We start from the raw sequence: 72089 nt of genomic DNA on the forward strand, positions 1-72089 counted from the left end.
TTCCGCGTTGTGTATTCTGATAATTAGAGCCTAAGTATTAGGGTTCTTTGTATTCTTTTAGTCGGTCCATGATAATGTACTGACGTTAGATTCTTTCTGAATTTAATAGAAGGATGTCTCGGCGTGGGACAAGGAATGCGAACCGTCATCGCAGTATTTCCCCAACTCAAAATGAGAATCAGGAATTTTCTCCTCAAGTTGCTGATATCATTGCACGAGCGGTGGCAGCAGGAGTAGCATCTGCTCTACGAAACCAACAACCTCCTCCGATAGTACCTGTTCCTGAACCAGTGGCACAGCCAATGTCATGGGACAAAGTTCGTCACTCGTTCATCCGGGGAAATCCACCAACGTTTGCGGGGTCCACAGATGTCCTGTTAGCATATCAGTGGAAACAGGAGAGCGAGCGTCATCTTCGGATGGTAATCTGTACCGAAGTGCAGAAACAGATGCTGGCTACGTTTATGCTGATAGGCAATGCATTGCAGTGGTGGGAGTCTATTACTACTGTCGATGAGAGGACCAGATTGACGTATGCTGAATTTCAGACTCGCTTTGACGGCAAGTATTTTCCTATGTCAGTAAGATCAGCGATGAAGACCGAATTTCTGGATCTGCAACAGGAAGATATGACTGTGGCTGAGTATGAACAGAAGTTCATAAATTTGTCATTATTTGCACCAGAGGAGGTCAATACGGAAGAAAAGAAGAGAGACCGCTTTGTGAAGGGATTAATATGGCCGATTAAAGTGGTGATCTTAGGTAGTCCTGCATATACTACTTATATCCAGGTGGTTAATGCCGCCTTACAGCACTGCCAGATGAGGAGTGATTACCGGAAGTCCAAGGGAGATAAGCGGACTAACCGAGACTACCAGACAGGGGAGAAAGGAAGCAGCAGTGGTGCCAAGTCCAATGATCGGGGCAGATTTCAAGGACATCAACCTTGGAAGAAAAACAAAGGAAACCTAGATGTGCAGAGGGATGGAGTCCCTAATCAGGGTAAACAAGGTGGGATACCTCAGACCGGACAGGAACAGTGGTCGGGAAATCAACAGAGAAGGCAGGCAGGTCCTTTTACGGGACGTTGTTATCACTGTAGAGAGATTGGGCATCCGGCCAAGATGTGTCCCAAAGCTAAGCAGGGACAGTATGGGCAGCCGAGACCTAATCAGCCGTTACCTCTACCGGCCCCACCGATGCCACGTGGGCAAGTTCAGAATTTTCCGGCACTTCCAGCACCACCATTTCCTCCGGGACAACCTCCACAGCAGTTGCATCATGGCAGAGTTTATAACTTCATGCCACATAATGCGCAGGATCCTCAGGCTATTGAGGGTATGTTTTCTATACATGGTAGAACTGCTCGTATACTGTTCGACACTGGTGCATCACATTCTTTTGTGTCTAGATCTTTTGTTATCTTATCTGGTATGACGACTCAGTTATGTGACAACCTCTTAATATTTATACACCATTGGGAGTTGGCGCAATTTTACGAGAGTATAGCGGTGATATCCTTATAGATATGGGCCGACTTCGATTTCTTGCAAATTTGTTAGTGTTAGATATGCATTCGTATGATGTTATACTTGGGATGGACTGGTTATCTCAGTACCATGCTCAGGTTAACTGTTACGAAAAGTCTATTGTATTTTCCATACCAGGACAGGAGATGTATCTTCTTGTTGTACCACAACCTGATAGAGGGCCTAGCACTTATTTATTCGTTCTTGAGGAGGACTCACAGGAAGCGACTGCGGTATCTCTTGACAGCATCCCGGTAGTACAGGAATTCCAGGATGTATTCCAGGAAATTCCAGGCTTGCCACCGAGTCGAGAGATAGATTTCGTTATTGATTTAGCTCCAGGCACTACGCCTATTGCTAAGGCGCCGTACCGAATGGCACCAGTGGAGATGCGAGAGTTGAAAGATCAAATTCAACAGTTGCTCAGCCAGGGATTTATTCGCAGGAGTACTTCACCATGGGGAGCACCAGTACTGTTTGTAAAGAAGAAGGATGGATCTCTTCGTCTTTGTATTGATTACAGAGAACTGAACAAGGTCACTATTCGCAACAAGTACCCGTTGCCCAGAATTGATGACCTATTTGATCAGTTGAAGGGAGCTACTTACTTCTCAAAGATCGATTTGAGGTCTGGTTATCATCAGCTACGAGTCAGAGAACAAGATGTTCCAAAGACAGCATTCCTCACAAGGTACGGATCTTATGAGTTTCGTGTTATGCCTTTCGGTTTGACGAACGCTCCAGCTGTCTTTATGGACTTGATGAATAGAGTATTCAGAGAATACTTAGATCAGTTTGTCATTGTTTTCATTGATGATATTCTGATTTACTCTAAGTCGGAGAAGGACCATGCCAGACATTTACGCACAGTATTGCAGACACTTCGAGAACATCAGTTGTTTGCGAAGTTTGAGAAGTGTGAATTTTGGCAGAAAGAGGTCAAATTTCTAGGTCATGTAGTGTCAGAAGAAGGGTTAGCAGTAGATCCAGCCAAGGTTGCGGCCGTTATGGAGTGGGGACAGCCTACCTCACCGACAGAGATTCGCAGTTTTCTGGGATTGGCGGGGTATTATCGCAGGTTCATCCAGGGATTTTCCAAAATTGCGGGTCCACTTACTCATCTGACTAAGAAGAATGTACCATTTGTATGGGATGATTCTTGTCAGGCTGCTTTTGCTGAATTGAAGAGCAAGTTAACTTCTGCACCTGTCTTAACCACACCTCAGAGTGGAATCGAGTATTTAGTATTTACCGACGCTTCTCTGAAGGGTTTGGGTTGTGTGTTGATGCAAGAAGAGCGACCAGTTTCTTATGGGTCTAGGAAGCTTAAGCCTCATGAGCTTAATTACCCGACTCACGACCTAGAGCTCGCCGCAGTGGTTTTTGCCTTGCGTATTTGGAGACATTATCTTTTAGGGGAGACTTTTCGATTGTTTAGCGATCATAAGAGTCTACAGTATTTGTTCACACAGAGGGAACTGAATATGAGACAGCGCAGATGGTTGGAATTCGTGAAAGATTATCACTTCTCTATTCAGTATCATCCAGGGAAAGCGAATGTTGTAGCAGACGCACTCAGCCGCCGACCCTATGTCAGCCTTTCAGCTTTGTTTACAACAGAGTGGGATGCTTTGAAGACTGTTGATGAGTTAGCAGACGCTTTTATGGCATGTGTGGTAGTAACTCCTTCTATCATTCATCAGGTCATTCAAGCGCAACTCTCAGATCAACAGTGTATTGATCGGGTTTCGGAGTTAGCCTCCGGAGATGTTCCTTTTTATTCTATAGGGACTGATGGAGGATTGAGGTACAAGGGACGTTTAATTGTGCCTTCAGCTGATAATTTGAGAAATGTTGTGATGAGAGAGACACACACTTCTCAGTTCTCTGTACATCCAGGGGGAGACAAGATGTATCAGGACATGAAACGCCAGTTTTGGTGGGCCGGCATGAAAAGAGATATAGCTATCTTTGTCTCTAAATGTAGCACCTGTCAGATGATTAAGATCGATCATCAGAGACCGCCAGGATCGTTACAGCCACTTCCCATACCAGAGTGGAAATGGGAAAGTATTTCCATGGACTTCATAGAGGGATTACCTACTTCACAGCATAATCACAACTCTATTTGGGTCATTGTTGATAGATTGACCAAGTCCGCTCACTTTCTGCCTGTTCGGTCAAACTTTACGTCAGAACAGTATGCTAAGCTGTATATTGCAGAAATAGTGAAACTTCATGGTGTACCATTGTCCATCGTATCAGATAGAGATCCGAAGTTTGTATCAGGATTTTGGAGGAGCTTTCAGCAAGCTTTGGGTACAGAACTATATCTTAGCACTGCTTATCATCCTCAAACAGATGGACAGACTGAGCGAGTTAATCAGATTTTAGAAGACATGTTGCGGGCATGTGTTCTTGATTTTAAGGGCAATTGGGAGGAATATTTGCCGCTTTCAGAGTTTGCTTATAACAATAGTTATCAGAAAACTATTGGTATGGCACCATTTGAGGCTTTGTACGGTAGACCGTGTAGGTCTCCTGTCTGTTGGCTTGGAGTTGGTGAGAACAATTTTCTGGGTCCTGAATTTATTAAGGACACGTCAGAAAAGATCGCTATCATTAGGGATCGGATGCGTACAGCTCAAAGCAGACAGAAAAGTTATGCTGACCGTCGAACTCGTGCTTTGGAGTTTAAGGTTGGTGATCAGGTTTTGCTTAAGGTTTCTCCCATGAAGGGAGTAATGCGGTTTGGGTCAAAGGGTAAGTTATCGCCTCGTTTTGTGGGTCCTTTTATGATTACAGATCGGATCGGGGCAGTAGCTTATCGTCTGGCTCTACCAGATAATCTTCATAGGGTACATAATGTTTTTCATGTATCTATGCTGCGAAAATTTCTACGGGATGAAGATCGATACCAACACATTGATGTGGGTGAGATTGAGTTGCAACCCGATGCAACCTATTTGGAACAACCTTACTGTATTCTCGATCGTAGGAATCAGATACTGCGCACGAAGACTATTCCATTAGTACGTGTACAGTGGAGTCATCATAATGCTACAGAGTCTACTTGGGAACGGGAAGATATTATCCGTGCCAAGTATCCAGAACTTTTTACTACAGGTATGTAGTGAATTTCGGGGACGAAATTCCTTTATTAGGGGGGGAGAATGTAATACCCCGTAATTTTAAAGAATGTATTTAAATTAATTTTGTGTTAGGTTAATTAATTTTATTTATTTGTGCATACTACATTATTTTATTAAATTCATTTAATTGTGCATGTAAATTAATTGGGTATGTTAAAATAGTAAATTTATTCATTTAATTGTGCATGTATTATTTTAATTACTTTTATTTGTTGATTATGTTTAATTAAGCAATATTAGTTAATTAGAGTATTATATTTGTGTTATAAAGTATTATGATGTTATAATGTATTCTTTTGTAATAATAATAATTATATTAGTTTAATAATAATAATAATAAGAATATAATAATAATAATAATAAAAGTTTATTAATAATAATATTAGTAATAATAATAATAATAGTTATAATAAATCAATGTAATGATGGAAAATTAAATACTAGGATAGAATTTCATTTACTATGGTAGAATGGTGGATCAAATATCTTGATTAAAGATAGCATTGTCTTAAAGCCATATAGGTAGGAATATGAGAAATGGGTGAGAAGTTATTATAAATTAGATATTTGTAATATTTATATTATATATTTTGTGTATAAATTAACTAGCTTGCCTTAGAAAAAAAAATAAAAGGGAGTTAGAAGCAAAGTATAAATTCTAGAGAGCTATTTTATAAGAGTGAAAGGAAAAGAGAAAGAGAAAGAAGCTTGGACCGGTGTAGGCAATTTTACCCGACTACGCGCAGACCGGCGGATTTATTTTAAATCCAAAAAGGCAAGTTATTATCTACTTTTCCCCTTTGAATTAATAAATTAATTGTTTAGCTTATTTTTATGCATAGAGCCAAGGTTTGGAGGTTAATAAATTATTAATTTTATTTTATTAAATTAATGGAATTTTAATTATATAGGATGGTATATATTTATTTAATGTCCTATGAAATTAATAATGGCTAAAAATAATTAAATAAGACTTTAGGGATTTTTTCTAGAATTTTCTAGATTTTTCCGGGCATTTTCTGCAATTTCCGGCGACCTTCCGGCGAGTTTTCCGGTCGCCGGCAGTGGGGGAGACGACCGGAGTGATCCGGTGCGACGCGGCGCACCATAGGAGGTGTACGCGCGCATCCTGGCCATTAGTGGAGTCTGATTGATCCGGTGCATCGCGGTCCATGATACCGCGGTACACCCGGATCTGTGGGCGTTGGATGGAGGGAAGATAGGGTGAGATGATCCGGTGTGACGCGAGTACGGAATCCGGATGCAGCCAACCAACCAGGAAGTGACACGTCAGCAAGGCACCCTTAGTGCGCGCGTGGCAGCGCGTGCGCGCGCGTGGGAGCGCGTGGCTGATGCCAGACGCGCGTGGAGGCGCGTGGGAGAGTGGGGAAGGTTGGGCTGCGCGTGGGGAGGCTCTGGGAGGCGCGTGAGGGCGCGTGTGGGGTCCCTACAGCTGCTGGAAATTACCAGAATACCCTTAGGGCCTGTTTTGTAAATTCCAGAACCTTAAACTTGGATTTTTAGGTACTGTGTTGGTAATTACGGGTTTAACGGGCCACGAAATTATTATTTTAACACCCGTTACTTATTCTTATGGCCGATTAATCTTTTCTAAGCATTTATTGGCTCGTTCGCAGTACGGATACTAATGTGATTTATTTAACGACATTGTTAAATATAAATAGTGTTATTATCGTATTTAATGGTATCAAACATTACTGTTAAATTAAATAAGGCCATGGTTTTAGTCAGATAAATTATCCATGATATCTTATAGGATGTTTATACTGTTAATTGATATATAAACCATGATTATTATGCTGTGTGCATTTCAGGAAATAAATGGACTGTTTAATTATGTCGCATTTATATTATATGGATGTGTTGCCATATAGAACCATATGAGCTGGCTAATAAGTTTAGACTCATTTATACCTTATGCATTCGTTGCGATAGACAGATGTGTGGCTGTCGGGGTATGTGGTTTAATATTATTGGCATGTGTTGCCTAATTGACATACTCGGTATATTTATTAATATTATTGGCATGTGTTGCCTAAATTGACATTCTCGGTACATTTATTAATATCGTTGGCATGTGTTGCCTAATTTATATGCTCAGTATATTCATCAGTACTTTGCGAGGTGTTATCACTGTGTAGTTCGTTATAGTCTGTGTTGTCAGTACCGTACACCATGTATAATAGCTGATTTCCCGGGTAGGGAAAGGCGACACTTAACCACCTAGTGTGAGTCTAAGTGATCACCGTCTATTCTGGTTGAGGTCATGTTATACATCGGATAGTTCCCGTAGGATGTATACAGATATAGTACTCAACCGATTCATAATGATTAATTTATTGGATTCTCTGATTTGGGTCATAGTAGAGAGGACTTGCTCGTGGGGTTGACCCACCATTGTTGTTATTTCAGGATACGGTCAGTATCCGTTTCAAGGCTGAGGTTAGCAGTGTGGGACCATCATCCGAACTCATCTACTCCTACGATCCAGTGCAGGGTAGAAGTTTTATGTAGTATTTCAGTTTCAGTTTTTATTTACTTTTGACGTTGAACTCTCAGGGTTATATTTAGGGATCCCTGACGTAGGATTTCCAAGTTGTAATGAAGTACTGTATTAAATAAAGGATGGATGGATGTTGTATTATTTAATGTTTCTTTCCTGTCTAAATTCTTTTATTTCCATCATTTTGTATTCCATGCTTGTATATTGCCAATTGTTTTTGATATCCCTCGTTTTTCGTGTATAAGCCTGATCAACTTATGCGTGGAAAATGTGGGGGTGTTACAGGGCATATATATATGCATATAACGTATACATTTATTATGTGATATATAATATATTTAACATATGATAATTTATTATGAATAAAAAATGTTAAATTATAGAAAATATACATTGTGTTATAATATTGTAAATTAATTATAATTTAATAGTTACATATAATATAATATAGATATGGTATATAATAATATAAAATATTTACTGCATAATAATTTAATAACATTGTATTCTATATCAAAAATTATTTTGTCACAAAAAATAATTTACATTATTATTTAATATATTATATATTAAAAGTATATATTTTTATTAACAGTTAAAATACAACTTAGTATATAACGCAAATAATATGAATTTTATTTGAAATGACTAGTGTTCGTGTAGGAACAATAGTGAAAACGTTTATGCATTATAGTGCCGAACATAAGAGACATCTTTTTTATGTTTCATCTTTTCCTCACAAAATTTGAAAACATTCTCTATTATAGAAAAACAAAAACATATAATTGAACGTGATTTTTGTTTTTGTTTTGCCATTTTAAGAGTTGACAACAGAAAACAAAAAAATACGTTTTTTGTTACTAAACGCGGCCCTAATCACTCCACTATTATCTTTCTTAAAATATTTCCAATCCGATTATATATAAACCATTCGTTGATAGAAACAATAGACATTCAAGCTCTATTTGTTTCGATGTAAAATATATTTTTTTTTTTCGGGTAAAATATTTTTTTATTTTTACTTTTTCGGCATTTAGCAAAGGTCTATGTCGAGATTAAGGCCGAATTCATCGATTAGGATATGTAAATAATTTTTTGAAAATTAATGGATAAGTTATTTTTGTTAGATTTTATTTTATTTTTCTCTTCGTAAATATTTTACGACAACCAAATACCAAAAAATAAAAATATATTTTTTAACATCAAAACAAACGAAGCCTCAATTAAGAGTCTCTTACTTTTCTATGTGAAAATTTATCATACCTAGGTGAAAAATTATGGAGTATTTCACATGACCCATCTAACGTGGAAAAAGATAATAATAAATAACTGGGAGTAATAATTAGTAATTACAAGAGGATGACTTAATCAATCATTTCATATCTTAGCTTCTACACGATGGACAAACTAAATTATTTATGTTGTACAAGCAATAATTAAGTAGTTTAGGCTAATCTTTGTACAACATGAGTATATGATTGTGTGGGAATTAATCGGGTGTGGAATAAATTATTTTCTTTTGTGTAATCTATCAAAATTGTATAAATAAAAAAAAATGGAAGAAAAAAAAATAAAAATAAAAAATAAAAATTATCAACGCCTAGCTAAGGAGCTATCACGGCACCTTACTTTTCTTTATATTTTAATCGACATACATCACTGACTTCAACATCTCATTTGAAGAATGATTCCATTTTAACTTTATAACGAGTGACAAATATAATTCATTTATCATTTTTTTTTTTTGATAAGTATAATTCATTTATCATTTTTGTGTGATTCTTCTTTCTTCTTTTGTTTTTTTCAATTGACATAGCACTCATGTGACTGCATTTTTATCTCTTCATACTTGCATTAGAGAGAGTAAACTTTTAGTGCTTGAACTCTCATCCTTCCATTTTGGAGCCGGTTGGATAAAATGAGACAAGCTAATAAAATTTTTTGTGACAAAAAAATTACGCATGGGTCAAAAGAAATTTTTTATATGATCGTTGTTACACCAACTATGTCGTATCGAGCGGAGTGTTTAGCCCTAAAAATTAAACAAGAACAACAACTCCGTGTAACGTTACTTTCTCGCATTTCAAAATAGAAGGACGAGAATTCAAATCTTTATAGAGGCAAAGTATTTGAGTTTCTTGCCCAAGGCAAAAAAATAAATAAAAATGAGTGAGTGGAGTGACTAAAAGAGATATGATCACTAATGATAGTAAATCAAGAAATTTATGTGTAACTCGTTAATAAGAAAGTAAGAAAGAGTAAACTTAGATGGTTTGAACATATATATTGAAAATCGTATCCATCAAACATGAATGACTAATTGTAATAGAAAGTTTAAATCAAATAGGACAACTAAAAATATAATATGTGCAATGACATTAAGGCTGCGTTTTTTCGAATGTAAAATACTTTTATCAAAAAAGATTTTTTTTTTTTCAGGTAAAATATATATATATTTTTTTTACTTATTCAGTGTTTGGCAGAAGTTTAGATCGAGGTTGAGATCAAGTCCATCGGACGTGATGTGGAAAATAACTTGTTGAAAATTGATAGTAAGTTATATTCTCTGTTACATGAACTCTTTCAAAAATAGTGAAATAACCGTATCGGACACGTATCCCTCGGACATGGGTATGGAATATGTGTCCGAAACTTTTGGTTGGACATGTACTTAAAAAGCATATCCAATCATTCAATTACATTATATTATTACTTTAAAATGAGTAAAATGTTTATATTGAAACATTATATTAGATAAAAACATTATTTTATTTTAGAAAATAAAATAAAATAATTAATAAAATGAATATTTAGCCGTGTTCGTGTGTCATTATGTTTGAAGATTTGACATGTTTGACGCATGGATATATACTCGCGTGCAACACCCATACCCTAGTCCATGTAACATAGGCTATATTTGTTAGATTTTAATATATATTTTTTCGTAAATATTTTACGACAACCAAACACCAAAAATAAAAAAAAAATATTTTGCACCCAAATAAATGAGCCATAATATAAAATATTAGAGAGAATTTATATGGCCTAATCTTATTCAAATAGGATTAAGACAAAGATATGGCGACCACCACATAATGTGAGTAAGTGTCTATTTGGGATTACTTCTTTACAATTAAAAAGCGTTTTAAAAAAATTGCAATAAGATGTGTTTGCTGACTATAAACGTGCATTTAGTCCATAGGGATTTTCTATTAAAAAAAACACATTTACTTGAAGCCAAAAATCGTAACTTTTATAATTGTGTTCTTAGCAGAGTTAGGTAACTACTTGTTTTTTGACAATTGAATCCCTCATTTTTTTTACAAATACAATTTTATCCTATTTTATCATTTATTGATCTGCATCACTGTCATTGTTCGCATAATATCTAATAAGCTCACACAGACACTATTGCCTGCATAGAGTGAAATCAGTAATCATGCAATGTTAATCAACAATCATGCCATGTGAATGAATCACTCACATTAATATCATAGAATATTGTTATTAGTGTATGTCTAATATAGTAAATTAGTAATAAAAATATTTTAAACAACATTATTACCAAACAAATTTAAACGTGCTTTAAGGATAAAAAAGTACTTTATAAAATGTATCACCAAACACATAATATGCTTTTTACTGCTAACAATTTTGTGGCAACTCTCCTGTTAAAAGCTCTTTTATCTTCAAACAACAATCCGAAACGGGCTCTTAAATGTTGTACTCCAACCAAGGGACAAGGACCCTGCTTTGATTGGGGTACCACATAATAAATAAGTTAAACTACATTAATTTTTTTACTTCTCTTAAGATTTAAACAAATTATACACGCATCGATCCGTTCAATGTTATTATTTTGACATTATCTGATCCTCAATGACACCTTTTTAGTATTTTCATTTGTTGATCAAGTTTTATAATTGATAATTTTGCCCACCTTGATATAAAAAGACAATAACACTAAATAATACTAACATTTCCTAAAATTTAGATAAATTATAAACGGATCACATGAATTTGATGTTAACAAATATTTGTAATATAATATAATAAATAAATAAATAAATATATTATAATATAAGAGGATTAATAGCATTTCACACACAAACTATTGTATACTTGCTGGTTATGAGTCATGAAGTTATGATGTGGAAGCTCTCATGAGCTCCTGCCTTCGTCAGTGTTGGAATTGCATGGTTTATGATGTCCTTCACAATATTGAAAGATGTCATGTTGCAATCTCCAAGGCATATTCCTTTTATCATCGCATCTCTCTTGCAAAAGTTAATTTCAGAAATTTGTAACAAATTGTATGTGTGAAAACACGCGCTAGATGCGAGTGGGCTGTAAAAGTCATAAACTAGAGAGTTGAAAACCAGATCAACGGTTACAACACGGCAACCTCATGAATAGAGAAGTGGGAAAAAGCTACAGTAGTAGGTGATATATATATGTATGTACATAGCATCTTCCCCACCATTTCCTTCGTTTTGGTCCCTATGTTATTTTCGTTTCACAATTGAAAGAAAAGAAACCCTAATCGACCCTTTTCTTGATCCGTAGAGAGAGAAACTCCTCACAATTTTCCATGGAACTGAAAACAGTTCTATTTCTTGCGTTTGTACTTTTCACAGTCCTCTGTTCTTCGCCGGCCTATGCTGGCGACATAGTCCACCAAGACCCTCTTGCCCCAAGAAAGCCTGGCTGTATGAACAACTTCGTTCTGGTAATAAAACCCTAATCTTTTTTCCATCAATTCCTCCTATTTCTCTGCCATATATATATGTAGTGTTTACTTGATTTGTTTGTTTGTTTTTTTTTTTTTTTTTGAAAATTGTTTTCTTGAAGTTACATTGTTTAGCTGGTACGGCAGTCCCAATGGAAGAAACTAGGAGTAGTTCATTATGATCTGGGTGTCCATTTTGTTGATTTTGAAGGATTTGAAATGAATAAAATTATATTCAATAATTTAGAAGATCATGGCATAAATTTATAGCGAGTTATTTAGGTTTAAGTTTAACACTATGCATATATTTATTTGAGAGCCTTATATATATGGATTTCAAATAACCAGGCGGTAGGAATTATTTGAAATCCACGCCGGCAAGGATTCTTAACTAACTGAAGAAGAATTGCAATGAAGGAATGAAATTACATTCAATCATTTAGAAGATTATAGCATAAATTTATTTGGCAGTTATGAAATTGAGCTCATTGATTGCGTAATGAATATTGTTCCTTTTGTGATCTTTTTTTTGGGGAGATTTTGCAAGTATACGACACTCTTAATGCAAATATTTTGCACTCAATTTGTAGAAAAGTTACATTTTTGTTTGCTTGCAGGCGCGGAATCTGCTGTTAGATTTGTAAATTAAGTGACATTAAGCATGTAATCATCGATTGGTATGCATCGAAGCCATGTTTTTGCATTAGATGACGGAAGTGAAACTTATGGACCAAGTAGTTAATTTTTTTCCCTGGTGTATAGCAGGCAATCAATTGCTGCATATAACCTCCCTTTTTGGAATATCTAACTTTCTTGTTGTTTTGACTCTTTGCCTCATCTTCCTAGATCTTTTTTTTTTTTTTTCTTTCTTAGGTTCTCAGACGAAGGAAATATTTCTTATGTCTTTTCTCTTTCTTTATCACCCTTAATGCGATTTCTGATTGTAGTTCAATCCGGTTCGCTTTGATAGGTAAAAATCCCAACTTTAGTTGATGGTGTAGAAGGTGATGAGTTTGTTGGGGTTGGTGCTCGATTTGGACCTACATTAGAATCAAAGGAGAAGCATGCTAACCACACCAGACTTACCCTTGCAGATCCTCCTGATTGTTGCAGCAAACCCAAAAATAAGGTTTCCTTGTTTCGTCTTCCTAAATGAACAACCCAAATTCTACTCATAGATACATGTCACTCACAAGTGAAACATGTATTCATTAGGTTCAAAGCTTAATTCTTTCAAATCTTGTTTCTTCCTGTCGGTAGCTTACAGGCGAGGTCATCCTGGTACACCGGGGTAACTGCAGTTTCACAACCAAGGCAAATGTTGCAGAAGCTGCTGGTGCTACAGCCATCCTCATTATAAATAATCGTACAGGTATGTGCGTTCACTTGATAATTATCTCGATGACTTTTCAGATTGTTGGTCCATTGCAGTGTCCTATATGGTCAAATACTTACCTTGCTTGATAGTTGATACAATGAAAATAGTGAACACCACTGATATCTGAAAGTTGTGAGGCAAACTGTTTTGAGTAAAAGTGTAGTTTCTATTGGTAAGCAAATTTACAAGGAAGGGGAGGTCAATTTGGAAGGGACAGTGGAGGCAGGAGCAATCCTCTGTTTCTGTCATGGTTTTAACAATCTATTTATAACTTCTTGCAATTGGCCATTTCGTTCGTACTAAAAAATCTGGTTAAAGATTCTATCATTTAGGATGCAAATAAATATGTGAGTAATTATTTGCTTATCAAAAAAATTATTTATGCAGAAAAGAGAATGAGTAATTGAGATCAGATCTATTACATTGAATATCGTCTTATAAATATAAGCAACTGTACATGCTGTAGAAGAACCCGTTGTTGTAATGGCTGTCCGTAATGAAAATCACTAAAAGCATTGAAAATAAAATTACTCTGACTATGTGATATGTGTTATTTGGAATTTATTTTGCAGAACTTTTTAAGATGGTATGTGAAGCCAATGAAACTGATATAGATATAGAAATACCTGCCGTCATGCTCCCACAAGATGCTGGTGCAAGCTTGGAAGAAAGTATTAGGAACAAATCCGCTGGTAAGCCTTACTCTACATAGTTTCTAAATGATTCTGATTATATAAATCTAAGTCAATATCACATTTGAGTAAAATTCTTCTGATGCTTTAAAAGACAGTTCCGATCTCAGGTTCCGATCTATATTCTGTCCGCATATGTTTACTTTCTTTGCATTTATTTTTACTGATACAGCCCCTTCCATCAGTTTCTGTGCAGCTATACTCTCCAAAGCGTCCGCTGGTTGACGTAGCTGAAGTGTTTTTATGGCTTATGGCTGTTGGTACCATCTTAGGTGCATCTTATTGGTCTGCATGGAGTGCTAGAGAAGCAGCTATTGAGCAGGATAAGCTTTTAAAGGTTACTTATTTGTGGATATTACCCTAAATTTAATATTTCAAAAAGGTTCTTCTCATATGTGGAGCATGAATACTTTGGGGTTGGGGGAGAAATTACTCATCTATAGATGAATTGGTGGACTTTATGGGTTCTTTGGGACCATAGGTCTTTTCCTCGTTTCTTGTTTCTGACTTCTGTACAGCTCTTGGGACGTGATCCCCTTTTGAACGCTTTCTAATATATCTTTACTTATCGGAAAAAAAAAAAAAAAAAGAATACTTGCCGGACATCAATGCTTCTTTCATTTGATATATTGATTGATGTTGTTTTTGTAGGATGCATCAAATGATCTTTTAACTACAGATGGCACTGGTTCTACTGGCGTGGTGGACATTAATACGACATCAGCAATTCTTTTCGTTGTGGTTGCTTCATGTTTCTTGGTTATGCTTTACAAGCTAATGTCACGCTGGTTCATTGAAATTTTGGTGGTTCTATTCTGCATTGGCGGGGTAGAGGTGCGTCTGTCCTTCATATTACTAGATTTTGTATCATGCATAGTGACCAGTACTTGACATTGTACATAAACTTGAATTGGATCTCCATTGCTAATAAGTGTGGATAAACCAGTCTTAGACTTACTGAATTCAGGAGTATACCTAGTAATGGCAGAATAAGGGTTTGTTCATCCTTTCCTAGCATTAATGCCTCCCCTTTCATAAACATGTGCATCTATTGAACTTATCCAATTTTCTTGCAAAATTTTGTTGCTACAACTCACAATTCTAAAAAACTCTTTTCTTGGTGGATTGTTCCAAAGTCTTAGTTGTTGACCAACTTTTATTTGTGCATTCTTTCTCTAAACATTACGTTTTATGCTTAGAAGCATGAGTGTATGCTGACCAATGTAAGGAGATTTTCTTTCCCAGTCTTTCTTATGCCACTTGAGAGACATGTTAGCTACTAAATCCTATTTTTGAAATAAGAACCTTTTTTCTGCTTTTCACCTGCTATCTTAGATATTTCTTACCTGTTTTGGGAATTGAAACCAAATCTAAATCTGCACCCACGTGATTGTGTCTGGAGGTCATCATTCTGGATATATTGGACAGCCATGGATATTTCCTTGTTACACAGGTGGACCTGTACTTTTTTATTTTTATTTATGTGTCAGTACCAAAGGTCTGAAACAATAGTCTCAAGCACCTTCAAATGTGGGAGCACAACGTTCACTATTCTTCAGTTTTTATATTATTGAAGAGAAAAACAATAAATGCAGGGCTGTATTAGTAATTAACAAATTCTTATTGCTAAAGTATTTATCCAGGAAAATAAAGTATTTATTCTCTGTGTATAAATAATAAATCAACAGGTAAAATTATATTAGTATAATTATAATCTGCAAGAACTTCTACAATGTCTATATAATTCTTCATGGGCCGTTGTCTTCAATACTTTAGCTCTCTGCAGAGGAAAGTTTCAAACATTAAATAGGAACACACAATATGTCAACTTCCAATCTAAAGATAGAGCCTTGAGAAAAATTTTAAAACTGCAAGTATGTAAGACAAAAAAATCTATAAAAGTAAGAAACACTGGCACAAACTGTCGGTGGTTAAAATAAGTGCATGCCTTGAACGTGGAGTGAGGTACTGTATGATAAAACTGAAAATTTCAAGAGCTGAATTTAAAGTGTAGGAAACGTGGAAGTTTAAGTGGTAATTTCAAATTGAGAATATTGGATTGGAAATGTTCAGCTTTTCAGTGATAAGTGATTTCATTGCCACCTTAAAATTCACATATTCAAATTGCGTTATTAAATATACTTAATTGGATAAGCACTTAATCTACTGATTATGTTATTAAACGGTAAATTTGGATTTGACTCATGTAAAGCTCTCATTGTTTTTTTTTTTTGATAAATATGTAAAGCTCTCACTTTGAGGATGCACCTAAAAGGTTTGCGTGTCAAGGTGTTTTCTCTTGTACTTGTATTTGAATGAGACAAGGCCTAAGCATTTTGCGCTTTTAGAAAATTTTATCTGTATGACCATGCCAGTGTATTAGAGAGTTATCTGGATTACAGCCATAGGATCAAGGCATGAACTGGTGAACTTAGTTTGCATCAAAAAAAAATTTCACATTCTTTTAAATTAAATGCTGAAACTCATAGTCTTGTTGCACTTACAGGGTCTGCAAACTTGTTTGGTGGCTTTGTTATCAAGGTATGTGTACTCTTGATTTTTTGGCATGTTTATTGTAATGTTTAGCTGTTAAAGAGGAAAACATATGTTTCCGACAAAGAAAATAGTACTTTCTTCTTTAATGAAGCCTATTTCTATGGTAGCTATATGCTAACTAGGGGCATTTCATGTTTTCATGTCGTATTTATGGGTGTCGTGGCATGGTCAGTTATATCGATTGACAATAACAAAACACAATTATTATTCTTGTCAAGGAACCTTGACACAAACACAACACGATTGTTAGACATGTAATACGACATGCTTTGCGTAACCTGTTTAATAATGAATTAAAACTGACATGACGCAACATGTTTAATTAAAATTTTCATTTCTAACATGGATAGAACACGCTTTTAAATGGATAATTTCTTACATGAATGCAACACATTTAGTTAAACAGGTCTAATCAAGCTGTAAATGGGTTGATGAATCAAACACGAACATGGCGCGTTTAATTAGTCTGTCGACCAGAATACGATTAAGCCAAAACCAAAATCACTTGGCACATGTCATGTTAGCGCGCCATGTCAATTATTGCTACCCCTAATCATTTTCATTAACAGTTGGTTTTATTGATTTGCTTTCAGTTTGAAGTAAAGTTTCTATTTCTCCCAAAATACGATCAATCTTCAAGTGCAATTAAAGTTATTTAAGGCACCGTAAATATATGAAGAGTTAGCCACAAGACATAAGTTGAAAGAATACGAAACATTTCAGATGTTTACGCATATTTTGATCAAATTATGGATTTGTCTATCCTCTGTGTGCTGTTAGCAAACATCTACACCCCGAGTTCTCTGAATATTTTGGACAACGGTAGTGTTTAATGCTGAATTTCTCATCAAGTGTTGGTTAAGTTTACATGTAGATTTCTTGTTCTGAAAACATTGGATTATTTTTCTTAAATTATTAAATTTTAACACGAGTGTTACATGTAAGCTTCTGTGTGACATATAATAGAAAAAGAACAGTGTTAGCATGTTACATTGTTGTGATATTCATTTTGTTACAGTTGTTGTCAAGTGATTTGTCTATAGATAGGTTTTTGGTAGTATGGACTGACAATTAAATAAATATAGTTTCAGATGGTTTGAACATGCTGCACAATCGTTCGTTAAGCTACCCTTCTTTGGAGCTGTCTCATATCTGACTATTGCTGTTTCTCCATGCTGCATAGCACTTGCTGTCGTTTGGGCAGTTTGCCGCCGTGATTCATTTGCTTGGATAGGTCAAGATATCCTTGTAAGAATATATATATTTTATATTTAGTTTTTTATGCTTTTCTTTTGACTATTGAAGTTCTAAATATTTATAGCAATCACAACCCCTCCCCCCTCTTCCCTTGCAGTTGCATGCAACATCCTTTATTATCTTCCAACAATCCTAATCGGCAAATTCTTTTAAGCCAGTATCAAACTGGAACTGCTATCTATAATGATAGTATTTGGGAAGAAATATATGCTTTTTTTTTACTGTTTATATAGGAAAAAGGAATTCATATGCAAGTAATGGAGACACATCAGTCGATTGCCTATAGTACAATACTTTCCAAAGTAAAATGATTTCATATATGTCCAGGATCCAAGTTGACTTTCCAGGCAGCATAAGTTCAACTTGTAACTTGCAAGAAATCAGGTGATTATTTATACCTATCAAACTATGGGAGATGTGAAGGGAGTTTGGATGAGAAGTTGGAATGTTTGTGTCGGGATTTGTGTCTCAAATTCCTATTCTAATTATCTTTCTATTTTAAAGTTGTATTCTATTTGGGAATTTCTTGTTTGGCAAGTCTTGGTCTCTAAGAAATTATAATCTTTGTCCAACAAGGAATTGAGTTTGGTTAACTCTATAAATATATAGATAGGCTTTGGGAATGAGATTGAGAGAGATGTTGTCTCATGGGAGAGTTGATGGGTAGAGGTAGTACACGGGTTGATAGAGTAGGAAAAACATCAGTGATGCTGATAGCAAGGAAATAGGCTCGTGGAGTGGTGAAATCTCTTTTCATCCATGGACGTTAGCGGGTTTTGGTTGAACCATGTATATCTTGTGTTTATGTGTGATTGATTTGTTGGCTTTTATCGGATCCTCATTGTACGCACGTTATCGCTGCCAAACAAATTGGTATCAGAGCCAAAGGTGAAGGAGATCTAGAAAACACAAGGAGTCTCAACATGTGCTATAATGGGTTTCAGTTGCACGTGGAGTCAATCAACTTGGTTACATGGAATGGAGCTCGAGTGGTCAAGGTGGAGCCTTGAAGGTTTGATTGATTGAGTAGCGTAGAGTATGGACAATTAGAGTTCTGCAGGAGGATCGTCAACATTGAAGCTGCAAAAAAAATTGTCCTGATCAATGCCGGGAAGTGATGATTGGTTGAATGGAATTTGAGCCAAGGTGGTGATTGTTGGGATTTGTGTCTCAAAATTCTATTCTAATTATGTTTCTATTTTAGAGTTGTATTTTATTGGGGAATTTCTTGTTTGACAAGTCTTGGCCTCTAAGAAATTGTAATCCTTATCCAATAAGGACCTGGTTAACTCTATAAATAGATACATAGGCTTTGGGTTGAGACTTGTGAGATTGTGAGAGATGTAGTCTCATGAGAGAGTTGATGGGTAGTATACGGGTTTGTAGAGTAGGAAAAACACCAGTGACTCTGATAGCGAGGAAATAGGCTCGTGGAGTGGTGGTGTTGGTCATTGTGTAATATCCCTACAAATCATAGTGGAATCTCTTCTCATCCATGAACGTAGGCCGATTTTGGCTAAACTATGTATCTTGTGTTTGTGTGTGATTGATTTGTTAGCTTTTATTGGATCCTTATTGTTCGCGCGTTATCGCTGCCCCAACAGTTTGTTTTAATAAAAGCAGCAAGGGAGCTTCTTTTTATTTATTTATTATTTTATGATTTCACTTAATTTTCAACACGTTACCCATTTCTTCATTTGTATTTGTACTGCAACAAATTGCATTTTTGGGTCCATCATATTTTTGTTGCCTCCAGAAAAGTGAGCATGTTGTCACAAGCCGGGTGTTTCACGATCCGACCCAAAAGCTTAAACTACTAGGTCCAACCTTATATGCCCAAGACCCTCCCCATCCGGATCCAATGTGGGATAAGTACTCATGACATTCTCCTGCACCCAAACCCGCAATGCCCTCGTTGCGGTTGGTTCACCCTACCTACCCATCCACCTTAATAGCGGGCCACCTACTAACGAGCCGGACACCTCTGGGTGGGCGCTTGGCTTTCCTTCAGATCAAGGATTAGGCCTACTTTGATACCATTTGTCACGGTCCGGGTGTTTCACGATCTAACCCAAAAGTTTAAGTTGTTGGATGGTGCTAGCACCCAACCTTATATGCCCAAGACCCTCCCCATCGAGTTCTGATGTGGAACAAGAACCCATGACAATGTGCCTTATACTTTGTTTGATTTGCTTAGCTTTTGTTTCATTTAGGCTTTGTTTGGTACGATGGGTTTGAAGGGGAATGATAACATTAGTTATGAGGGAAAGGGAAGGAAAGGATAATTTTAAACCTCCATCGCGTTTGGTTGATTAATGAAGGAAAAGAAAGGAAAGGATAATAATTATGTTTGGGAAAAGAAATGAAAAGAAAGGGAAGGGAATTATTTTAACATATTGACTATTATACCCCTTTATTTTTTAAAATATATATATATATATATATATATATATATATATAGTTTCATCTACTTGCCAAAAAAATAAAAAAATAAAAAAAAAAATTAGGGCAAATCATTTCAGCCTCCCCAATCCTCCATCTCTGTTATATTATATTATATTATATATATATATATATAAAGTCTTTAACTTGAGGCCATAAGAAAAGAAAAATAAAAAAATAGGGCAAATCAATTCAGCCTCCCCAATCTCTCTCCATCTTTGCAACTCCTCAACACTGAACTTGGCCTCTCTCTCTCTCTCTCTACAAGAATCAGAAATTCAAAACCCATATATTTCCAGTTTATCTATCTGTTTGCAAGAATCAAAAGTTCAAACCCGTATCGGTGTATCATTTCAGATTGTTCAGAAAATCCAAAACCCATATCTTTCAGTTTCCATGGCCGCTGTTCCAGTTCGGGTTCGCCGTTCCAAGCTTCAATCACCGGCGGTCTCTCTCTTTCTGCAATCTTGAGGGTAAAATTGGCATCTGAAATCACCCACCAAGCCTCTCCTTCCCTTTCCCTTCATTTCCTCCCATTTTTGGGAGGTTAAGAAATCTACTGTTGAAGGCCCAAGTTAACCCTCCAAACCCTTCCCTTCCCTTTCCTTTCCTTCCAACAATTTTTGCCAAACACATTTTTAATCCCCCTCCATCACCTTCCCTTGCCTTTCCTCCCATTTCTACTCTACCAAACTGACCCTTAATCTATTGGGTGATACAAATAAATATTCATACAAAAATTATTCACAAGTTAAATTTGTGAAAGAAATGTCTTCTATTATGAACTTGCCTCTTCTCCTACCGTAGGCTCCCTCCCATATATTCACAATAATGCATTTATTTCTTCATAATTAGATAGATTCTAATGTATGATACATTTGTGGGATTCATCTTCATGTATATTGATGGGTACATTTGTAAATGGTTGGAAGTGCCTAACTGACTATATTTTTACTTTCCTCTATCAGGGTATTGCATTGATTATAACAGTTCTGCAGATTATTCGTGTTCCTAATCTCAAGGTGATTGTCCAAACTCATTTTTCTTTTGCTGTTCAGGGAAATAAATATGCTAGGGAAGTAAACTCTTTTTTCTTTTTCCTGAAGGACAGTTGTTTTCTTTCTAAGCAGCTGTTTATCGTGCTTTGACGTAATATCTTCATTTTTTGGTAATACAATTCACGTACCTATAAAAATAGAAGTAAATACGCTAGCTTGTGCGTGGCTCATGTCTTAGAAAAGTCCTTGCAGTTTACTTTTTGGCAAATTTATGGCTGTAAATCCTACTTAAAGATGTGGATATGTTGTGAAGTACTGGCGTTACTAAATGATATTAACATTGTTAGGAAGAATGTTCTTTATTTTCCTTTCGATGCTTGATGTTTAGATGGTTTACTGTGGCATGGACAGTTGTGTATGTTTTCCCGGACAGGGTGTGCGTCTAATTGAACATTAGTTAGGAATTTTAAGTTGGAAGAAAATCGGGAAGAAAATTATCAATTTTTTTAGATTCATCATTCATAAATACTGCAGAAATTCTTGTGACTGACTGAATATTCTCTTGAATGCATGATAGCCAGATGGAATACCTGGGGCAAGTAGATATTCTTTCTTGTTAGGTGGTATCAAAAGCAATTTCACTTGATTATTAGAATGTTCTCTGCTGTTGTAAAATTTTGTAAAAATATATAGTTTTTTTGAATAATTTGCTTAGCATCAAGTTTGCAGCATGATTTTTTAGGTTTACAAATACCCCTAATAAATTAAATAATATTGTTAGTTAAATATTTAGTTAGGGATCACATCTGGTTTTCCTAGCTGGTCAAATGCAAATGCCAAAGAGATTAATTCAGTTTCCCTATATTGGAATGGGCTTTTTTATCCACCTCATTCATATTCTTTCCGTCTTAGGAGAATGATATAGGGTTACTCGGTTTCATGACCTATTGTGACATATCTAACAGTGTAGGTTTTCCGGCCTGCATTTCAGCCAAGTTTCACGACTAGTCCCACCCCACCACCGACTGTTGTCTCAGGAATTTGGGTTCAAATTCTATGGAGAACTAAAGCCAGGCTGAGAGCAGGACTAAAAAATTCAAACCTTAATTTGTTATAATTTGATTTATTAATCCAATTCTATATATCAACTCTTGTTGCTTAGTTCTATTAACTGAAAGTTGAATATATGATTATATTAAATAGCTACTGTACATATTCACAGAGTAGATCAGCTTCATTATGACAGTTTTACAATGACATTGTGAAGAAAATAAAAGTCACATAACACATTAATTTATACAAGTTTGAAGTTATGAATCTAATAAATTTTAGTATTTTGATGCGCCAGTATTTGGGGTAACTAATACTTAATAGTCAATAATTCTATTTTCACAATTCAAATTATCAGGAAATTTATTTCACAGTTCTTAATGTGTGGTGGTGTCAATTTGTCTTTTGCATCATCTAGTTATTAGTTTAAAGCTTCCTAAATGAAGCAGCCACAAGAAAAAAGGTCCCGATATGTAGTAGTTCATGTGTATAGCAACAAAAATCACCTTCCTAAAGCTCACAGGATAAGGTGTCTTCACAGTTATTGAACAGAAACTAATTATCACAATAAGATCCTTTATGTATGAGATGGACTTACACTTCAGATAGGCTATGCTTCTAAATGGATTATTATCTATGATCAACAAACACAATGGTACTAGTGAAACTTGTATAAAAAATAAAAAAAAATGAAAGAAAAAAAATGGTACTAGTGAAAGATGAACAAGAATAGCTCCTTTTTTGTGTGTACATATATGCACATAAAAGGCTGAGAAAATATATGAGCAGGCATGCTTTGTCTCCTCCTTGGAGCGTAAGAGGTGCACACACTTATATAATAAATTAACAATGAATGCATGCCTATACTATCGTACTCAAGTGGCTGACCTGAGATTCATGCACAAAATAAAAAATAAAAAAGTTCCATGAATCCTGAACAATTTAAAATATCTGAAATGGATGTTGTCTATCTGATGGATGTAGGTTCACAATTTCTTTGAACAGTGAGATTAGTTCCCTCATTTGGTATCTCATTTGTTTCTAGTATAGGGAAAACAGGTTTTATTGCATTACTCTTGAGGGAGAACACTATGGGTTGACTGATTTAGATCCTGCCATTCCAACTATGTTCCACTATAAGAAAGTTGTCCTTAAATACCACGAAAATGCTTTGATCTGCTTACCTGCTACCAAAACAGACTGTAAGCCTTGCTGCTATCCCACTCCTTTGTTAACCCATCAAAAGAAGAAAATACTTTTTATCTTTTTTTCCCCTCATTTCATTAGGGTCAACTACCAAGATGATTTTTAAAAATAAAAAAATATTTCTAATGCACCAAGTGGTTAAATACCACTGATGTCACCCTTTCAAGCGTGGCTTCTAGAGATTTCTTGCGAGAGGTGTTGCGCTTTTCATGGTAAGAATTGGTCCAAAAACTGTTTGCGAGTATAATGATCTTGATGTCTGCATGTAGTCTACCTTTTTTAGTTTCTTGTTTTCTTAAGATCTGAATATGCTCTCTGAGTGACGAGTTGCTATATACAAACTTGAGCTAGTTAAGAAATATTGTAATACTACTGTTTCCAATATGCAATGTGATCCTTCTTCGATAAGTCAATGGAAAATATGTGTTCACGTTAATCTCTTCCTTATAAGGGAAGATATATGCCTATTACAGCAGTTGAATGGCTTGAAATACTTCCTATATATATATATATATACATATTGAAAACTAGAAAAGGTCAGTGATTAAGATGAGTATTTGCTGCTGATTTTAATGTATTTAACTTAATTCTTTATTTTTCTTGATGTGATCAGGTTGGAACTGTTCTCCTCAGTTGTGCATTTCTGTATGACATTTTTTGGGTGTTTGTTTCTAAATGGTGGTTCCATGAGAGTGTCATGATAGTGGTAAGTAGTTCTCTGAATGCTCAACTTCCCAGTACACTAGAAGGGCTTTTATTAATCTTTTTATGATTTATGTGCTAAATGTCAAAATTCATTGTGTTCCATACAGGTAGCTCGTGGTGGTAAGAGTGGAGAAGATGGCATTCCAATGCTACTGAAAATCCCACGAATGTATGATCCTTGGGGTGGTTACAGCATTATTGGATTTGGTGACATCATCTTACCTGGACTGCTAGTCGCATTTTCGCTGAGGTCTGAGTTCCAGCTCCATGTATAAGTTGATATGCTAGATTCAAATTGTGGTCTATATATATTTTTTGACATGCTCCCTTAGTTTCAATCTCCCCCACTCCTTTCATGAAACCTTCCACTGTATGCCAGTATACCTGGCTCAGTAACTTTAATTTGATTGGTGCATCTAGAGGAGTTTCCTTTTGCTTTTAATGTCTTTTTTTTTTTTTTAACAAGGTTACTTAAGGAAGTCACTGTTCTAGCAAGTGAATTGCTAGTAAAGCAAAATAATTTTTCTGGGTCCTTGCAGGTATGATTGGCTGTCAAAGAAGAATCTTCGAGCTGGATACTTCTTGTGGGCAATGATTGCCTATGGCTTAGGTATGAGAAAGTGCTATATAAATATAGTAGGCATGTTCTAACATACATGTTGAATATCTCATGGAAACCCTGATAAACCTAGAAATGGGAAAGATTGTTGTATATGCTTGCATGCATGTGCCTGTGTTGTCCTTGCTTTTCTCTTACCTTTTTTCCCCCCTTTTACATCAGAGACTTTAGGTTTAGAATTTATACTAAAAAGTAGTATATCAAGTTTAGGGTGGGAAGAGAGCGAGGGGGGAATTTTGTAATCAAAGCACACTACGCAAAGGAGGAGAACGTGCAGGATGACGAGGAAGCAAAAAGAAAATGAATGATAAGAGGGAAAATATTGGGTAGTAATGTGCAAGGTTTTATTGACCATGATTGTGTATTTTCCTTGTGATGAAGCTACAAAAGCTACATGTAAATGTGTTGTGTTTGAAGTGGAATAATTATGTCTCCAAAAATAACACAAATATTACTATAACTTCACAGCACCTCGTGTTTATCGTTGCATTACTGCTCTTATGACTGGAAGCTAGCTTTCACAATAATCCTTGAAAATTTGCAATGCAGGTCTCCTCATCACATACGTGGCTCTGAATTTGATGGATGGACATGGCCAACCAGCGTTGCTCTACATTGTTCCTTTCACACTAGGTAATTTACAAGAGCATACCAAGGCACCTTCACACACCCACAAAAAAACACAACTCCAAGCAGCCATCAATCTGTTTATGACTAGAAAATATATAACTTGTTGCGAAGGCCTTTGATTAGCGGTAACCCCTGGCCAGAGCTAAGGGGACGGTGCCTGGCCTTCTTGGGGGCTCTTGTAGGTAGTCTTATCATGAATATTTAGGTTTAGATTATCAAACAAACATTAATGGAAAATATATAATACTATATATATATATACATATATATATATATGATTCTCCTAGCAGGCTTATTGATTCATCACTTCTCTATTAGAAGTTTGGAACAGTAGTAAGTACTTTTTAGTGATTAAAGGGCTATTTGTTCACACTCCTGCAGTAGTGAGTGTGGCAATCATTTTTGCCCCCTTACTGAAACAGAGTACATTCAAAAACATTCTACCGATGATCCCAAGGAGTAGAATTTTTATCCAAAGTTACTTCTCGGTGACCTATTAAGAGCCCGACATTTGATATAGTACATATTACAGTAATTTCTGCTGCTACTAACATTATTTGTTCAACAATGCCAGGGACGTTTTTGACATTGGGAAGGAAGAGAGGTGATCTTAAGCATCTGTGGACAAGAGGAGAACCAGAAAGGCCTTGCCCGCATATCCAACTCCAACCTTCTCAGTAGATAAAAACATGGACAACGTGTTAACTGTAATTGAAAATCAGTAACCTTTAAAAAAAAAACCAGATAGGCAGACCCACCTTTATAAAGCAGAGATTAAATATGTACTATAATACTACATGTTAGCACAAACCACCTGCCTCATGCCATGCATGTGTTTGGTTAAATCTCTCAAGTCGCGTGAAACTAGTCTTTTGGCTAACATCATAAGCTCAACCCTAGTTTTGGGTGGGCTTTGTGTAGCATAGAGCTGAACATGTTAAAATATATATGTGGGTGATCATCTCTCTCAAAGGAAGGAAAAGAAGTCGGTTGTAACCTATCCTGATTTTAATTGGAGCTCCCATGGGTAAAAAAAAATTGTGTGTGCAGTCAGAAAAACCTAAGCAGAGCATCATGGTAGCCTCGGAGTCGCTTTCTTCTGCCGTACTTCTCTACTAATGAAATAACCTACAGGAAAAGAAGTATATTGGTAGAGAAATTTATGCAATTAAGGATAAACTCATGTCAAATGATTATTTTACTATCGATTAAAAGTGCGACTAAAAGTGAAAAAAAAAACTGAACTTATGCCCTTTTGCAAATAACTCTCCCACCTTAGAATTAAAGATTTGTTGCAATTAAGAAAAGACTCATTTCAAAAGATTATTTTACTCTTCTTCATTAAAATTTTCATTTCTTATTAAAGTATTTTCATTATCTAATCTAAATATTAGTTAGACTATTTCAAATTTACTGTTTATAATAGAATTTAATAATACTAGATTTAAACTTTTTTACCATAAAAGATAACTTCTTTTTTCGTACAGTATATTTATACCTTCTTTTTCATGCAATATACTCAATAAAAATTAAGAAAACTTAATTTTTTTTTAAAAATGTGTACTTTAGATTTTTATTTAAACAATTAATTTCAATAATTAAAGATATATTTATGCAAATCTAATGGAGGATATAACATCAAATTAATATGAATATTATTTATAATTTATTTTAATAAAAAAATAAAGTAATTCAATAAAAAATAGCATTACGATCGTTTAATGAAATATATAACTTAGGCATGGGCATTTTGTAACAAAATGTGATAGTCTATTGTACTTAAACGAAAGATGAGGTATTGTGCATAAAATATATATACTACAAGGGATCCCTTTACCATTTTGTATAAATGGGGTATTCTATTTGTGATAGTGAGTAAGTAGATCAGTCAATGGATCAGATTCTAATTCGAATTCGAATCTGATTTAATTATCCGGATATAGATTGATCATAAAATTCAATAATGATCTAAATTTGACAATTCGTAACCTTAACAAATTGAATATGGATTATAGGTAATCCGATCCGATTAAAATTTTATATATATATATATTATTACATTATATTTATCACTATATTCATTTGGTTGCATAGTTATATTATGCACCATTTAAATATTGGCAATTCTCTTTGTCAAAAAAAAAATTAATAATAATAATAAATTAAAAATAATCTTGAGTCCGAATCCGTTTCAATATGAATTAGAGTTAAATAAGATATGAATTGAAACATTAAATCCAATAATCCGTTAATAATCAAAACCCAATAATTCATTAGATTAACAAATCGAAGCCGAATAATTCATTAGATTAACAAATCGAAGCCGATCCAAATCTCATTCGTTGACAGGCCTACATAAAAGCTTCTTTAAAGGACCAGGGGTCATTCGCTAATTCGAACAGGTTTTTACACCTAACCCTAAAATCAAATTGTTGACAACATATCACTGGATTGATGAACGCATGATACGTCATGTAGCACTATAGTAGGGTTTTGCTGTCCCCTCGTTCATGGTAGCTACAAATCCTGCTTATGACAAGTCTCACAGCTGATTATCTTCCCACTTTGAGCCCTATTCAACACAAAACCATCAAATGAAATGTCAGCAGACAATTTTTCAATTCGACTTTCTGAGAAAAATCGATAAAAAAAAAAAAAAACACTCATGTCCAATACACAGCATACAGATGTCACAACACTTCCAATCCAAACCGACCAACGACGTGAGCTCTCAATGCCTTTACATTCCTCGGTATTGATGCTATCGTCAAATAATTCAAGGACCATTTCTCATTCGAGACCTCAAAGTCACCCCCAAACAACATGAATGCATAAACTCTAAAATTTACATTAAAATTAAAAAAAAAACAAAAAAACAAAAAAAAATCCTGTTCCACCAATTAAATTTGAAGCCTTTCTTCAATGAAGAAAGACCATGTAGAACAACGGTCCTGTGAAAGGTACAAAAGCTAGACAATCAGGCAACGCAAAAGCAGGAAATTAACAATGGACGGTTGAGCAGCACAGACTTGTAACAAGATAATTTCCTTTTCATTTTGTTTTCCTGTAGAGTACAAGAGATCAACCCACTAAAATGAAAATTACATTTCAACAATCACACACAAAAACATTAAAAAAAAAAAAAAAATTAAAAGATAAAAATCTAACTACCTTTTACATGTGGATTTACATCAACTCTTCTAGTCCCCATCGCAATCTCTTCTAGCTGACATATGGTCAAAATCGTTCTGGCTACACTTGCCATTCTATGGAAGTCCCAATCACTTTCATTTGTGGTCTTTCCCGCCTGCCCATAACAACAAATTATCTCAATGCACCTGTTTCAAACAAAATCACCAGTCTTTACATTGGTAACAGAAATTCTGATTAATGTCTCTTTTCCACTTCAGTACTACAGTAATAACTAAAGAACATCAATTCCATTCGTTTTCAGTTTTATTTATTTTAGCTAATTTCTAATAAATATAAGTGTTTAAATCAAATTTTGTTTTGAAAAAAATCCAGTTTAGTAAACCAATTAAAAAGGAATATTTTAAAATAAACAAAAACATAATCAAGTCTAAGGTTGATTGTTTTAAAACATATGTATGCTTAGATATTAGATTTTAAAATTTTACATGAAATTACTTTTTACAGGTATTCACCAAACACGATTTTTTATTTTTAATGCTTTAAATCTTAATCAATTACTACATGATAATCAAGTATGCAATAATCATAATGATTTTAAAAAATCCAACCCAAACATAAACTTAGATGGGAAAAAAGTAACACATTTCAAGGAAAAAAATACTTTCTATAAGTGCTCTATACAAGGTATAGATATTTTGTTTGCTGAATAATATATCTTCACAACATTGATAATTCACTAAAGGTGTAAAAGCTCATGCAAATACGAGAACAGCCACATCATGCAAATAATGCAACATGTAGGTTTGCAGCCAATTCACCTTCCCAGCAGCCCGCATTAGCAGGACAAATGAGTAATGGCCTTTTATTGATTATTTAGTAGACAATGCAAGGGCTATTGAATTTTTTCTATTACAAAAATGAAGATATCTTCAATAATATCAATGATTTGTTGTTCTATTAGTACAAGAGAACCCATAAGACTTCTTTTGAGGGAGGTGGAGAGTTCAGAAAAACTCAAGGGCATTTAACTAACATGCGTAGGGTATAGACGGGCCAGGATTTTTGTGAATTGAATTAAGACTCCCTTGACCCACCCACCCTAACAAAAGAAAGAAAAAAAAAATTAAGAGGAAAAGAATATAGACTTGCACAAAAGAGAGGCACAGCCCAAATTGAAAATAAAAATTCAATTTGGCCAATTCTGTAGAATTGGGGCATATGGTGATCTTATTTCCAGCCAAACATGCTATATAATTTTTTACTTGTTAATCCATGCACATAAAACACAATCTAAAGACCTCATTTTAGGAAAAGGAAGAAAACTTATATATAAATTTGAATAGGATTTTTAAAGTAAAGATGAAAATAAAGAAAAGAAAATCATATATTTCAGGTCATATAATTTAAACATTTAGTAATAAAGTATACATACTCGGATATCTTTTTAAGGAACCATTACCATTGATAGATATTGGTACTGGTCTCCTTCCTTGTCCTAAAGATAGAATCTCTTGCAATCTTTCAGGCCAGTCTGAATTCAGTCTACGGGCAAAATCCTCCACCTCCCTGTGTAGTGAACAAAAAAGAAATGTCATGCAAAAGATACAACAATAAGAATGCTACAATGCAAACTTTTTTCCTTTGCTGCAAGCCCATCATAATAAAGCTGTGACAGACAGTTGTAAATAGGGATGGCAATTTACCCCGCTCCAGCGGGGACCCACCCTGCAATGCCCCTTATTGGGCGGTTTTGGGGAGTGTGTAATTGAAAATTGCGGGTATGGGGGAAGGTTAGAAAAAACCCGCACGGGTTCGGTGAAGCCCTGCCCTGCTCCGTTTGCTGTGCAATTTTAAATTAGTACCCCTTAAATTTTATTATATGTACAAAAATATCCTTAGCCCTAATTTACTTACTTTACGCTTCTCATTCTCTCTCTCTGCTCTACCTCACTCCATCTCTAATCAAATGGTCCTAAGAACACTTTATGGCATGCTTAATTGTTACATTCAAACCCCCATTTCTGTTGTCTCCACTTCATCTCCTCTATCTGATGAAGATCGATCTGATAAATAGTTGGTTTTAGTAAGTGGCTTGTAAGATTAGTGTCCTATAAATGTTCATTTTAGTTTAGATCTTGCAACCTAGGTTTTGGTTTCTTCCAATTTCTTGTTTTTTTTTTTTTTTTTTTTTGGTGATAAAAATGATGTTTTTACATGATTAGTGCTGAATTCTGTTGATAATTTTGTGTTGAAGTGTATATGTGCATGTATAAATGTGTATAAGCACACTGAATTTAATTTCTGGGGTTTTTCATATCCCCGCAGCCATTCCTGTCCCAGGGGCTTTCGGTTTCTTCTGGATATTTCTTTTGGGGGCTTTCGCAAAGGAAAGAGATCTAAGATCACCCATCTGGTGCATGTCTAGCTGTTTTGGGCATTTCGCCATATGCATATTATGTGCATGTATCTACATGCGTTTTGATGCCAAAAAAAAAAGGCTAATTGAGCTCACCTATCAATTTCTTCTTTCATTGCTGGATCTATCTCGTCATCTATATCGCCATCATCAAACTCATCCTCAGGTGCAAAATTATCATCTTCCATGTCTTGTAGCTTTAATCTCTCATCAATAGTGGGCAGAATCAAATTGTGGATATGGACATTATGGTAAACAGAATCTGGACCATTTAACTCCTACAAGATACGAGATACACCAGTTACTTTCTTTTTCTCTTTTATTCTTAGACCGGAGAAGACGTCTGTGACTCAACAACTTCAATGAAACATATGCACTAATTAATGATTCGGTAGGGATATACAACAATTAAAAAGGCCAAAAAGAAAAATCTGAAAGTAGCAATGTCTTAGTGCTGACCTTATGGATTTCAATGGCATTGTTTGAAGAAGAGATATCAGATAAAGAAGCAACACAATTAGAACAAGTATCCCCTTGTTGATCTTTTCTTCTCCGGTTCTTCTTTTTATTTTTAGAAGTTCTGACCCCTTTAGAATCTGCAAAATAGAATATATTCAACATCAATGAGTTCAGCAGTGGGAAGTAAAGAGAAGAAGGAGAGGGGGGGGGGGGGGGGGGGTGGGGGGGAAGGCTCAAAGTTAGAATGCCTGCTTTTTTCAGTACTGTTTTATGTTCTCAGTAGTAAGAGAATTAAATGACAATTATCTGAAAACTGAATTCAAAAAATAATTGTTTTCAAAGAGCAATCTTTTACAGTTATTTAAAATCATTTTCTGAGTTCTTGAAAACTGTTTCCAAACAACTAAACAGAAAAGGTCCTGGTTTTCACACTGATAAAGTATAAGGTGAAAGAACGTGATATTTAAGGTAATATAATTTGAAATGACTAAGACAATTATATGAACACATTGAAAATCCCAAGTGGCACAAGCTGCAACAAAAAGACTGCCTCACGTTGATTCACAACATGTACTTTCTTATGAGTTGTGGTCATAACAAAAGGATTTCCCTGTTTTTTCCACCTTTTTAAATTTCATGACAGGCGAGAGAAAGAGAAAAAAAAGTAAGAAAGAAAGATTGATAATACTAAATTGCTGTGAATCCAGAATCTGGCACTGTTCATTTCTTGTATCTATGTAACTATACCAGAACGTGTGTGTGATATTTAAGAAACTTAAACGAGTGTTCTATGATTCTTCAATAATTAAGTCCGCATATGTTTAATAAATCAGCGTCCCCAGTTTCGAGTAAAATTTTTAGTTTTACCCAGTAACGAACTAGTAGTTCATATCATAAGACAGCATTAAAAATTCTCATATGAGAAAAAGCTGTAAATATTTTGAGACTTCTAACTTTTCACATAAAAATACCCTTTCAGTTTACAATTAGTAAACTCCTAATGCACCCCCCTCATGCACTTTAGATGCCATATCAGCAGTACAACTACTGAACTACAACAGCTTTGGAATTTTGAATGGTGCTTTTAGACCAGTACTAAAATCAATCAGCTTGTAATCTTCTAGGTAACAGATGATTTTCAACTAGAAAGCAGAACTATACAGAGTCATATATATCATGAATCATCATTAAATTAGGATTCTTTGTAAAAAAAATAAATATATTTAAATTATTTTAGGTCCATGCTTTCTTTCCTTTGAATTAAAAAGAGGGAAAGAGAGAGAGTGGTAGTACACCAGAATCCAAGAAATTCTGGAGGGAATGATGGATATAGTGAGAAATATCATTAAAAAAAATCCGAGGATGCAAAATAGTTACATTGAAGGTGACTCGAGAATCATTTTCCAAGTAAATTCTTCTAACTTCAATCACTATATAAGGTCTTTACCGGCGAATCTGCTTAAAAGAATTCCACAACCTCAACAAATTTAGGTATTATGATTATAAGGTGTGTAACACTATTCCACCCAACGCCTAACTTGACTGTCAAGGTTTGCCATTCAAGCACCAATCAGCTTGGGAAGAAAAATCAAATGATACAACGTTGATGAACCCTCCAACCGCACACATTAACATGTGATGTACAATCAATAAATATTGGCAAAGTTTTGCACATTCAATTTGACATTCAAATAGCTAAAAAATCGTACAACTTGTAACACTGATGGAAACGTTAGATGATGTATCAGGACAAGACAGCTGAGCATCAAATGAAACTTAGGGGGCTCATATATAATAAGAGAACTCTGGCTACTGTAATCAGTTATTCAGTGGAGAACTCCATAACTATCACAGTTCCTCTAGGTTCCCCACGACCTACAAAAATAATTTAGCAAATGTAGAAGCAATCCATTTCCCACTTCAAAAGAATATAAAAAATTTCATAACCCCTAAGTTCAATTCAAATTGAATTTGTTTCTCAAGTTTATTGTCCTGATGATCAAAAGGAAGCAGCACAATTTTTCTTCAAGACATTCAATGGAGTCCAAGGCTTCTTTTTTATTATATTAGGGATTTATCTCTCTGGTGGCTTTGGGACTGCTACATAATTTACCCGCAATTTCCTTTTAATACCATTGATAAAACCAGGTTTCTCCTGACATCATATCTAACCTAAGACACTAACCAAATAACTCGGTAACATCTTCAGAATCCACTTGCAACAGCTACAACAAGGTAATACCACAAGAGGAAGAACTGTGAGCATTTACTTGCAAACTATTCAACACAATTACCCTTCTGGCATGGCATGGCAGCCACTACTAAGAAAAAGATTTTCACTGGTTTGAAGTGAAACAATCCATATACATTATATCAAAACATGATATGGTATGAAGCAACCAAGCAAATACATTTCAATATGTTTATGCACACATAACAACTAAACCACAATCAACATGGACACACACATCCACACACACTGGGTTATGCCTATATTGGCCAGTGATGCCTTGACTAGTTGGCATGGCAGCCACTACTAAGAAAAAGACATAAGCAGTCGACCCCTTCTTATGTCTATGGTGGACTATTTTGATAGTACCAGAAAAAACGTTCCTTTGAAGGACTTGATTTGCCTGCCTGGAACTTGAAACATTTGATGCGAGGCTGTTCCTTTTTAGGATAAATCAAATTTGAAGTTGAAGCAATCTGAAAATTTCATATATATATATTTGTTGATTTTTTGGGATGTATCATATATGAAATTGAAGTTATTGTGTAGTTTTGGATCCTGAGTACATGGTTGTGCATCCCTTTTGGCACCATTTTATAATACTTTTATTTGTTAAAAGTGGGAAAAAGAAAAACCTTGAGTAGTAAATAGTAATTAATGTACTATAAACACCGATGTCAGCCAAATCAAACCCCAAAACTCGATCTTAAGTTGATTTTAATTCACAATCACGGTCCACTAATACGATGCATGTGAACGAGACGAAACATGATTTCTTTGTCAGATCTAGATTTTGTGTAAATTTCCTTTCAGATTTAAGCTTCAGATACTTACCAAAAGAAATTAGATCTTCAGATAAAAAATTCTAAATCAATGAGACAATTCAAAATAAAATTTGTGCGCGTTTTTGTACTTCAATTACAAGTTCATATCCTAGGGACATCACTAAATCAAGTTATCAACTCCAAAAAAAAAAAAAAAACAATCACATGATACATTTCCAAAAGGTGGTGTCAACCTTTGCAAACTTGGTGCTAAAAATTACTGATAATTAACCTATATAATGTTATTAAAGAAGCAAAAAAAGAACCAGAAAATATTCTTCACAATTTAAGCCACTCAACAAAATTCCGACTTCATGTGAAGCTTAAAAAAATAATTAGTGATACTGACATCCAATCTACTAAGCGGATAAAGGGTTAAGAAATAAGAAGATAGTAAACCGAGTCCACACTCAAGATACCTCCATTTCCTCCATTAATAAAAGACAAGAGGTCATCGATTGAACGATCATCCACATGCTCCTCTTCAACCTCGACATTCTGAAAGACAAGGAAGCCCAATTTCCATCAATATTAGTTTGCATGTACACCTTGGAGCAGTTTAATGGTTCGAGACCACTTCTATGAAGCAATAGATTCAAAAAAAAAATTATGTTAGTCCCCCAAAATACAAAATCGAACTAGAAATTTAAAATATTAACGATGAAAGAAAACAATCAATTTTTTAGTCACCTTCAATCTCTCTCTCTCTTTAAGTTCTTTCCTCTTTCTTGCGTACAGCCTATTCAAAAGCCTTATCCGCGGATCATCGGTTGTGTTTTTCAAAGGCTCCAATTTCTCTTCCTGGATCAATCGAATTAATGTCATTATACCAATGGATGTGCAGAACACAAGCTTTCTTCTTAAGGCTATACAAAGGATGTGCTAAACATATACACTGCTTGCAAGCACGACACCTCTGTAAGATCGTCAGGCAAATGAAATGTCTCGCGTATCTCCTCAGGAGTTTTTCCTTCAATCATTCGTGCTAGTGCACGGCTGGTGAGGTCAACCAAGGGCTTCAGTTGGAGGCTGTCAGCAGCAGATGTCAACTCACAGAGCCTTTTTGTGTCCATCCGAATGAACTTCTCATCAAAAGACTTCCGTTCCTATGCAAAAGAAGTCAAAATTTGTTAAATAATTTTGAGCCCCACAAAAATCAAGGAAAGACAAAACAACATCAAGCCAACAAAGGCAAACGGCAATTCTGAAGCACATATAACCTTGTTAGAGCGACCTGATACTTGATGAAATCTGCAATAATCAAGAATCAAGCTCAACATTGCAGGATTGACTCGTGGTGGAAGAGATATAGGGTAGTTCTTCGAAGACCCCATGCCTGTGTGTATTTCATGACATATCACAGGGCAAAACATGGCGACTTCTTGTTCTAATTGTTGAATTGAACCATCAGCTGTTTGAAGCCATATATACGACTTCATCATCTGAGAATACACAAAAAAAAATGACATAGATTAGAATACACTCTACCCTGCTTAGACCTGCCTGTTGTAATATTCCTGCAAGTATGGTCATGTGAAGTTCAAATATGATACTTTCATTAGAGACTTAGTCTATGGAATAAATATGAATGGTGTCCTAGGAGGTCTTAGGGAAAGACATGTCTTTCAATGCTCAGTTTCCTGCTCTGGTACAAAGTAATTGGAAATGCAGGTTCAAGAACTTGCTGGCTTCCCTTCTTCAAGGCATTGGTTCTGGCGCAAGGGAAGGGTGAGATTTTCCAAGCTAGCTGCAGCAACATTATTTCTTCAATGATAAAAAATTTTTGGACCCTTTAACTTGTCAAAATAAATAAATATTTTATATCCTTTGCACAAACCATATTTCTTGTCGGCATGATGGTACTTACTCGGCAGTTGTATACAAGCATTGGCAACTATCAGAAACTATCAGATGAAAGTAATCAAAACAAAGAGATACCACCACTATGAAATTGAATTCTGAGCCAAATTGGCAGATATTTTAAAATCTTCATGAGGCATACTTCTTGTAGTGTTTAGGGATAGTTCTTTTGATTCCGGTTTTTTGGTTGTGGAGATCCCGAAAATCTTCTATCTTTTCTCCACTCTTAAGTCTTAATAAACTTTTTAAAAAGGAAATAGCCGACTGACTACCACATAGATACTAGGACTCAATCACCCAATTTAGACCATTTGATAAACCATATATCCCACCATGCCAACTTAAATTATTTGAACACTTATTGTAAAATTCCTCTCATGCCCTTCCTCAAAAGTCACCCACTCACCAGAATTGCGTCAGCCAAGCATTGTCTAAGCCATTAAGGTCCCAACTTTTCCAAAAGTCCAACACATATTCAAGTGAACCAGTGACATTTCATAGAATCTAAAAATTAGTAGATCTGCCAAATTATGTATAAAGTTAAAAATGACCTTATTCAAGTTCCTTTGAAATCCCGAGAGAGTTTTAATGTATAAAATTAGAAACTTTGAAAGAAAATGAGAGTTTTGTTTTAAAAATGACCTTATTCAAGGTTCCATCTATGGCACAGCCATTTCTGGTAAGTACAATTTTATTACCAAAAAAATAAGAGATTACAGAGAAGCTCCAAACACTCTCGAGCAAAAAGAAAACACACTCCGTCCAAGAGAAGGCTAAGAAATAAACGATATATCTCGCACCTCGAGAGGCTAAGTAAAAGGAGAACCTATCTAAGAAGGGTTCATGGGAGGAATCCCTTAAGACCCCATCAATGGTGGGCAAACCATAACCAGTCTCCTCTTCATAAAAATTCTTATAATTGAGACGAGGATCAGAAACATCATTATATCCTTCTAGGGCCTCAAGATAACCCACTTTGGGTTCCATATTTTCTACGTCCTCCTCATAAAATGTGAAGGCTTTTTTATTCTTTTGAAGACGTAATGGTAGAAACCTCAAAGGATGACAAATGTGCAATGTATGTCGACAGAAGAATGAGCTTCTTGGGGTTCTACGGCAAAGCTTGCCACAGAGAGAGAGGGGGTGAGGGGGCAACATCATATTCTTAATTATCAATGTAATACTCTATATAACTAACTGCATGTTGGATCTCTTGAGAGTACTTTTATACAAGTACCAATGTCGAATATCAACATCATCGATTGAAACTAATGGCAAAAGATGGACAATTACATTCGGTGGTGCAAATCAAGAATATAAAACATGAATTATAATTAACATAGCATTATATGGATAGTTCAAGGTGTGTATGGTGCAACTAGATATTTATACATAAGAAATCTACCACAAGGTAACAACTCCATCTGTCAATAGGCTGCACCCGCTTGGGGTTCCTAGTGAACTTCAAACTACCAACCCATTCTCTTCAGAAAGAGTATTGGAGTGGGAATCAGTTTACTTTTCGTTCATTAATATTTGTTAAGTAGCCTACTCTTCAATTTTTTACTCAAATAAAGGAACTAATCTATTCATTAATGCTGGCAAAAAAAAAATGCTAAGAAAATGAATTATGCACGCATTACTTGGTAGAGAACTATTAATGCAGCCAAATATGTGCACATTGCATTTCATTATTGAGAGACATTAAAGAATTAAAAGGAAATAAATATGGCTTTTTGAGAGTAGTTTACAAGGTCAAAAGATGAGATGATAAAATAAAAATGAAGCAGCAATTTTTTGGATTAGTTTATGAAGGCAAGGTCATCTTTAAAAATATGTTGAAAAGTAAAGGTTTGTCTAAAAAGCCTTTTATGTCATACTTGCCTCTTTAATAAAAGGACAAATGTGGGTTTCTCTGCCATTCTATCCCCTTTCAATTCTTGTTAGGGTCTTATAGCAATGCCAATGATATCGTCTATCTCTCTGTTGGAATACTGCCAATTTGTCGAACAAGTTGAAGAAACCAAACTCAATAAAAGAAATGTGTCAGAGAAGTAGATATATTGCTTTTACATTCAATACTGTGAGATCCCATTCAATTTTCTGTCAATATGAAAACTCTGATATGTTTCCTTCTTAATATCCTAGAGATTTTATATCTCAATCAGATATCCACAATCGAACACTTGCCAAAAAAAAAGATGACCACAATCGGACATTATTCCATATTATGGTTAACCACTCGTATGATAACAGTTAATTGATGCAACTTTTCATCAGTAATGCACTGCATTAATCTGGCTCAATTTTCTTGGATTTCCTTAAGTCTTACCAGCATTAAGTTAATATGTTAGTGCCATGACTTTGTACCATAACATTAATATACAAGTGATAAAAATTACATTGTAAACACACCAATCACGTCATACTAATTACATTGTAAACATGCTAATCAACTCATAGTAAGCTAAAAGATAAGGGCTAACATAAGGGCACCAGGCAGGTTCTTTGCAACCAAATCTATGCACCCCTACCCACAAAAACAATGCTAATTAGCATGCATAAATCGAGAAAAATAGGGAGGCACAATATGAGCTAGAGCATCTCGTTGAATAAAATTGTTGCTAAAAAACGCATAGAAGGCAAAAAAAGAAAGCTAACAACAAACAAGGTGGAAAATCTCGTATCTGCATATGCTAAATAAAGATGAAGAGAATACTTCATAAACTAGTGTGTACAACATACCTCGGGTTTTATGACTTCTCTATCAGCATCTGACATTGGAAAATAATTCAGAGCTGTAACAATTATATGAAGCGTGACCCTGTAATTTTGAGATTCAAAGTATTAGAGCACCAAAAGTAGAAAAAAAAACTCCGTCCTCGTTAAGGAGTGTGGTCGCTTAACGTTAATTGAGCTCCCTCAGTGGCGCATCTTCCCAGTACATGAACATAAGTCTGATATTTCTTTCCTAGATATCTTTTAAGTGGATTATTGAATGGTAAAGCATAAATGGCATGCAACTAGGCAAAGTCACAATATTGCAAAAGTTCGATATCCAACTTGAAAATTTAAGGAAATGATGGAAAATAATCATAATTTTCCGGCCAAGATTGTCAAATTTCAAGAATAAAATAACAAATTTCTATTAAAAGAAATAAAAACATGAAGAGGGAAAAGATATAGCATAAAATCATAATCCATGATCTGTAATTTGAAGTTCTCATATCATTACTTAAACCCTTAAACCCATTTAGAAGGGTATACCAAGTGTTTTTTTATAAGGTTGTATGAGAGAGTGTTTGTACATGTCTGCATAACTCAGCATAAATTGATTGTACAATTTAATGTTGATGGCAGATTATCCGAAACTTGTAAGGACATAAAGTCTAGGTCTGTCTATGTCATTTGGCGAATGGCTCAATACATAAAACAATTAACACTAACATTTAAAAGCTAAATGCTCTCTCTAATCGTTTGTCAAGCATCTTCCGCCTCAATCTCTCCATTACAAATTTCCAAAACAATATATAATATCAGATTACATAAAGGTACAACCAAGCCAGTTGGGGAAATTGAAGGAATCCTGTTTTCTTTGTCTATTAGGCCTCACAGATATTGCTTTAATTCTTTTGTCAAATCCGAGTTCTTTTTGCCATGAAGACCAGCATGTATGTTTGTTTGACATTCCAGTAAGAGGGAAGGATGGAGGCATATGAAGTCTTTGACAAGAAGATACAAGTCCGGTGAAGTACTTATCAAAAAAAAAAAAGTCCCCTGACTTCACAAAATTTAGATTTTTCTTTTTATCTTTATTCCGGCAAATAATTAATTTAGATTATTCTTAGTAAATGTTATTTCATGAAAAAGGCTCATCATACTTGGAAATATGTATGAATGTCCTATTTTTAAGCTGAAAACCATATCCTAGTGAGAAAATTTGTTTGTTAATAAAAATAATAGTAAAAATTAGTGGTTAATGATCCAATCAATGTATAAATAATGGGTATCCTGGATTACTAATTATTAGACGATAGATTGTAACACATTGAAGAAGTAGTAAACATTATCAGTTATAAGCCATTAGTTGCTGAGGGGGGAAATGTGGGAAATAGAAAAATATGACAATTAGAAATCTTATACTTTTCATTAGTTCAAAGCCCTAAAAAAACAAAAACAAAAAAATCCGCTTTCCTGCCTATAATACAACTATTTGACATCAATGAGGAAAATTTATCAGTTCTTAAAAACCAATTAGACACAAAACTCCAAGTCCTCAGGTTTCTCGGCAACCCATCGTGGTATCAACAACAGGTTCTATAACATACAATAATCCATTCTTAGAGCCTAATTAATGCTCTAGAGTGAATGGCTGCTACAAGTGGGAAAATCTAAACAACAAATTCAAAATACAAAAATCAATTCTTGAAGCCAAATTAATACTCAGGGGCATATCTCAATCTTACAAACCCCCTCTATTACTGTAGTTGAAGTAAATTGATAATTTTCTTGAAGCCGACATCAAAGGGAACATTAACATTAGACTTCTTGTTTCATTTATCAAACATTTTATCATTAAGAAAACAAATGAATAAGGTTGTAAAGTATTATATAACAACTGAACTAATCAGTTATGAAATTATTAGAATAAAACCCTAGCCTGCACTTCCATTTTATGTCAAAACAAGGTCAGCCCAAGTTTGAAAAATAGAAGTTGAATCAAAGTTTACAACAAACACCCAAAATGGGATTGATATCCGAGGAAACAAAATGACAACAAAATAAACATATTTATCTATATATGTTGAAATAGAAAAACTTTCATACCTGTAGGGTACAAGATGTCAACAAGGAAAAGGGCTTTGAACTGCAATTATTTGACGGTTGTCAGCGAACCTAAAATGGATAAAATGAGAGAGAGAGACTGAAAAATTGGGATGGAGGGGATGTATGTTGTGGGGTGGGGTGGGGGTGGGGTGGGGGGAAGTTTTATTTCTTAAAGACTCTAAAACCCTGTTTTTTATCTCTCTATATATATCCGTATCTACACGTATATATCTATATATACCTACAAAATGTATGATATGATTAACTGCCGCGTCGCTGTCGAGCGCGAACAAGCGGCCTTTAATCGTTAGACGTGAACCCATTTAGGGTTCGTCGCATTTCATGTTGTAGGGTTGCTCAATTTTTGCACTTGTGTCCCAGATTTTCCTATATATATGTATTTCTATTTTACTTAATATATTTTTCCAAAAAAAATTAATAAAAATATTTTTCTATTTATTAAGTGATTATTTTGTTTTCAAATTTGAACATACATCTCGTGCTATTAAAAAGTTGTTGCGATTTTTAAATGATAACAATTAATAACTTATATTTGCAGAGCTAATTGAAAATGTATATTTAATTGAATTAAAGTTCAGCTTGTGTTTAAGAAAAATGTTACCTCCCTTTAATTTAAAACCAACCTCCTATGATATATATGATAAGGATTTTGTTTTATCCTGTTCTCATCAATAGAAAATAATTTTTAAATAATTACATATATATATATATATATATATATATATATATATTGAACTTTGTGGCTTTTATATGGATTTTAGAACCAATTTTTTAATTTTTTTTTATTCTTAAACTCGAAACTTTTAGAACAACTAATCCAAGCATGGTTTATATTTCTAGTTCTATTGTTGTGCATGTGTGCACTTGCATATATATATTTTTAACATATCATTTTCTACCCACTCGATATGATCAACTTTAAGCAAATATGAGTGTGATTCAATGATGTAGATTAGTTGTATCATCATATGTACGTTACCTAAATAGATTCGTTTAGCAGATACATGGTACTTTTATAATCCAATTTGTCTCTTCTTCATTTTGTTCGTTCTCTCATATGCATGAGAGAACTGAATAGGAAATGCGAATCCAACAACAGAGGAAATTCTTGACGGTGTTTTCATTTTTATTTTTTTTCTTCCTTTTATTTCGTTATGGTATAGAGTGGTGGGCCCGGTGGGTTGTGCATTTAGGAAAAATTATTCCGGTTGATTCTATCAATTACTAAGCAATACATATAAATAAAAAAATTGATTGATAATGATATAAAATTAACACATTTACTTATATTCAGTTTCATAATTGATCATTTATATACATTTAAACTACTATAACATTTTACAAAGAAGTCCATATCAGCATCTAACCCTTAAAAAATTAACAAAAGATCTTAAGAAAAACTTTCAGAATTAAAAAATACGTGTTTAAGTCATTGGTCCAACATAATTTTCAATATTAAAAAAAATAAATAAATAAGACCCATGTCTTTTCTTTCTCTGGTGTGTCCCATATAAAAGCAATGAAAACCTATTTATTTTTATTTTTTTCATAATTATAAAACTTATTTATTGTTTTGATTTTAAAAAAAATTATTGTATCATTGTTAATGGTTGCCTCTTTGAAGTAAATTATTGATCACGTCAGTTTTAAATAAAAATTTATGCACGATTTTCTTAAATTAAAGGGACATTGCTCACCCATGTCATTACAGCAAGATCAGGGGAAGGGAAGGACTTGGACAGTTTTAGAACCTGTCTGGTTTGTAATTCTGAAAATAGTTTTTAATAATCCAGAAAACTGTTTTTAAAGAATTATGAAAAACAATTATAAAAAACAGTTATCTGAAAATAAAATTTTTTTATAACTGAATTTTCAAATAAATGAAATAAACAAAATTTTATATACAATTTTTTGTTTTCAGTTTTTAGAATATAGAAAAGTGTTTTCAGAATTACAAACTAAGTAAACCTTAACATTTTATTGATATTTCACAAAAATAAGGTTTGTTTGATTTGTAACTATAAAATGGTTCTCAATAATTTAGAAAGAAAAATCTTTAATAGTTATCTGAAAACAGATATTTGTATACGGAGTTTTCATAAAATTGAACCAAACAGAATTTTTTGTAAATTTTTTTATTTTTATTAAAAATAAAAAATAATTTCTATAATTACAAACTAAGCAGAGTAATAGCTTGTCTAAGATTGGAGCTTGTCTAAGATTGGAACTTGTACCAATGACACCAATACTAACGCGTTAAACCGCTAAACCAAACAACTCCTCTTCTATCATTAAATCATTCAACCACAATTGTAGACATCTAATTGTCTATACGTTCTAAAGTGTGCTTTACTAATGAGATGGATAAAATTGATTGAATATTTTTCACAAAAAATTGAAAATAAATACAGTACATTCATAAGAAGCTCACATCCTTCAAATCTTATTTCTAAGGAATTCGTGTAGTCTCTCCTCAAGGTCAAATGCTTTTAGGGATGGAGAAACATACTTTAGGAAACGAGCCTTTTTTGGCAAAAGGCAAATAATTCGAGGGTTAATTTATGAAAAAATTATTACATAGTCCCGTATGATATGGTTCTGACGGATCAAAATTTGATGGGTAAATTTTTTTTTTTTCAATAAAACAGACACATTTGTCCAATTAGGCCATATGGGGGAATGTAGGTGAAACTATTGAACACTTTTTGGTTGAATGTGGAGTCTCAAAAGGGTTGGTTCCATGTCTGGTCAGGTGTTCCCAATGCCCTTTGAGCAATGGTACTTCTCCGCACAGGAGTTTATACACAAATTAATGGGCTCTCTCTAAGTCTAAGCCGTATCAACAACTAGGTCTCAGATAAATGGATAAGGACCATGTGGTCTTCCAAGGCCCAAATCTTTAAATCCTCTTCATTCCACCTCTACTTGGAATCCCAAACCTTGGGACCATAATTGTTTGTGAACCCAAATTTATGGCACTTTGAACCTGGAAAATCTCTCATTCGCGAGTCCATTGTTGGTATAAAAGAGAGAGAATAAAAGTGGAATGATTTTGATGGAACAACTATTTTCGAAGAAAGGTGAAGAATGAGCATTCCATCTTTAAAATTACTTTTCAAACAAAAAAATAAAATTAAAAACATTTCATTCCATTTTATTTCATTCCCACCTACTCACCCAAAATGAATAATACCATTCACAACTAAACAACCAAATCTAATCACTGCATAAAAGAAGTGATGAAGATCGTTGGGTCTAGTTGGTACAGTATCTGCCTCTTTAAATAGATATATCTTAATTTGTCAGGAAAACAAAAAATTATTTGTACATTTATGTGATCACATACCACGTGTCACCTTATCATTGCTTGTTTGTTCACCAAAGCTAATGTTCTACTAATACGGTCAAACTATTGACTACTTTAGAGTTTAGGCTGACAAACATAACTTGATTTTTTTAAGTTATCTGACAGAATATTTCGTAACACAGTATATAATTTGTGCAATGATTGAAACATCTGTCATATATAATTCCATATTATCATTTCATTCACTACGAGATAAGTAAGATATCCGATCTTCTTGCTTTTACAGTAGAACCAAATCAATATCATATTTGTTTTTTTGTATTGATTTATAAATCATGCAGTCATGGATCAAATGCTCAATGCGTATCCAACTCTTTGTGGAGAAGCATCAAAGTTTTTCTGATTTTAATAAATATATATATATTAAATAAATTTCTAACTTTAATTTTAGCTTATTTATTTATTTTTGTAAAAAACAATTTTATGGCAATAACATCCAAAATCCACAATGGCGTACACATACATTGCATCTAAAAAGGATGACGTTAAATATAGTCTCGTTTATATTTCTTATATAATTCTGTATTGCATTGAACTTCTATTATAATGTGATTAAGAAAGATGACACTGGTACTTTGATTTCGCGCGCTCTTACATTTTGCTTTTTTTTTTTTTTTGATATAAAATCACAAAATTGTTTCTAATAGAATTTGCACACTTTCTTTTATTTATGTTAAAAGTACTTACTTCTACATTCATTTTTACAAAACAATTACAGTATACTCAATATTATTTAGAGTTAAAATATTTAATTATAATATACATACACATGGTATTATGCTTATCGTGCATATCGCACCTCTTGTATGCGAAAAACATCCCTAATATATCAAATTTGTGCAAATAGGTCATATCGACATATTTAAAGTAGAGTTAGACAAAAATGCCCTTACCATGACATTTTATAAAAAATACAAAAAAAAAAAAAAAAAAAAAAATCATTTTGTAAAATGACTGAAAAGTACTTTGTGCAACCAACCCCCAAAGAGATAATATGCTACTAATCTCATAATAAAGGGGTGTTATGTGCACATGAAATGCAATATTTTATTTTTTTATTTTTAGAATTATTGAATTACGATTCATTACCAAAATTATTGCACATGAAATGCAATAATAAATAAATTCTTTTTTATTTATACCCTCAATATATATTTATTTATTTTGGTGAGATATTTGTATTTAAGCTAGGATTATTTATGTTGAACTAAAAAAGATTTTCAAATGAGATTGAATTTAAAAATATATATCGTAGAATTTTTTTGACAATTCATACTCGAAATAAATAAATAAATAATTATTGCATTTTATGTGCAATAATTTGGTAAAGAGTAGGAATTCAATAATTCCAAATGTGACAATTATAAAGAATTCAATAATTAAAAAAAAATTATTGCATTTTGTGTGTTCACAATACTCCTTTATTATGAAATTAGTAGCATATCTATCTCATTGGACATTTTCAAAAGAGTAAAAAAGCAAAACAGATATTATAACACTAATTTATGTCAGATTTTTTATTAAGGATACTTTCGCATAATGTAATAAGAATAAGAATATTTTTTATACACTTTTTAAAATATAAATAAAAATACTATGCAAAATATGCAGAGTATTTTCTGCACTTCACTAGCGGCCCATTTGTTTGTACACTAATTATAGAATCAAACTTTGTGTAGGTTACCATGAAGTTGTGGTTTTGAACAACCACGTGGCTATCAATTAGTGGATTGCTCGGCTGTGCTTGCAAGATGCATGAAGAAAAAAAGAAAAAAAAGAAAAAGAAAAGTTGCAGTTGAGTGAAATTAGCACTATAGATGTATAATATACCAATAATTCAATAAATCTATATATGTGTGTATATACACACATATATACATATACATATAATATGCATATTTGGTCGGTTTATGTGAAGTGGGTGATGTATGAAATTTGGAAATTGGTTTATGTTGTTCGATTTTGCTTTGTCACTATGATAGATGTGGAGCCCAAATTAACATGAAAATGGCCGGTGTTTGAGTTGTCATGAATCTCATGATAGCTAGGGTTGCACGAGAAAATTTGGATAACGCATTGGAATGTTAGGTGCAGAGCCTAGAAATATAGGTTGCGTGGTTAGGTCACATGGTCCCAATTCATGTGTCATGTGACCTTGGAATTATTATCCACCTTGATTGAAGGGTATGCACGTATTTTGAAAACATAAATAGTTATATTTTGAAAATATAGATAACGGTATGAAATATGGGTACAATATAATACAAAACAGACACATCAATTTGTATGGATAATATATATTTTTTACCATCTTATTCATGTAATTATTAATTTGGAATTTAGAGTTACATGTTTGGCATTTTTGTTTTTTTAAATTTTATATTATGTTTTTTTAATTAACTCATAATATATTTTAAATTGAATTGAATTTCTTTTTTTAAAAAAAATATAATTACAAAATCACTTGTCTTGTATCATAAAAATTATTCAACATGTATTTTTGTTTTGTCAATGTCTTGTCAGATCAAAAAATAAAATATTTATTATTCAAGGCACTTTTAATCTTGTCTGACATGTGTTCTAACTGTATTCATAAATTCAAAAAAATATTTGAGTGCTTGACAACGCCACATAAGTATCCGTGCATCCTAGACGCAAACCAATTATGATGGCGAAAATGGAAGAGATGCTACTTTAGTGAAAAGTGTAGGACTAATCAAATTTTACATTTAAAAAGAAAGGAGTACTGCAAAAAAGAAAAGAAAAAAAGAAGTTGGTTGAACGGAGGGAGGGAATGTCAATATATTTCAATAAAAAGTGTTCACATTTTTATTTTTAGTTGTTCCAAAATTGTTATTTTAATTCAACATTTAATATATTATGTTTTTAATATTTCTAATTTACTCTTTTTGTCCTGTAGTAAGTATTTAAGTCGCATAGCTCTCATACTCCACTTGTATTGCTGCTCTTGCACATGCTAATGCTCTCGATCCCACTATGCGACTTAAATTTTGTCGCTTTCACTCTTCCACTCTTGCATTTGCTCCCCTCATACATCCGTTTTGTATGTGTTTAGGTCTTCAAGTTAAAAAAGCAATCAGAGCCGTGTGACCTACCATAAAATAGCTATAATAAAAATAAAATTATAAACTCTACTCTAAATTTTCAAATGGTAACAAATTTTGTGAGACAAAGTAACAAATACTCCCTTTGTTATTATAAAAAGTATTTAAAAATAAAACCGTGTATAATTTGTCCAAAACTCAAATAAAGTCCGTCTAGTTTACCTAATAACCTTGATTTTGGGTATTTTGGGCTTCATATTTGATTTATGCTCCGTACCAAACAAGGCATTGTCATTTAAACCGTTGGAGCGTGACAGACAATCCCGGGGCTTCGCGCTAAAATCCATAATTTTAATTCTTTTTATGCTGCCAGCCTGTCGCTTTCTCGACGGCTCCTCCTAAAAGCATCAACTTCTCTGGACCACATATTTTCATTTTCATTTTTCTTTTCCTTTTCTTTTTCTCTGTTCAAATTATTACAGCCACAGTTTAAAAAAAAAAAGGAAAACCCTTCTGAATTATACTCCCTTTAATTGTTTTAAATTATTTTTTAAAGACTCTTTACTATTGTGAACAATTAAAATATTAAAAACAAATTTAACTGTGTTTAATCTTATTAGGATCATATTAAAAGTACAGCTTATCACACTACTAAGTGATAATTTGATCATCATTTGTAAACAAACAATAATCTTTCCATTAACTACATGTAAAAACAGAACTTAAATAATTTGTATTTTTTTTTAATATGTCATTGACAAAAAAACTCATACACATCACTTACACACCTATTTTACTTTTTTAAAGACTCAAACTTTCATCATTTAATTTAAAAGATAAAAGACATATCACTAAACTATTTTAAAAGGGTAAAATAATGTGTTTTATTGATCCTTGAGTTATAGTATATGATATTGTAAGATTATAATTTGAGGATTTTAAAGTGTATATGTGAGTAATAATTTTAAGATCTAAAGGTCCATAATGGTCAATCCAAGTGGTATAATGGTCCATAATGGCACAGCTTTTCTTTTTGGCACAGCATATTAAATTATTCCATAACTTAAAATATTTGAAAAAGTAAGTAAAAGTTTCAACAAAAAGTTAATGGACAGCTCATCATCTTCACCAGCACTACTTGTCTCATCTTTTTGCTCTTTCCAGAAACATCTCTCCCTTATCTCACTGGCAAAACTTCCATATACTCATTGGATTAGAGCTTAAATACATTATCTTTTTGTTCCTTGAGCTACTAAAACATTATCACCGTGCTTATTATACAATTATATACACACACATTTATACATACACATATATTGTAGTACCATAATGTATGTTATATTTAAAACATGTACCTCCTAGCTCACTAGGTCACGCTACTAGACCCTTCACTGAAAAAAGTATGGGCCCACTTTTGTAACATGATCTCCAATGCTTTTAATCTTCACTAGTACTGTAACTTTTTAGTTGTGCGATCTATTTTTTTTTTTTTTGACCTTTTTTTTAAAAAAATTCAAATAAAAAGCACTTAATAACTTACCCATATTGACTCTATAAAGAGGCTCACTTTTGTACATCCAATGCTTTTAACATGCTCAGTAACTTTTAATTGTGCAATATTTCTTTCTCAATTTTTTTTTTCCTTAAAAAATTAAAGTAAAAACACACAAACGCTTACATTAATATTAAGAACTAATTATTTATAATTTTAATTGAACTTCGAAATGTGACAGCGCAAGGGTATTGTAAATACAATGGTCCAAGGGCGTGATTGATATTATGAAAACCTAACAGGATTAATTTAATACAGAACTAACTACTCCATTAACATTCTCTATAAATACATAACTTGCCATTTGTTGCCATTACCAACATACATTACATTTTCTTCTTGCCATCTCGAAGTTTCTGGGTGTAGAGAGAGAATGGAGGGGAAAGAGGAAGATGTTAAGCTTGGAGCAAACAAGTACTCAGAGAGGCAACCTCTGGGGACCTCAGCACAGACAAAGGACTACCAGGAGCCACCACCAGCTCCACTGTTTGAGCCAGGAGAGCTGCAGTCATGGTCCTTCTGGAGAGCTGGGATTGCAGAGTTCGTGGCCACTTTTCTCTTCCTTTACATCACTGTTTTGACTGTTATGGGTGTGGTCAAGTCTCCTACCAAGTGTGCCACTGTGGGTATACAGGGAATTGCTTGGGCTTTTGGGGGCATGATCTTTGCCCTTGTTTACTGTACTGCTGGAATCTCAGGTATATATATACACACACACACACACACGCACACGCACACATATATATTCATGTTGTGATGATGATCTTTGGTTTGATCTATGTAGTGGTACATTTTTTTGTCTAGTTTTATGGTGTTATTTTTTCAGTCTTTTTTGGTCCCCTGCATGTGACACAGGTTCTGATCTCTGTTTTTCTCTCCTTTGATCTGATCTCTGTTTTTACTTGGTCCCTTTTTGTTTTTTTTTTCCTTAAGGAACTATCATCTATGTAAAGTTTCCATTTTTTTTCTTTATGTGCTTCTCTCTATTTTTACCGAGACAAGTTGAATAAAAATAATGAATAAGTTGAAATTTATATCTTACTGTATGTTTTTTTTTTTTTTTTAATCGGAGAAAACTGTCATCAGTAGGCTGTACAACCACAGTAATAATAATTTTAGACTGGTCGTGTTTGGCATGCGTTTTTGTTTATGTTGTTTTTATTTTTGGATTATTACAGTGTTGATTTTGGAAATAAGAACATATTTGGTGTTGTCTTGTTTTATTTAGTGCGAAAATACTTGGTGAAAATCATTAGTATTTTTTGATAACGGTTCATGGTCCAAAATCATAATAGCGTAAGACGGGTTAAAAATAAAACGCCTAAAACATAGTTCTCAAACGTACACCCAATTTTTTTTTTTCAAAATACCCCTAAACAAAAATACTGTTTTTGTTTTAACCAAAAACAAAACTTCTAAAAGAAAGCACATGCCAAATGGACTCTCATTTTAAAGAGTTTCTAAACAGTATATTTGGTTGAGTTTTTTAAGAATAATTTTCCTGATAACTCTCAAAAGAAAACTGTTTGATTGGATTCTGAAAACTATAAAAAAAAAATCAGATTGGTTGACAGTTTCCGAAAGCCCACTTATATGAAAGGTCTCATTTATAATTTTCTGAAAGTAGTTTTCTGATTTCTTAGATAATTGAACAAGCAGGGCCTTAATTACTTTTATTCTTTCCTTGCATTTTATTTTATTTTATTTTTTAACAGCAACTAAACAAAGACCATTTGTTCTTATCAGCCTTTCAAAATTTCTTAACATTTGCTGAGACAATTAATTCCCAACACTGATGAGTCATGTTTATGGGTTTATTTAGGTGGACACATAAACCCTGCAGTGACATTTGGTCTACTACTAGCAAGGAAATTGTCCCTAACCAGGGCAATCTTCTATATTGTGATGCAATGCCTCGGTGCAATCTGTGGTGCCGGTGTCATCAAAGGCTTCGAGAAATCTCAGTATGGGATGTTGGGTGGTGGAGCTAATGTTGTGAGCCCTGGCTACACCAAGGGTGATGGACTTGGTGCTGAGATTGTTGGTACTTTTGTTCTTGTCTATACCGTCTTCTCCGCAACCGATGCCAAGAGAAATGCTAGAGACTCCCATGTCCCTGTGAGTATTCTCTTTACAATTAATTTTTTCTAACTACATCTGTGTGTTGAGCATTCTGGTTATGCTAAGCAGGACCGAATTTTATTGTGGGTTTTTGTTTATATTATTGTTCGTTTAGAAATGTTGATTCTAATTTTAGGTCCTTTGATTCTTTCAAGCTTATATGTCGTACTTGGTTTGGGTTGAGAGAATTGGAGAGAAAGAAAGTAGAGGTGGAGGAGGAGGAGGAGAAGGGATAACTTATCTTGTGTCTGTTTTTAACGTGAAGAGAGAAAGAAGAGGATTTGGGGGGATAGCTTAGCCCTTTGTGTAATGCTTGGAAGGATTTAAAAAGAAAGCATAGGAGAGTTATTAATAACTCTAATTTTTTTTTTTTTTTTTGAAGGATAACTTATCTTGTATTTGTTTTTAACAAGAAGAGTGAAAGAAGAGGATTTGGAGGGGTAGCTTAGCCTTTGTATAATGTTTGGACGGATTTGAAAAGAAAGTATAGGAGAGTTCTTATTAATTACTCGAATTTCCTTTATTTTCCTTTCCTACTTTCCCAAACAGCCGCCAATAAAATATGATACTAAATAGTTACAATGTGCAAGTTTTTCTTTGTTCAAGGAAAGGTAGATTTAAGGACCTTTGCTTAAATATTTGAACAATGGTGGTTGGAAATATTTATGTCAATGTGTTTAATAGTTAATTACCAATGGTTTGATATGATATCTTCTCTTCTCTTCTCTTCTCTTTTGGATACATTAAATGGATTTTGATAATTTTGTTTGTATGTAGATTTTGGCACCTCTACCAATTGGGTTTGCAGTGTTTTTGGTTCACTTGGCAACCATCCCCATCACAGGGACTGGCATCAACCCTGCCCGGAGTCTCGGAGCTGCCATTATTTACAACAAAGATCATGCCTGGGATGACCATGTAAGTTTTAATAATGATAATTTGCTTCAATTCTTGGGATATAATGTTTTGAAATTATGTTGATATTTAAACATTTATTTTTTAACTTCAGTGGATTTTCTGGGTTGGACCCTTCATTGGAGCTGCACTCGCCGCACTTTACCATCAGATAGTCATCAGAGCCATTCCCTTCAAGAGCAGATCCTGAAAGATCATTTTCTTCTGTTCTTTTTGTTTATTGAAGTCTCTCTTTGTATCCATGTTGCGATGAGGTTCCAATTTTAAGGTGTTGCTTGTGTATAAGATACTGGTTTGTATGAACTATGTCTAGCTTTATGCATCATATGATTGTTTTTCATAGGATCTTTGTGCTACTATATATATTTGGCAGTAAATTATATGGTGAGCTGAATTATGGTTTTAAATTTTTTCTTCCAAATTCCTCAATTGAGCATATCTGATTCTATTATATTTAAATTTCATTCTGCTTTCATTTTATTTATACCGGCCACGTGAATTTTAGATGTTTTCTGGATGATTTGTTGTACAGAGCTTTTAAATAGAATGTAATCTTTCTGAAAAAAAAAGAAGAAAGAAAAAAAAAACCTCATATCAACCTGAAAATCTTTATGTATAGTGCAGATGATATATAAACCATGTCCTTTTTAATTCCTTGTGTCTCTTTGGTGCTACTTTCATTTTGTAGCTACTCTAACATGATGATTCTATGGTGTTTGTTGGCTGGTTAAGATTTGTTGAACTTACAATGATGTACTTGTTTTGAGGTTTTGCTTAGGCTTGAGTTGTTTTGAAAGATCTCATAACACCATTTCTTGTTGGACATTAATAAAAGACTTCGGCTGTTGCTACAACGATTTGAAGCTGACCAAATTTCAGGCTCATAAGTTTGAGAATATACAAGTCTTAAGTACAAGCTTAAGCAATTTTGTGCAAAATAATGCTAGGTCAAGTGTTCGTAATCTTTTCCCCAGGTTTTGCTTGGCCTTGAGTTGTTTGAAAGGTCTGATGACACTATCACTGGACATGGGTTATCTTAGAACAATTGATTAGAATTCAGTAAATGTCATTTTTTCACAAAATAATACTAAAAGCTAGGTCTCTCATATTCTTTAGTATCTTCTACCTATATAGGACATTTGTGTCTTTGTTCCAAAGTTGCTTTTGGCCTACCAAATGGTCAATAGTCCAGATGGTACAAATTTGGCTTCTCCAAAGAAGAAGTCCGGGTTCCCTGCCACGAAACAAACATCTTACTCTAACTTCTCTTAAAATTAGACTTAATTACACTCGGAATTAAACTTTTTTACAAAAGTTAACTTTAACAAAGACAATGGACAACCATGTCCCATTTTTTCTTTTAGATTTATAAAATTAGCAGCAAAAAAAAAATAAAAATAAAATAAAAAAGGAAAAGGAAAAGGTTTTTGTCCTACACATTTAACCATCATAAGATTGGCATGAGACTCCCACTCGAGAGACAGCAACTTCATTTCAACTCTATACGGACATTATTGTTAAAAGGTATTCACACACAAAAGAATTTATAGAATAAATAAAAAACAAACAAAAGGATTTTACTTTTTTACCCCCAACATAAAATAAATAAATAAACGAAAGGAGAAGATGAAGAAAGTATCGAAAGGGTCTCCCTCTCTACATTTTGACCCTTATGAGATGTAACGACAACATAAACCGACAAAAGCACTATGTTTGTGAAAAAGTCCATCCTTTTTCGTATTCAAAGAAGTCAAACAGTTCAGGGCATTAAGGATCCATGTGACCTTAGTAGCCCCACAACCTCCATGTACATGAAAGCCACTTCAATTGCTCTTAATGAGACTCATGGGTTGGGTTGGGTTGGGTTGGGTTGGGTTTGGTCTCCCCTAACCAATCATAATTCATATCCACAAACCACCAAACCCATTTATGCCACACCCACCACCCCATCAATTCCACCACCACCAGTACCACCCTCACTAACTGCATTATAACCACCGTTAAATTTAACGGCCGGAACTTCTTCTCCTCCATTCAACTCATATTCTCTCTTTCTTCTAAAAGTAATGCTTGCCACAACCGCGGTTAAGTCTCTAGGGTGCACATTAACTTTAAGTCCATACTTCATGAACAACGTCAACGACATCTTTTGCTCCACCTTGTGGCCCGGCACCACCGTGAGCCGGTGCCGGAGTAACACCGCCGCCGCTATCGACTTCATTTGCAAATAAGCCAAGTCCTTCCCTAAGCATATCCTTCGACCGGCATTGAAGGCCACGAATTTGTATGAGTCATGCGCTATGAATTGCTTATCATCCGTCGACAACCACCTTTCCGGGCGGAACTCGAGGCAGTCCTCGCCCCAAGTGGACTTCATCCGGCCCACTGAGTATATTGAATATGTAACCGATGACCCAGACGGCACAAAAGTTCCGTCCGGCAACACATCATCGGCGATGACATGCTTCGAGTCCTCCGGCACGGATGGGTATAGACGGAGGGTTTCGGACAACGCAGCTTTCAAATAAATTAGACGGTCAATTTCTTCAAATCCTAGTGGCTCTTCAAACCATGATGATGCATCTTCACCACGTGTCTCCATCAGAACCGTGCAGATTTCCACTAAGATTTTCTCTTCAATTTTTGGATTTTGGATGACCAACCAAAAGAACCAGCTGAGTGCCGCTGATGACGTGTCACGTCCAGCTAGGATGAAATTAAGTGCCACGTGTTGCAAGAATGTATCTGTGTATGATTCCTTTTTCTTCATGAACCTTGAAAGCAAGTCATCGTGAGGGTTACCACCCTTGTGCTGACTTGTCAGCTCAAGCTTACGTGTGTTGATGACATTGGACAGATACTTGTCCACGTGCACAAGGCTCCGGCTCAAGCTGACCTCCATTCCGAGCCCAAGCCATTTCTTGAGCTTCCACAAGACCTCAGGCAAAATAAACCGCTGCAGCGACGCCTCAGTGGCTCGGTCGAAAGCCGTAGCAAAAAGGTTCTCAGGGAGGCCCGGAGCTAGGGTTTGCGGGTCCTTCCCGAAAGCCAAGCCACAAATGTTGTCAAAAGTGAGCCGGAGTAAGAGGTCCTGAAGGTCAACTGGCTCGGCCTGGTGCTGAGCCGTCTCAAGTATCGGACAGAGCCGGAGACTTATGGCTCGGCTCACCCATCGAGCCATGGCTTGGCGGAGGGTCCGGGTTGTGAACTCGAGAGCAGCCGTCCTCCTCTGGAACAGCCACGTGTCACCATCGGAGTTGAAGATCCCTTCGCCAAGTAGATCATGAAACACAGCTTGCCAAGTCGGACCCTTAGGATAATTGTCGAAGCGGGTCTTCAGTATGTGTTCCAGATTCTTGGGGTCGCACGTGACAGTCACGAGACCTTGCTTCCGAGCCAAGAAGGGTATGGCACAGATACAGGTCTGGTAAGTGCCACCACAGGCGCGAAGATTATCAGCAATCCACTCGTGCATGCGATCGCAGTTCTCGATCAAGCCCGGCAAACTACCCAATAAAGGCCAGACACGTGGACCCCTCAACGAGCGTGAGATGAAGGTGAACCATAGCAGATAAGCAGTGACGGCAGTGAACAATAGCAAAGCTAAAGACACATCCATAACCCACCTTTTAATTTTCAGGGATACACAGAAAATTTCTGAAAGTTAAAAACTTCACCAAGCTTACCTTGAAAGAGTTAATATATATATTGGCAAAAAAATGAAGACCCAGGTCGTGTTTTGAGCAACAATGGTAGTGGGTGGGTTTAACAGAGCACCATTGAAGAAGAAAAAGAAACTAGAGAGAGAAAGAGAGAGATGGGAGAGAGAGTGCGAGATGTAGAAAATGGAGAATAGAGGGGATTTATAGGTGAAAAGACGTTGAAAAGCAATAAGTAAGGCCAGACTGTTCCTTGAATTTCACCAACACATTTCTCACTCTCTCTCTAACCATCAGATGCACCACCATTAATGCACTCTGAGGTCGTTGAAAACTTGAGGTAAAAAGTCACGCATCTCTCTCTCACAAACCATTATGGCAAACCGCAACATGAGGGTCTCTGATCCATGTCCAACCCAAAACCATTCAAATCTCTCTCTCTCTCTCTACAAATTAACTCTTTTCTCTCTCTCTACAACCAATTCTGCAGGAAAAGGAGCTGGGTCTTTAAATTCAAGCTAGCATTGAATGAAGAGAATTAAATGAGATTAGTTGAGAAAGTATAAGAGACGTAGAGGGAAAAGGCAAACTGAAATAAAATGGAAAAACAGGTGACACAGTGGGTGTAATGTGTTTGTGTGTGTGTGTGTCTCTAACTCTTTACAAACTTGTGTTACATAGTATAATATATATATATATATATATAGGTTAATAATTAATATAAAAATGTTAAATGAAGAATATATGGGTTTGATATATACTTGGTGCATGCATAAGGATTGAGGAAGGGTTGGGGTTAGGGTTGGGTGAACGGACTCACCAACAATTTTAAAAAGTGGTCCGAATGGGAGATAGAGCTAATTGCTCAGGTTACGTGACCTTTATCAGTTTATCCTTCTACCTCCAAACTCATCATCTCTGGACACTATCAGAGTTTTAATTCATAGAAGTTTTGACTTTCTTTAATGCCATTTTTCTACTGCATGTGCAAAAAGTCAACTGGGCGGGATGAATTTTTTTTTGGGAAGAAACAACCTTAGCTGATTGGGGAATTGGGCCATTTGCATTGCCACGCGGTTTTCATCACAATTCATCACAAATATATCAGTTTATATATATATATATATGCGTGTGTGTGTGATTGTGTGTATATACTATGATTCGGGGTATTTGATACGCGTATGGGTCGATACACGACCATTTTTTAAGTCAGTTGTAAGGTATCGATCGATACACGACTTCTTTTAAAGTCAGAAACGCAACTCGTCTGGGCTAGTTTATACCGAGTCTGTTACACGTGACCGATACTGCAAACCATGATATATACAACAGAGAAAAAATGTTAGCCAATTAAACTTTGAGTTTCAATAATTGTTCAAATTGTATCACAAGAGAGGTTTAGTTAACATTTTAGATGAATTAATAAGAAGTATTTTAAGTTAGTGACCTAACTCACTCACTCCTAACTCCTAAGTTGGAGTGATTATTATGGTTTTGATCACAGGGATTGACCATTTGAACTTAACATCGATATTTTTTGCAATATGATTTTACAATTACCACAATAAACTTTTCTACTCATTTGTTAAATGAATTTGAAATGAAAAGTGAGATCCATTTCATATCTTGTATTAAAATCATTCTACTTAATTGGATTTTACTTGGTAATTAGATCTGGAAAGGTTTTACACAGAATTAAGTTTAATTAAGATTCGATTATCCTTTTGAGTGCAAATAATTTTTTAAGGTAACGTACACAGCTGACAGTCCAAAATTTATTCAACTCATGAGAAGAAAGCACTTTATACAGCGTCTCCAGAAATTTTTTTTTTTTTCCGAAAGGTAAGTAAGTATTGTATTGATAAAAGAACTTTACAAGGCTTTCCAAAAGTCGAAAAGAAAATCACATAGATGATTGAATGAATAAATAACTTAAAAAGAAAACCTTGGTGATCATTATTGGTATGGCAGATGAACTATGCAAGAATTTTTATGGTGGATCTTGACCAAGCTAGCTAGGAAAGAAGTTAGTAGGCCATACTGAGACCACCAAATCAAGGGAGGGGGGCTTGGAGACTCCTACACTCAAAACTGACAACACAGCTAGCTCGCTTGGTGCTGGTTTTAAATATGCATTAGACACCCAAGTGGAACCTTTAAATACACCAAAGAATGAAGTGCCTAACAAGTAATGCTATTGTTGAGCCAAAAACCTTGTGGGTCCCTTAAGTACAATTAGGTTGAGCCAATATATGTTCACCAGGATAAAATATTAAAGTTCAGTGCATTATTGAATTAATCACCAAGTTCCATTCCCTGCATATATATATATTCACTTAATTAATTACTTTTTTTTTTTTTCCTTCTTTTTTTGTTGGGTATTTGACACCCACCCCACCTATAAAAAAAAATAAAAAAAACAACTGCAACTCAATCCACACATACCCAATATGGCAATATTATCCCAAGAGAACTTGAACTTTGCATATTCTTCTAAAACTAGAGTTGAAGTTAACATCCATCTTCTGAAAGCAAGAAAATAGACTAATAATGAACCTTTTCAGGATAGAAATAAATCTTATATTAAATTTTTTTAAATTCTTTGCTGGAGAAATTATTTACTGTACCTTTAGTATTGGATTATATTATCTGAAGAGAGCACTGGACCCATCACTTTCCTATTATCACTTATTATTCAATGGCTAAGGACACTATAGATTTTTTGAGGAAATATTTCAACCTAATTTGTTTGTTTAGTTCGTACTCACACACTCATACATTCACTGAGCCTTGAACTCTTAACTTTTCTTTGAAAAGTAAGGACTTGGTAACGCTGAGCCACTGACTTGTTGGTAGCATGAGTAGCTTAGCTAATTGATTAAATGGAGTGATTTGGGTCAATCTTGTGCATTTTTTAGAAATTTTTGAGGATAACAGTGACTTCAACATCAAATTATAGGCCATATTTAAATAATGCAAACTTTTGAAAATTGGATGTATTTTAAAGGATGGTTAACAGTCAGACTGTATTATAGTGACTTAGAGGTCACGAGTTCAAAATCGAACATAATCTCTCAATATGAAAGTCCATGTCTAGAGCCTCCAATATTACTCAGCTAGCCATATATATACACTTTAATCTGCTTAAGTTGTGTCAAGCTTGAGTTGTGTTTGGTCCTATTATGTTTTAATTAATCGCTTTAATCTGCTTATGGCTTAAGTTTATTTGTTTAAATTTTAGGGGTCTAAGGGTACTTTAAAAATTATAGATATTATCAATATGGGCTATAAATTATAATAAACTGAATGGGCCATGCTTTGTGTCAACTTATTATGTTGGATCGTTATGTTACTATTTATAGGATAGGACCCAAAATGTTACAATTACAAGGTACAGAGCACCCAGAATATTAAGTCTCCAATTGAACTGGGCCTATTGTTAATGAGGCCCACAATTTGAATCTTCCTGGCGTATTAACACAGCGCACACATAAATAGAACCTAGTACAAATCCATCTGGCTTCGGTTGGTGCAATAATATATCATCAACATAATCCATAATTTTAACATTTTCTTAAATTAGTAATTGGTTAGTGTATATTTATATATACACATATAAATGTTTGTGCGTATATATATGTATTTGGATTAGGTAGTGTTGACAATTTTGAATTGAATTTGGCTTAACCTAATTTGGGTTAAAATTTTCCAAGCAAATCAGGTTGACTTTTAAAGTGCAACTAGTTGGTACATTGTCTCATGTGGTATGAGTTCTCATGGAGGTGAGTGATTTGGTGATATCTCAACAAAAGGAGTGTTGGAAGTATTTCAAAAGTGGGGGGCGACTATCATTTCAGTCAATCACGTATTAATATATAAGTAAAAGATAAATTGAGATTGATATAAATCTAACATATTTACTTCCGTATCAACACATAATTATTTGAATCAATAATCCCGAAATTATGTACTACTAAATAATTTATCGAATCGAATGCATTTCCATAGCTATCACAGCTGCGCGCTGCAGCTTTTCTTTGGAGCAAGAAACAAATTTGCCATAGAAAGGGACCACACCATTACTAGTACTAGCCCCCACTAACCACTTTGTCCAATCTACCGACGTGCACTATGGTGAAAGCCCATACCCAATTCTTCCCATTACCATATTATTATCCAATCAACCATTGATTTTTTTTTTTTTTCTTTTAATAGTTTGAACTTAAGTCACACAATCTCCTTAATTGATCGATGTCACTCTCATATTTTAAGTGTACTTTTATTCTCACACTTCGCGCACGCTTTCGCTTCTATTTATAACTTAATTTTGCCGCTTTCACACTTCCGCTCTCGAATTCGCTCTGACTCCCATTTTCACTTTATGTGACTTAAATTTGAACTATTCTGTAAAGTAATATATATATTTTTTCCTCCATGAATATCACGTCATCACGTTTGTCAAGATTTAGGTGATGAATAGTTGCATATGTGACAGGTTTTAAACTTCACATCATATCATGACTTAGAGAGAGTAATTAATGGAGAATTTATTTTAAGTTAAGGGAAAGCTTGCACTTTGCCATTGTAGGTGCAAAATTTCTCTCAACCAATAATGATTGAGGAAAATAAAACAACTCACTCAAAAAATAATAAAAATAAATAAGAACAGTGTATAGAGAAGCGTAAATTGCTTGATCCTTTTATTGGAGGTCTGAGCCCCTATTTATACACAAAAGGGTGGTCGAATTAAGGTAGGACTCGCATTGCTTGTCCTCCAATTCTTCCTATACAGAGTTTCTTTACAAATAGAGCTTTCCCTTTATATAACTTTCTATACGTATTACTTGCCTTGTACAGAACTTCCTATCATAGAATTCTCCTTTTATAACAAATCCTTCTACTGATAGGATTTGTTCACTCTTGGATAACTGGGCTGAATGTACCTTGAACCGGTTGGGCTTGACCAACGGGCTAGATGTTTAGCACGTTGGACTGATAATCTCTTAATTCGGGCTTTAATGGGATTAAAGACCAAATAACATTAGTATCGGGCTTATGAACAGTGATCTTGGACTGGCAGCGTTCTTAATTTAGGTTTGAGCGAAGTGGGCTTTATAAACTTCCCAAGGATAAGTTTATATTTATGATGACTTGGATTAGTCTTATTGGAGGGAGATTTTTTCCCTCCACACTTTGCCCCCAATTCCTTATTTAATTGGATTGCGATTCCTATTAAAAAGGGAATTAAAGTGCATGGTTGTCTATTTTGCAAAAGATGGTCCGAAGATTGCCCATTGCCATTCTGCCTTAAGAGATTCCATAAGGGTTACTTTTGCTCTCACTGCGTTTCTTACGTTTTTCACTCCGTCGTCTTCGTCAGGTTAGTTCTTCGTCTTCTTCTTTTTTGATCTTTCATCATGAGCACTTCGACTATTCCTGAACACATAGAAATCATGGATTCTGAATCTACGCCTTCGTCATCCCCTACACTTATTAGAGTTCCTTCCCTTAAGGTTCCCAAACTCACTGGTTCTGTAGACGATCTGATAAATGAATCAAATATCCATCTTCCTCAAGTCGAAACATCCACTTTTAGGTCAGATTGTACCTTTACTAAGGAGGAGAGAGAGATAATTTTGTCTGTTCGGCGTATTACTTTCTCTATTGAATCCACAATGGAAGACTTCGAAATTCCCGAGGGGGTTGAGATCGTAGAATACCCCGAGGGTGCTGACTTTTGTGCCGGCGAGGGCGTCGGAGATGACTAGTTGCTCCTCTCAGTTGGGCATCTCAACGCTCTTCGGTTCCCCCTTCACCCTTTCTATCATTCAGTTTTCATTGAGTTAGGTATTTCGCCCTTTCAAGTAAACCCTAACTTTTTTTGAATAATCTCAGCGCTCCTTGTCCGCCGAAGGTTGGAGAGTTTTGACCCGACTCTCGCTGACTTGCTAATTAGAGAAAGACCTTGACAATGATGAGAAGAAAACTTCAAACGCTTCCCTGAAGGCCAAGATTGCTTCTGAGGCAAGGGATGTTTACAAGAAGCGCTTGGCTGAGTCTGCAGCTAAGGTGGAGACGTTGGAGGTTGAAGTCCAGCGCTTGACCGAGTCAATCAAAACTTGTGTCATTGCTGGGAGACAGTTGCAAAGCCGTTACTCCACTTTGGTGTGCTTGTCGAGCGCAAAAGCTTACCGGTCTGGCTTCAATCAAGGCTCAGGCCCCAAAATAATGGATCTCGATGCCTTTGATTCAAACATGGGGGTGTCCTTCCTTTACGATGAGGGTCCGAAGGCTCAAAAGGCTGAGGTGCTTTTTGCTGAGATAGTGAGGGCTCACCCAGAAGATCCTTCAAGCTTATCAACTCCTGCAGCTCCTGATCCTTCAATTCCTCCAACTTCAAGCCCTACTGTAGTGTATGCTTTTGATTCTGCTCCATTTGATCCGAAGTAGAATCTTGTAATTTAATTCTTCGTAATGGAACGATATTTTTGTGATAATATAACTTTGTTTTTCAGGCTAAGATGCCTTAACTTTATTTTTCTGAATATTCATGAATGCCTTCAATATTGCATACATTTTGCTGCTGAATGGTAATATTTTGAAGTATATTACCCTGTTTGAGGTTTCCTCATTTGTTGTAATCTTAACGCGAGGGCTTGCGAAGGTAGTATCTATAAAGTATTTTCCTCGGTATTGAACTTGTGGAGAAAAATGCTGATCCAGACGCTTAAGGTCCAAAGCGAATCATCCCTCGGTGCTGAGCCTGAGGAGAAAAATGCTGAGACGGACACTTAAGGTCCAAAGTGAATCATCCCTTGGCGCTGAGCCTGACGAGAAAAATGCTGAGACGGACACTTAAGGTCTGAAGCGAATTGTTCCTCGGCATTGAGCCTTAAAGGAAGTTTGCTAAACTGGACACTTAGGGTCCGAAGCAAATTGTTCCTTGGCGTTGAGCCTTAGAGGAAGTTTGTTGAGCTGGACACTTAGGGTCCGAAGTGATTTGTTCCTCGGAGCTGAGCTTGAGAAGAAATATGTTGAACCAGACACTTAGGGTCCGAAGTGAATTGTTCCTCGGCGTTGACCCTTAGAGGAAATTTGTTGAGCTGGACACTTAGGGTCCGAAGCGAATTGTTCCTCTGTGACGAGCCTTAGAGGAAGTTTGCTGAACTGGACACTTAGGATCCGAAGCGAATTGTTCCTCAGCGTTGAGCCTTAAAGGAAGTTTGCTGAGCTGGACACTTAGGGTCCGAAGTGATTTGTTCCTCGGCGCTGAGCCTTAGAGGAAGTTTGTTGAGCTAGACACTTAGGGTCCGAAGCGATTTGTTCCTCGGCGCTGAGCCTGAGAGGAAATATGCTGAACCGGATACTTAGGGTCAGAAGAGAATTATTCCTCGGCGCTGAGCCTTAGGGAAAATCGGCTGAATCGGACACTTAGGGTCCGAAGCGAAGTATTCCTCGGCGTTGAGCCTTAGAGGAAATATGCTAAACCGGACACTTAGGATCCGAAGCGAATCGTTCCTCGGTGCTGAGCCTTAGAGGAATTTCATGAATAATTTTCAATAGGCAAGGCTGAGGATTCAAAAATGATAGGAAGCCACGAAAAAGAGTAACAGTGGCTGGGAAGTCTCCCATTCGTTAGTTTGGGAGACTATCTTCCACTGAAACTCTCTTCGTGGCGTCTGGATGTGTTGAATCATGTGTATATCAATTGCGCATTCTTTTCATTTCTAGTCGATGTGAGACAATAGTAAAAATGAATTGTTGTAGAACATCAATTACTACTAAGAAGAGACTTCAAAAAACAATCATAGAGATTTGTTTTGTCGATTTATCTATTTTATCTCTGTTTTTTTTTTTTTGTTTCATAAAAATAAATTTGTTGTTCAAAAAAGGAATTTGTTGTTCAAAAATCTGTCTGTAGGGTACTGGTATTGCCCCATTTTTATGAAAAGAAAGAAATAGATGTAGCGAAGTTGCCTCCCACACCGAATATGATAAAAACATTTCATACTTGAAATAGAGGGTTTAAAACTGAATTATTGGCTATAAGCAGCCTTATTTGCATAAAGAAAGTCTTGCAAAATTAACAAATTTCATAATAAAAGTACCTTTTTAAGGTGTATCGCATTCCAAGGACATGCGATTGGACGTCCATCAGCTTCGGCTAACCGGTATGCTCCCTTCCTTACCACTTCTATGATTATGTAGGGTCTAGTCCAATTAGGAAACACTTTCTCAAGGCTTGTTCTCCACTGTCACGAGGGTGGCATGTTGTGCTTGATGGGCTACCTTCTCCTCAAGCCGGATGTAAATCTGCGACTTAGCATTGAAAGTCTGCATATCTGGAAGAGAATATTTGACTAGGGAGGTAATTTTCATATAATTTTTTGCATCGGCACTCTTTGTGCTTTGGAGGAGTTTACATGAAAATTTAACCTTCGACGTATTTAAGTTCGAGGTAATTTTTAATCGGCACTGTTTTGTACCTTAGAGATTTTTTTCATGAAAATTTAACCTTCGACGTATTGAGGTAATTTTCATGAAATTTTATTCCTCGTTGGAGCTCATTATGCGTTAGAGAAAGTTTGAAGTCCTCGGACTCTTGAGATCCGAAGATAAATTTTCTTCCTCGGCATCTCTGTGTGCCTTAGAGGAAGTTTGAAATCCTTGGACTCTTGAGGTCCGAGAATGAATTTTATTCCTCTTTGCAGCTCGTTATGCTTTAGAGGAATTTTGAAATCTGCAGACTCTTGAGGTCCAAAGATGAACTTTATTCCTCGGCAGCTCTGTGTGCCTTAGAGGAAATTTGAAGTCCTCGGACTCTTGAGGTCCGAAGATGAATTTTCTTCCTCGGCAGCTCGTTGTGCCTGAGAGGAATTTTGAATCTGAGGACTCTTGAGGTCCGAAGATGAATTTTCTTCCTCGGCAGCTCGTTGTGCCTGAGAGGAATTTTGAAATCTGAGGACTCTTGAGGTCCGAAGATGAATTTTATTCCTCGGCAGCTCTGTGTGCCTTAGAGGAAACTTGAAGTCCTCGGACTCTTGAGGTCCGAAGATGAATTTTCTTCCTCGGCAGCTCGTTGTGCTTCAGAGGAATTTTGAAATCTGCGGACTCTTGAGGTCCGAAGATGAATTTTATTCCTCGGCAGCTCTGTGTGCCTTAGAAAAAATTTGAAGTCCTCGGACTCTTGAGTTCCGAAGATAAATTTTCTTCTCGGCAGCTCGTTGTGCCTTAGAAGAAATTTTACTTTTTGATACCTTCGGACTCTTGAGGTCCGAAGCTACTTTTTGGTGTTCGGCTTGCCCCCATTTTTTTTTTTTTTTTTTTTTTCCCGACGTTTTGACACCACATATAACATAGCTGCATAGTTGGGCTATTTGCCACTTTAGTTGGGGATCAATCTTTCTTGCAACGCAAATAAACCAAACATAAATATTATTAATCAATATACGAATAAGGAGCAAATATGAAGTTATTTGTAATCAAAGTTATCAGAAGCATGTAAAATAATTACATGTAGCATATTGCAACTGATTGAAGGAAATAAAGAATTTTAAGAACTTCTTATATATCACAATTGAATTTTTAATAAGAAATTCTAATTAGCAGCAAGTACATTGAAATTACTCAATGTATGTAATATTTTAGGACTTTAAGTAATAGACCAATTAGCACAGCTCATGCATTCAACAATGCCTTTGGCCTCAGATCTTTTATTCAAGTATAAATTTCAGAAGTCAATGTAGAGGGTCAAACACTTTTTAGTTGAGTATTGACGAAGTAGTGCATCCCTCTGAAGAGTCTGAACCAACAATATCGGGTGTTATGGTTCGAAGGTTCTGATCAATTATCAACCTTCAGTGAACAACTAATGGATATAATCTAAAAGTCTGATCAAAGTCAATCGTGAGCAAAACAGCTAGTGGATATGACTGAAATTGCAATGCTAAAAATCCTCAATGAGAGAAAGAGGGGATGAATTCATAGATCTATTATAACATTGACAGTCACACACACACACACACACATATAAATGTATGAGGAGAGATGCAAATTAAGTATGAATAAAAGTGATTTCTGATCACAACCGAAGAAGGAGAGACTAAAAAATCTGTTGAGTGTTGACGGAGACAGAAGCTTATGGTGGCCTCTCATTTATATTTTTACACAATAGAGTGTGCCGAATAAACAATTTGGTTCTTATAGGTTATACCAAATTGAGTCATAAATCTTTATGTATAATGATCGTCGACATGAATTACAAAATATGATTGCATTATGTGTAAATATATATATAATATTGATATATGTATATATATATATATATATATATATATATATATATATATATATGTATTTAATTTTTAATAATAATTTGTATCATGAAAAGCTTAACCCAAATTGTAAAAATCAAAGTTGGGAAACTTATCTGATTGGATGTTTGAAATACCCGGCCAATAAGTCTGCTGGAGTTTGTGGCGTTGAGCCTTGAAAAATTGAATGTTGGGAAGATCTTTGCCGACCTAAGAGCCCAACTCCTTCAGGTTCTTAGAAAACAAAGCTATGTTTGTCGTTTGTTCTACGTGCGCTCCAATAACCATATTCAAGTTTTGAATGCTCCAGAATGAGTCCCCAATTCGAATTGGCAATTATATTCTTTTTATATAGAACTGGATTATCACAGAACCAGTTTAGTTATGGACTAATCCAAAACTGGGACAGCTTTGTTCTTGCAGCCAAACAATGGCTATTAGGCTATATATATATATATATATATATATATATATATATATATATATATATATATATAATTATCTGTCAACAGAGGAGGCGAGCAATGAGAAGCTTGGCTATGGTGGACGGCGGGCTATTCCGCCTGTGGGCGACGGCTCGGTGAAGATAAAGATGGGCGGCGGGCTCACGGCAGAGATGGACGGCTGGTGAGATGGAAACCGCCGGCGAGACGAATTCATGAGCTTAGCGAGGACTTGCGGCCGGCGATAATGGAGATGGCCGGCGAGCTCGCGGCAGATGTGACCTCTCGCCGATGCACCGGCGGGCTTGGCCGGCAGTGACGATCTAGGTCGTTGAAGTGATGGCGGCTTGTGCAACTGTGAACGACGGTCCAACTCTGGGGGTGATTCGCGACAGATCAAATGAGAGCGACGGCGAGCATGGGCCTAATGGCAATGCAGCGATGATAACTCGGTTAACCTCGGCTGGTGAAAAGGACGGTGATGGCCAGCGACTGTGGCTGGGCTTAATGACAGCTGGCTCGGATGGATTCTGTTCCGGCCGAGATGATGGCGAATTTCGGTTGAACTCACGGTGGGCTTGATGTGCAGCAGGTGATGGGTAAAGATGGTTGGTTTGACTGCAACGTGTGCGTCGTATCGGATAGCAAGCTCTGAAACGAGATCAGGATGTCCATTGCGAGAAAGTTCGTTCCGGTGTGTATCAATGAATTTGAGTTTAGTCTCCTCTAAGGCAACCCTGGATGTCTGTGTTAACAAAGACTACCTCAAGGTGACAACCATAATGGGGGAATCCTCCTATTGGCGTGATATCCTTCTCCGTCCAAGAACTTAGCTGAATAGACAAACATATCTGATAACATGCATAAACTCACTTTGGGGAGAGAGAAATTCGGTCATATCAATGCTTCCCAACCCCAATCGATTTTCTAATTCTTTGCATAGTTCTATACGGATCATTGCCAGGTTTGGAATTCCCAGAAATTGTGGTCAAAGTAGCAAGAATCGCCGGAAAAAGTGTTCCGGGTAGTTCAAGTTTTTCAAAAACATGAACTTATTATTTTTTTTTAAAATTATTTTTTGGGATCAACTTAGCTTAATGAACCTGAGTTCAGATTAGTATGAACCAACAAATATATTTTGCAATAATTGAGATCCTAACATACTGATCCACCCAAAAACCCTCTGTTCATGTGATGTAATACTCAAAGAATAATATACTAGCAACAAAGCAAGACTAATTAATCACTTCTAGCTAGCGCTTATATAATAATTATGTAGTTTGGATTTGTTGATCAAGATTATATATATATAATCAAAATTAAGAGGAAACCAAGATCAGAACACTTATCTGATTAATTTATGTCTTTTTGGGCTCGGATAGACATCTGATTACCAGGGTAAACACACGTGATGCCACTTGGGTTTTCCATTCATCAGCCTTGTTACGCATTATTGTCCTCAGCCTTGCTATGCATTATTGTCCGGAAAGCGGCGTTGTTGATGGAAAGAACCTTGTGCCGGCTTGCGTTTTTAGACGTCGGCGCTTGTTATATGGAGGCCTTTGACCATGAGAGTGGAGGCCTTTGACCATGAGAGTCGTTGTTGGAGAGGACTTGGGTTCAAATCTTGGACTTGAAGATGTTAATTTCAAGTCACGTTGCTGGACTTGGAGATTTTAATCTAAAGTGTCGTAACTTTGGTGGGGATATATTTCTGTACGATTCTCACAGACGGCGCCAAAGTGTAGGTGCAAAATTTCTCTCAACCAATAATGATTGAGAAAAATAAAACAACTCACTCAAAAAATAATAAAAATAAATAAGAACAGTGTATAAAGAAGCGTAAATTGCTTGATCCTTTTATTGGAGGTCTGAGCCCCTATTTATATACAAAAGGGTGGTCGAATTAAGGTAGGACTCGCATTGCTTGTCCTCCAATTCTTCCTATACAGAGTTTCTTTACAAATAGAGCTTTCCCTTTATATAACTTTCTATACGTATTACTTGCCTTGTACAGAACTTCCTATCATAGAATTCTCCTTTTATAACAAATCCTTCTACTGATAGGATTTGTTCACTCTTGGATAACTGGGCTGAATGTACCTTGAACCGGTTGGGCTTGACCAACGGGCTAGATGTTTAGCACGTTGGACTGATAATCTCTTAATTCGGGCTTTAATGGGATTAAAGACCAAATAACATTAGTATCGGGCTTATGAACAGTGATCTTGGACTGGCAGCGTTCTTAATTTGGGTTTGAGCGAAGTGGGCTTTATAAACTTCCCAAGGATAAGTTTATATTTATGATGACTTGGATTAGTCTTATTGGAGGGAGATTTTTTCCCTCCACAGCCATAATACCAAGATAGTAGTTTTCTACTTTTCAAAGTGGATGTGTGAGTGATGTGTGTGAGTTTCTTGTTAATGACGGAAAAAAAAAAAAAAAATACCTTTGCTATTAGGAATTTAGTAGGTTATGGATTCCACTATACTTGGGCCGGCCCAACTGAGATCGAGAGGGCTTTACTGGATTAATGTTCCTTTTTTACTACTGTATTGACAGAAGGTGGCATATTTGTGAAAGCACGTAAAAGGGCCTATATGCTACTTTTTTTTCTCCTAGTTCCCAAAAGCTAGGGCTGCAACTTGGGCGGGCAAACTCAATCCAGCCCAACCCCAACCTAGAAATTTTAAAATTGGGGCTTAAAATTCACATATTGGGTTTATGTTCGGGTTGGGTTTTGTCAAAACTCAAACATATTTGGATTGGGTTCGGGCTCAACCTGAATCTAACCCAAAACCCAAAATAAAATATAAAAAAAAAATTATTTTTTTTTCTCCTTTCTCTCTCCTCTTTCTTCTTTCTCTTTCTCTCTCTACCGCCGTTGTCGTCCCTCTCCCTCAGCCGCTGATCGACCGCCGCCCCCGGCCTTCCGCCTTTGCCGCCGCTGCCATCACTTCCAAAAATTAAAACAAAACCCATACATATAAGTTAGCAGTTGCAGAGAGAGAGATGGGGGCAAGCTTGAGAGTTGAGAGACAGCGGTTGAAGCTTACGAACGGTGAACCCGAATTGGAACAGCGGGCAATGGAAATTTAAAGATACGGGCTTTGATTTTTTGAACAATCTGAAATGATATGCCGATATGGGGTTTTGATATAGGTAATAGGTTTTCAACTTTTGATTCTTGCAGATAGATAGATAAACTGAAATATATGGGTTTTGAACTTCTGATTCTTGTTGATTTTGTAGTTTGCAGTTGCACAGAAAGAGAGGGGGGGGGGGGGGGGGGCGCAATTTAAGAGTTGAGAACGAGAATAGAGATTGAGGCGATTGGGGAAGCTGAAATGATTTGTCCTAAAAATATATATATTTTTAATAATAATATAATCAAATATATATAATATATAATATATATAAATTTTTGAAAAAAAAAATTATATATAAAAAAAACTCAACCCGACCCAACCTGTCCGAAAATATTCGGTCTGGATTATAACCACAACCCATATTGGGTACAATTCGAGCTGGCCCAACCTCAACCCGAATTGGGTACAATTCGAGCTGGCCCAACCCAACCTAATTTGGATTGAGGTTGGGTTGGATTGGGATTGGGTTAGGTTGAGTCAGCCCAACTTGCTGCCCTACCAAAAGCTACATTTGATTGTAAATATATGTATGTATGTGTATATGTATGTATGTATGTGTGTATATATATATATATATATATATATTATCATATACATAATTAGTAAAATTGCTGCATTTTGAAAAAGCTAATAGAATGGAAGTGCATTTATATAGTCGGTCCCACTACTCGCACTACTTTTTAACAAATGCCTCACAAATTTTTTTTCCTAAATTAAATGACATAAATATCCTTAGTATTTGGTTAAAACTTAGAACAATAGTGTCAATTTCAGGTGCGAATAAACTCCTTAATTTATATTACTTATAAAAACTCGTGTATTGAGAAAAGAGAAAAAAAAAAAAAAAAAAAAAACAGGAAAAAAAGAAAAGAAAAAGAAACAATACTTGTTCTTGGGATTAATTCAGAAAATCACTGATATATATACAGTTATACACACATGTATGTATATTTCTCATCTTCTCCCTTAGGCCCCATTTGGGAAGTGTAGTGTGATGTAGTGTACTACTCTAGCCTAGAACAGAACAAGTGTTTTGTAGTGTGATGTTCTGAAATGAGAACAGAACATGTTTGGTGTTCCAAGTTTGCTCTACCGAATCATGGAACAAAAACATGGTAGAACATGTTTGGTAATTTATATTGTTCTAAGAAATATGAGAACAAAACATGTTTGGTGTTCCAAAGTGTAACCAAAATTAATTTGATAAATAAAATAATTAAATATGTTGGATTAAAAATATTTTTAAATAATATTTTCTTCAATACATTAAGAAAATACATTTTTTCTAACTTTATTAAGTATAAAGTTAGATAAAATGATTGTATTATTTTAACATATTGTTCCTCCATTTATCTTAATTTATTATAAAAACCATTAAAATAAATTAAAAATTTCAAATATGGACACAGTGGCTATGCCTATATATAATTAATTATATATATATGTGTGTGTGTGTGTGTGTGTATACAATGCACACAGGATCTAACAGTGTCACCGGGTTGCAATCAAAACCCTTTCCTTCAGTCCACTGTGAATTTTTTGAACATTCCACCACAAAATCCCCATTACTGAACATTTTAATTGACAGACAAATTACAAAATCAAAGCAAGTTAGAAGCTTGATACAAGAGGCTTGGCAGTTTGATGGTCCGGCGAAGCCACAGTACACCATAAATAGAGATACAAGAGAGCATTCCTCAACAAATCAGGCAACAAGGTCTTCATAATTAACTCACTTGGTGTCGACGATGAAAGTAAATAGACCGAGAATCGCCTGTGAATCCGAGAGTGCAGAGAGCAGCGGCAAAGCTTGGTTCGCCGGAAAACGCAGAGGTCATAAAGGGGAAGTTTATCTTCAGATCTGCATACACAGTGGAACACCGAGAACAAGGATCTTCATTATACATGTGACTAAATTTAGACAGAACAGAATGACTCCATTTATGAAGAAGATGCATGTTTGGAACTCACCGGTGAGAAGAAGACGTTGCCGAGAAGCTTCGTATTTACATCAATGGTGTCGATTTCAACCCTAGATCTTAGAAAGCTTCAGACACAAAAGGGTACACTGTGAATCGCCTCAGTTGTGTAGAGAGAACCCTAGAACAAGATGGACCGATTCTTTACATTGTGTTCTGTGGATTCCTTGTTTTTGGGCTGTTGTTCTCCATTCTACAGTGAATAGTGGGCCGACCATAATTTGGGAACACTTTGGAACATGATTTTTTTGTTCCGAAAATTAGCCCA

At 35.2% G+C, this 72089-nt stretch overlaps 4 protein-coding genes across 10 annotated transcripts; 2 read left to right on the forward strand and 2 right to left on the reverse strand.

Moving 5' to 3' along the window:
• Positions 1–11644: 11644 nt before the first annotated feature.
• Positions 11645–26312, forward strand: LOC132276660 (signal peptide peptidase-like 4). The gene is made up of 14 exons (XM_059778202.1): positions 11645–11934; positions 12905–13063; positions 13195–13306; positions 13885–14004; positions 14190–14341; positions 14656–14838; positions 16511–16545; positions 17646–17808; positions 21228–21281; positions 24127–24219; positions 24326–24468; positions 24758–24828; positions 25387–25470; positions 26042–26312. Exons 1-14 carry the CDS (start codon positions 11797–11799, stop codon positions 26146–26148), a joined length of 1614 nt encoding a protein of 537 aa, XP_059634185.1. The 5' UTR covers positions 11645–11796; the 3' UTR covers positions 26149–26312.
• A 1433-nt stretch (positions 26313–27745) lies between these two features.
• On the reverse strand, positions 27746–41392 carry LOC132276661 (SKP1-like protein 21). Of its 7 annotated transcripts, none has more exons than XR_009470910.1 (11): positions 41237–41392; positions 39155–39233; positions 35770–35991; positions 35464–35655; positions 35240–35350; positions 34969–35047; positions 31496–31632; positions 31133–31314; positions 30053–30186; positions 28639–28774; positions 27746–28039 (listed from the first exon to the last, which is right to left on the reverse strand). XR_009470910.1 is itself a non-coding variant. In XM_059778205.1 (10 exons), exons 2-10 carry the CDS (start codon positions 39188–39190, stop codon positions 28755–28757), a joined length of 1086 nt encoding a protein of 361 aa, XP_059634188.1. In that variant the 5' UTR covers positions 39191–39233; positions 41237–41392; the 3' UTR covers positions 28638–28754. The 7 variants fall into 7 exon arrangements, 4 of the variants coding, with proteins under 4 accessions (XP_059634188.1, XP_059634189.1, XP_059634186.1 ...); XR_009470909.1 differs by having other exon boundaries at positions 27746–28531; XR_009470911.1 differs by having other exon boundaries at positions 27746–28556.
• An 8156-nt stretch (positions 41393–49548) lies between these two features.
• LOC132276664 (aquaporin PIP1-2-like) lies at positions 49549–52684 on the forward strand. Its single transcript, XM_059778210.1, has 4 exons — positions 49549–49939; positions 51064–51359; positions 52140–52280; positions 52372–52684. Exons 1-4 carry the CDS (start codon positions 49615–49617, stop codon positions 52465–52467), a joined length of 858 nt encoding a protein of 285 aa, XP_059634193.1. The 5' UTR covers positions 49549–49614; the 3' UTR covers positions 52468–52684.
• Positions 52685–53788: 1104 nt separating this feature from the next.
• On the reverse strand, positions 53789–56099 carry LOC132276665 (cytochrome P450 86A8-like). The gene has a single exon (XM_059778212.1). It carries the CDS (start codon positions 55894–55896, stop codon positions 54205–54207), a length of 1692 nt encoding a protein of 563 aa, XP_059634195.1. The 5' UTR covers positions 55897–56099; the 3' UTR covers positions 53789–54204.
• Between the last annotated feature and the right edge of the window lie 15990 nt (positions 56100–72089).

Source organism: Cornus florida, unplaced genomic scaffold, assembly GCF_030987335.1.
Source record: "Cornus florida cultivar Cherokee Brave unplaced genomic scaffold, ASM3098733v1 CherokeeBrave_3.0.0_Hap2_Chr10, whole genome shotgun sequence".
In the NCBI taxonomy this organism is placed as follows: Eukaryota; Viridiplantae; Streptophyta; class Magnoliopsida; order Cornales; family Cornaceae; genus Cornus; species Cornus florida.

Bases quoted from the DNA above. Each gene is read 5' to 3' on its own strand.
- LOC132276660 (XM_059778202.1), top strand. From the start codon at position 11,797: ATGGAACTGAAAACAGTTCTATTTCTTGCGTTTGTACTTTTCACAGTC. The intron at 24,469-24,757 runs GTCTGAGTTCCA...GGGTCCTTGCAG, and splicing joins CTAGTCGCATTTTCGCTGAG to GTATGATTGGCTGTCAAAGA. The intron at 25,471-26,041 runs GTAATTTACAAG...CAACAATGCCAG, and splicing joins CATTGTTCCTTTCACACTAG to GGACGTTTTTGACATTGGGA.
- LOC132276661 (XM_059778203.1), bottom strand. From the start codon at position 39,190: ATGTCAGATGCTGATAGAGAAGTCATAAAACCCGAG. The intron at 35,048-35,239 runs GTGACTAAAAAA...CTTGTCTTTCAG, and splicing joins AAGAGAGAGAGAGATTGAAG to AATGTCGAGGTTGAAGAGGA. The intron at 30,187-31,132 runs GTGAGCTCAATT...TTCACTACACAG, and splicing joins ATGAAAGAAGAAATTGATAG to GGAGGTGGAGGATTTTGCCC.
- LOC132276664 (XM_059778210.1), top strand. From the start codon at position 49,615: ATGGAGGGGAAAGAGGAAGATGTTAAGCTTGGAGCAAACAAGTACTCA. The intron at 51,360-52,139 runs GTGAGTATTCTC...GTTTGTATGTAG, and splicing joins CTAGAGACTCCCATGTCCCT to ATTTTGGCACCTCTACCAAT. The intron at 52,281-52,371 runs GTAAGTTTTAAT...TTTTAACTTCAG, and splicing joins ATCATGCCTGGGATGACCAT to TGGATTTTCTGGGTTGGACC.
- LOC132276665 (XM_059778212.1), bottom strand. From the start codon at position 55,896: ATGGATGTGTCTTTAGCTTTGCTATTGTTCACTGCCGTCACTGCTTAT.